The sequence below is a fragment of the Daucus carota genome, chromosome 4, assembly GCF_001625215.2.
Source record: "Daucus carota subsp. sativus chromosome 4, DH1 v3.0, whole genome shotgun sequence".
NCBI lineage: Eukaryota > Viridiplantae > Streptophyta > Magnoliopsida > Apiales > Apiaceae > Daucus > Daucus carota.
The window spans coordinates 15,965,140-16,027,993 of record NC_030384.2 but is presented as its reverse complement, the minus strand read 5'-3'; the positions used below and the strand labels follow the sequence as shown (position 1 = coordinate 16,027,993).

Below are 62,854 nucleotides of genomic sequence, written 5' to 3'. Positions count from 1 at the left end.
CATGGTGTGGCTGTTGTGATGTACCTGCTACAAGGGCTGTTCCGGCATTTTTAGAGGCGTGGAGTGCCTGCTCTGCCTTCCGACTCTCAACTTGAACCAATTTCGAGCGAGCGGTATAGAAAGAGGGGAGAGGCTCCTGTTGTTGAAGGATTGTGGCTATACCTTCATATTGCTCGTTCAACCCGGCAATTAGTTGCAACACCAACCTGTCATTATCTACCGGTGTATTGACGTTGGCAAGTTTGTTAGCCAACACTTTTAATTCTTGACAGTATGCAGAAATGTTGGGAAATCCATCCAAACGGGTATTAGAGAACTTGTGGATAAGATGAATGGCACGTGAACTTTTGTTGTCTTGAAAGATGTTTTGTATAGCAATCCAGGCAGCGTACGCAGTTGAATTGGGTTTGAGAATGGTGTGAAGAAGGTCGTTTGAGATCGTGCCATAGATCCATTGTAGGACAATGGCGTCTAGGCGATCCTGTTAGGTCCAAAGTATCGTAGAAGGGGGGGTCATCAATGTACTTCCATTACCGGTTCTGAGAATCTGGTATTTGAAATCCCGGTGTTTGTCTTGTAATCTGACAGCCTGATCTGTCTCAACTAAATGTCAATCTGATTTGTCTTGGATTGAAAATAATTGAAAAGGTTACGGGACACTTGATTACTTAAACTAAGTTTAAATTATAAAGAAAATAAATTTAGAAATAAGTTTTAAAAAATGAAAGAAAATAAAATATAAAATAAACTTAGTTAAATCTATAAAGTAAATTTAATTATATTTAAAAAAATAAATTCAAATAAATTCATAATAAACTGAATAAGTTTAGAATAAATTTATTTCAAATTCATTTAGTAAATATATTAAAATTTATTATATAAATTTAATTTTTGAAAATATTCAAGTGTCTCGTCTCCAATTAAATCATAGCTTCCAGAACAAACTAAATTGAACCCTTGAACTTAAACTTATATCCATAATCACTTAAATCCTCTTAAATTTATATTCTGGATTTTAACTTAAATTTAAATCATAAACTATACAAATTTAAATAATAAATTTATAAAAAGTTTATGATAAACTTAATAAAGTCTAAGAGTAAACTTTACAAGTCTAAAATAAATTTAAACAAATTTATTAAATGAATTTGGTAAAGTTTATAAACTAAATTTAATTAAGTTTATAAAATAAATTTAATTAATTCATAATAAACTCAATTAATAAGTTTAAAATAAATTAAATCAAATTTATACAATAAACTTATTAAAATTTAAAATATAAATTCTTAAGTCTCAGTCCAAAGTTCAGTATCCGAGAGATAATCCTTGCTTAGGCCTACGGACAAATTCAGCAACACAAACCGAAAGAACATTTCCCCTAATCAAATATCAAAAGCTAGGTTCTTGATTTTCCGTACAATTAGGATCCTGATTTGTATATCAATCAACCTGCTCTGATACCAATTGTTAGGTCCAAAGCATCGTAGAAGGGGGGGTTGAATACGATACTCACTACAATTTAAAATTCTTTCGAATCTTGCGGATAAATAAATTGCAGTCCTGTAATGTGTTTCGTGTTCTGGATATTTATTGGGTCGATTTCTGAGGATATTAAAATATTAAACCAACACACAATATTTTCCAAGGTATATCTGTATATTGATAAATACCTCGAAGGTGCTATAAATCCAAACCCGAAGGTTGGCTACAATGACCACTCCTCTAAATATTACAAGCCCTATCCACTACAAATATTTATGCTACAAAACTCGGCTAGGGTGTGTGTATATTTGACGGAGTTTGTGCATAGCACTTGGCCATCCATCCCGAAGGATGTGTGTCAATTGTGAGAGCACAACTTACATATTTATAGGCTTCATAAACTAACCATGGTTAACGAGTTCGTCCTGGACGACTTGAGTTCGTCCTGGACGGATTCGATTTAACAAAATAAATCTAACTCCAAGAAACTGAACTTGCGCCAATTTGAAAGTCAAAGGTTGCGCCGGTCAAAACTTGCGCCTCCATACTCCTTCACTGTGTTGCCTTGTTGCTTCAGTACTTGGGAGAAATTCCAAGTGAAGAAAGTTGCGCCATGATTTCCATGTGAGTGTGTGTGGCGCCAACTTTGACTTAGTCAAAGTTTGCGCCTCACAGGTCTCCACAGAGTCTTCTACTTAGACAAATGCAGTTACTTCAACTAGTGCCACAGTGAGATGAATTAGAGTCGCAACCTTTGACTTGGTCAAAGGTTGCGCTCCAATTTTGCTTCCCAGTTACTCAGCCAAGACTTAGAAATAATTCTAAGTAAAAACTCCAACCTGTGCTCCATAGTGAAGGAGTTCCCTTGTTCTCTCTCATCTCTTGGGACGAACTTTGACTTTGGTCAAAGTTTGCTCCACAAGAGTGCATTGTCTTCACTTGTGATGATACTTAGAAAAATTTCTAAGTTAGAGCAAGGTGCACCACTGCATGAATGGCTTGGAGGCGCAAACTTTGACTTGGTCAAAGTTTGCTCTCCAAGTGAAGTTGCTTCCATGGTGTTGTATGTATGTGACTTAGAAAATATTCTAAGTCCAATTCAAACTTTCTCCATTGTGATGTACTTAGAAAATTTCTAAGTGAGGAAGAGCTGTTGACTTTTGGTCAAATGTTGCTCCTCACATAGCTTCCTTGTTCTCTCTCATCACTTGGGACGAACTTTGACTTGAGTATGCTCCATCCATATATTTATATTATATTATATTCATAATATTATATAAATATATGTATAAATAAAGATATATATATATAAATGTATATAAATAATATTTATATAAACATATAGTAATATATATATATATACATATATTTAAATATATTCTCATATATTTAAATATATATAATATACATAAAATTATATGTAAATATAAATATAAATATATATAGGGATATATATATATATAATTATCAATAGATATAAGTATACACATATTTATGCACATAATATAATATATATATACACTTAAATATATAAATGTTTATGTAAAATATAAATATATATACTATATACATATATATTTATTTAAATATATATACATATATATATATATACATATACATATGTTTAAAAAACATATATACATATATATTATATATATTATATTTAATTAAATATACATATATACATATATAATTATATTTGTACATATACAAATATATAAGTGCACACATATATAAAATGTCACTTCCTGATATGGCTTTCTGTGGAAACTTTGACATATGGCATTTGAGCAGTAAGCTTTGGCATAGCTGGCATTTGGCTTGACTTGGCTTGGCTTTGGAACAAATGACTTGATATGACTGGATCAATTCTTCGATCGATAAATATTTTGCAAAGCTCCGTACGTGCTGACGCTTAGTGCACTGGTCTGGTTCACAAGCGACTAACACTGAAGTTAAACATTGTACCGTCTTTGTCAGCAAACATTGATCAGTCGGTTCCGGGTTAGTTTATGCTTCAGTTTGTTGATTATAAATAACCAACCAAGATATATAAAAATATCTTGCTTCAGGGGTTGCACTGAAATCTTTCGAGTACTTGGACAACATCTTCATTGCTTCCACAATCTTGAATACTTCAATCTTTATTCTTCACTGAGGCATGAACATATTAATGAACTTCTTCCAGTGAACTTATTCCTTCAAGACTGTAGATGGCTTCTTCAACCTTTGTCTTCGTTTCTTCCGATTCCGGTGCAGGCGTAGTGTTATTTACTTGTCCTGTTCTATTGTTGAGTTATCATCCCTATGTAACAGATAGGGTTGTCTTTACATTTAGACTTACAGATCCCATTCATCATCGGGTTTGGGTGGCTGTGATTCTTTGTCAAAGGGAGAGGTGGCTGGTTTGGAAGGATCACGTATAGGAGAGAGGTGATCATGGACTAAGAAGGCTCTACAGTGGATTTTAAACAACTCAGACCAGGAAGCATACTGGCCTGATTCCATTTCCAAGGTTACGGGGATAAAACTTTTTATATTGGACACTGTTGTAGCAGGGTGGAGTTGGGTTTTAGAAGTCATATCTTGGTGGTGGAAAAAAGAAGACGAGGGGAAGGAGAAGAATTAGGTTAGAGGACTTTGCTCTGATACCATAAGGCTCCTTGCCATCTTCCCATTCATTCATCTGTATAAATAGTTACAAGCATATTCACATATGGATACAATATAATTGAATGCCTACAAATCTGCTAGATGATGATACTGATTCCCTAATTATAGGCTGAGAAATATACATCAAATATATGCGTCTATTACATAATAAAGCTGCGGTCGAGTACTTGAATCAATGGTCTGATAGTTCTAGTTATGAGCATTCTTGGGAAAGAGCTGCGGTCTTTATGTCTCAGTTTTTCCGGAATTCTGTCATGCAGCAGGAATTGACTAGACTTGGGGCAAGTCTGCTATAGAAGAAGGGTATGTTATGGTATTTGAGTGTGTGAAGAATAAATATGGTATGTAGTGTGAGTTAAATAAATAATAGTAATCCTTGAAAAGGCTGTTGATTTTTTCTTAATTGTGTCGGGCTCAAATATCACTGTGATTGATACATTTCTTTTGTATCACAGGATATAAAACCAGGATAAGTTGTAATAATATGAGCATCGATATGAATAAAGATATTCTAACTCTAATTTCTCATCTCCTCTTCTAATGTCTCACCTTCTTCTTCTCTGCTAAACTGATCATTTCAATAATAGAATTACAATCCTGTATAATTAAAACAAGCAGGAATGAATCTGTCTCCGTTGAAGAAATTGTGAAGTATGGAGTCAAATGAATGAATGATGTCCAGTATATTGAAAGTGGAATAAGACAATTGAGACAGATTCTTAGTTCCAAGAAGCTCTCATGGTTTTGGATGATTTGCACAAATCAATATATTTGGAATTCTTTTAAGGATTCACAGTCTGTTTGACTCGGGAAGTAGAATTATTATTACAACAAAAGATGCAAACCTGCTTAATCAATTATGTGTAGATATACCGAATATCTACAAAACTGTTTCATAGATAAATGTTTTGATTCCGAAACATTATAAACCCGCTCCATTATAAGGGCGTTTGATGCAAGTAGTAGTGCAATCAGGAAACTGCCAAAATCCTCTGGACAGCTGATTAATTTGGAACATCTGCAACTGTATTGTTGCACAAACATCACTGCTCTTCCAAACAGCATTTGGAAGCTAAAGTCTCTTCGAATACTGAATATGGGTTTTTGTAATGCTGAAGCAGTTGCCTGAGCAGTTGCTAAAGATGCAATACTTAAAAGAGATAAATATGCATTTTACAGGGATTGTAGAATTACCGGATTCTATTGGACTACTTCGTAAGTTACAAGTACTGGAAGTGAATGGCCACATTCTCACGAGGCCTAACTATATGCCCAGTAGCAAGCGGAATCTTACATCACTGACAAAACTGAATCTGATTGCATCAGAAAACAGTAAAACTGATTCGCCTAATGCAGTAAAATTCATGAAGTTGAAAGATTTTAAGTCTGAGATGTGATATGAGATTATGGCTGCCGCTGATTCAAAGTTTCTCTTCATTAGAGATATTATATATTATCGATGATGACCAGAGTGTCTCTTCACCCGAACCCTTAAAACTTTCAAGCTTCACAACCTTGAAGATCTTACATAGCTGTGTTTACATGTATCGGTCCTCCATTCTGGAAATTCTTTTAAGGGTCTTTCTAATGTGTGCCCAAGGGCACACAATAAACACTAACTTTGATGAGTTTGGTGGGTTTTTATTGGTGGACTTGGTGCAAATGCAGGGGGGCCATCCATATTTATGATTGGAGGACCAATAAAAATGCACCATACTCATGAAAGTTAGCGCTTAGTGTGTGCCCATGGGCACACCACAGAAAAACCGTTCTTTTAAATCTAAAGTACTCGCGTCTTTTTAACTATACAACACTGGAACAGCTACCCGAGTTATCCAGCATGAAGCAGTTGAAAATTTTGGATATAGGGAGGTACATCAGCCTTCAGTCACTCCCGCACCTTCCTCCTCATCTTGAACAACTCAAAGTTGATGAATGACCAAGACTTGAAGATGTACCAGAACTGTTAGTGTTGAACGAATTGAGAAGATTTTCATTTATAACCCGTTTGACTGAGTTTATAAGTTATGACTTAACGCGACTTATGAGATAAGCTCGGAGCTTATAATGTCTGTTTGGGTTGACTTATTAATGACTTATGAGTTATTTAAAATATAACAATAAAAATAAAAGTGATGTCTTATAGGTAATTTTTATCAAAAAAATTTAAAAAAATCAAGTCACTAGAAAAAGTACATCAAACTAACTTCCAGTTTCTAGCTTATTTTTAACTTTTTCCGACTTCTTACTTATTACACAGACAGACATTTTTCAGCTTAAAATCGAAAATGACTTAAACGCCGGGGCTTTAAACCTAGACAAACAAACAGGCTCTTAGTCGGTGCAGCAATATGAAATCAATTAATTTGAAAGAGACTTCCCTAATGGTTGGTTTGTGTTTGTCACTCCCTAGCAAAAATTACAGTGAAGCCACACTTGCATCTCTCTATTATCTATTGACATTGTAATTATTGTTAAAGGTAGGACAAGTCTATACATTTCACGCGACTCTGCCAAACAGGGAGGTCGCAGAATGGTTCACCTATAAAACTCGGTCTGCAGTCTCATTCGACATCCCACCAAGCTTTGGAGACAACTTGTTTGGTGTTGCTTTCTGGGTTGTTTATAAATGCAGAACAGCTGATGTTTCTTCAGTCCTTACAGCTGTTATTAGTAACGAAACAAGGTGTAGTAAAAGGTACCATGCCATACGTGCACCTGATATAATAGTGGATGAAATTCAGGCGGTAGTAGAAAGCATGAGCGGAGAAGACATCTCATCAAAAGTGGAGATAGCGTTTACGTTTCTTTTCTGGGTAATGGCATGACTAAGGTGGAGAGTTGTGGGGTGCATTTGATACACATTATTTTCCAGAACAACTTGTTCAAGACCAGCTAAGGCGACGAATCAAGCCACAGTTCCGGCTAAAATTTGCAAAGAGCCAAACCTTACTGGGGTTATAGTTATCCATCTCGTACCATCCCAAAAACCGCAGAAACTGACGTTTTGATGTATAGCAAGGAATCACATTCCATTTAGCACATGGAAATGTGAGGAATGAAATGAAATTTGGACTATTCAACGAGTAAATGTCCTTATTTCACTCACAGGTGCTAAATTTGCATCTGATGCCTCGTTTATTTTTGAAATTTAAGGGGTGTATTCGATTGATTTTCCGCTCATCTCAAAAAATAAGTCATCAAATTGTCACGTGCCTTGATACTGTATCAAGGCCATGTTAATTTTGGTGATAGATATCGGATATCAGAGACTTCCCAAATGGTATGTTGCTGTTTGTTTCTTTCTGAAAAAATTTAGTCTCCCTTGTATTATGTTATCTACCCATGTTTATAATGTCGCGAAGTCTATATATATAATATAAGCTAGTATATTTATACAGGAAGTACTAGGGTGTACACGGGTCGGTGAAACCGACCGAACCAACCCAAATCGACCATATTTCACCCGAACCAATCTGAACTTTTTTGACCCGATTGATAATTGGATTAAAAAATAAGTAACCCGATTTAATTGGGTTGGACACGGATTTCGGGTTTTTTTAACCGATCCAACCTAACCCCATTAAAAAATATTAAATTACATATAAAAATCATTCACCCCAACCCGGTAACCCATAAATGTTAGCATAGTCCATTTAACTAATTTATTGATTTGTTGTGCTTTGCTAATTGTTGTGCTTTACTAATTGTTTCTATTCAACTTAATTCTTAAATTTATTGTTGTAATTCTGAAGTTTCTGGTATCAAACTTAACTTGGTATCGAGCTTTAATTGTTTTGGTAAGTAGTGCGGGTTTTTTAAGATGTTATAGTGCTTAACTCATTTTGTATACACAAACCGATCCGAACCGAAGTAATACAAATTGTTTTGGATTATGAATTTAATTCTTATAGTTTGGGTTGAGAATTTAAAAACCCGATTAAATTGGGTTGGGTCGTTAAACTCCTACAACTTGATTTTTTTATATATTAGAATCCCCAATTGGATTGCATATCAAGTTTTCGAGGAGCAAACACTTCAGAGTTTATCACTGGATTATGTGCAGAATAGTTCTGATTATAAAAGCGGGAAACAAAGACTTAAACCTTTAATGAACAGCTGCTTTTTCGATTTTACAATCCAACAAACCTTGGCAAATTCTGAACGCGGATTCCCAGTTACATTGATAGAGGGCACCTGCCATTGACAATGATAAGCATCGTGTTCCTATTATCTATAAAACTCCATCTGAACTGTAAATGTTTCCGCAAGTCACATATATAGTAAAGGCTTGTACAAGGTAAATCTATGATAATCTACAACTCCCCAAGCTCAAAAATTTTAACTAAAATGGAACCAGCAAGCAAGAGTCCAGGATGGTCTGTGCTTGTACCCTTTCTTCACCGTCACAAATCCTATCAACCTCAATTATCCTTCTCTCTCTTCCTACTCTGAATTGTGAGCATCAGACTCGATCCATAAATGAATAACAGAGGTTTCAACGGAGGATAATTAGCATGCCACTTGCTGAAAGATCACTCAACACTCACAATTTATCCTTTCCTGTAGAGAAAAAAGAAAGTCCTAATTGTTACATCTCTGTTTCAGTTATACAGGAAAGACCAAAAAAACTAAGATGAATGATCACCTTCGCCGTCTTGCAATGTACTTTCACGCGGTTTCTTTCCCATCCTTTTAACTGCTTCAGCTGTAAATCATATGTACCCAGAGTTAGCCAGGAGCTGAACGAAAAAGATTTATGAACATGTTTGAGGAATATTTGTAATTTGCAAGTTGCAACTAATAATAGCGTCTCATTCACTTGAAACCTTTTACACCTTTGCCCACAATTCATTATTTGGTTTACATTTTCAGAGAGCCCATCTGTATCAAATCTCAAAAAAATCGATTCAACTGTAGAGGACGGATTATAAGTCATTGATCTCATTGAAAGTAGTCAGTCTTTTAGAGAAGAGACAAGGTCTACGTACATTTTAGACTTCCAGCCCCTACTCTACAAGCGAGATAAACTGGGTAAGTTTGGTTTGTAAAGGACTTGTGTGGCCTTGATCAAAGCATGACTTAGACAGCAGTATACTTAGATTTGCTGGTTCATGGCTTTATGCTAAGCATCTTCAATTTAGCATAGATGAATTCAGATACTGAATATTAATATAGTTGGTGTGTATGTCCTAAGTACTCATGGCATTACATACAGGGATGCAATGCTCACTGAAACTACTAATAAATGCTTCAGCAAGTACAATGAGTCAAGAACCTGACAGCAAATTATTCATGCCTTAATAGCAAATATCAAGTATTAATTAAAACCACATTGCTATATCAAGGGCAGGCATATTCAGGTTTTCATGATTCTAGTTCCTTCAAAAGCCTCAGACACTGTGCTTACCTTTAAATTTCCTTTTTTTGTTAGCTCTCCTTCTCTTTCTCTCGGCTTGTGTTAATTCTGCTTCTTCTTTAATATCTCCTTTTCCAGAAAATACTTCCTCTGGAGCCAGCATAGCAGCATCAGAGACTGCAAGGGGTGCAATCTGCCAATAAAACAGCATTATGCAAGTTTCTTTAAATGTTTCTAGGCTTAGTACTTCAGCCAGTACCATAGTACCCAGAGATACAAGTCTATTTCAGTAAAAATAAGACAAATGTTTTACCTCTTCCATACCAAGAGCAGGAACATTGGTTTGTATCTTCATATCTTCTATAACCTGCCCAATTATATATTTCATCTAAGTATGTTCAAAAAAAATTCTAGTACTGTACATGCATCTATGTAATAGTAGTTGAACAAAATACATACCGGCTTTGGAGTGAAATGGAAATGAGATAGAGCATCTAACTTCAGGCACAATTTCTTAAACAACGTACTTGCCTAAAAACAACACAAATATAAAGGGGATTTTTATCCATGACAGGAAGTAATAAAAATGCTGTGCTTTGTAACACTAGAAAGGTGAGATGTAAGAATGTAGCAATAAGTATAAGCCACAATTTTAATACATATTTTACTATAAAATTAAGAGACTAAACCTGAACTTTTCAGCTACATGACTATCTCATATATACACTAAATAACCTATAGGTGAGAAACGAAAATGAAATTGCACCTCCTTCTTTTGCTCATCTGAAAAGGATAAAGCTGTTGAAACCAAACCAGTCTTTTGGACATATTCATCCTGCATTGGTATAAGATAAAAAAAAACATCTTTAATACATGTTCAGTTGTTATAACATCATCAGCTTTGAAATATATACAAAAGGATTTATTACAAAAATGGCAAGACTTTGCGTTCTATTTAACAATATATGCAACTGAAAGGCAAAGCATGTGAAACCTATATCATCGTTTCAGTGGATAACAAAAATGTATATACTTACAGCATAAATGTCACCAAGCCCCTTCTTGCTCTTATTCTCGTCCTGCAAATTTTTTTAAAAGAAACGCCAAATAATTATTATCTACATCCATCAAAAATTCAGTTGAGACGAAAATCACTTTGTTTTGTGTAGACTTTCAAGACAGGACATACCAGATCCTTGATTTCCTTTGGTGCCATAGATGGCAACGTAGGAGCCTTCTCAACATCATCAAAGCTCCCCTAATAATTTAAAATAAGAATATACATATATTTATATGGGAGCATATACATTGAGGAAGTACATACATAATTAAATATGGAGCAGGGGAGAGGGAGAGAGAGAGAGAGAGACAGGGAGAGGGGAGAGAGAGAGAGAGACAGAGAGACAGAGAGAGAGGGGGTAGAGTATTAACACTTTATAATGACCACAAAAAATTGCATAAAAAGAGAACATAAAGAAACTCCTAGTGCTAAATATTTGTGTTCTCTTTGATACATACTGATCAGAAATAAACACGCTGCATCTTCTTAATTCAAAGTTTATATTTTTTTAGTATTTAAGAATGATCCAATTTTTTAATTCATAATCTATGCTTCATCTTAGCTTCACCCAATATATAAAATATTACAAATAAATTTAATGTAGAAGAATTTTTGACGATACAAATAAAAGGTCAGCTCAATATCCAAATAAATTAACAGACAATTAAAGCATTATGAATGACTAGAGTCTAGAAGTCATCCCTCAGCCTGAAATTTTAATGTTTGATATTATTTGCAGTTCTTTCATCATGCCTCTACAGCAACACATTTCATATACAACTAGTGGACAAGCCAGAATGCAAACATTACTACAGAGAAGGATGAAAGATATAAGTACAAGAAATGCCCTCGCGTATACATAAAAATTTGTCATTTCCTAAAAAGAACACCAAAGGCAACTTGAAAAAGTGAAAACACATTTACAAACCGAATATTACTTCATTGTTCCAGAATGTTAGAACTTAAAAGTCACAGCATTTAGAAAAACATTTTCTTTGTTACTTGAATCTCATGTAAACTAGCCATATAATAAAAGAAAATATCATGAATGATTACCTCAAGAATACGTTTCTTAATTAATTCTTCAATGTCAGCAGTAACCTCCTCTGTTATAACAGGGGCAGGTCTCACATTGTGCTCAAAATCAAGATCAACCTCTAATGCACTATTCTTCGGCCTTTTTGCAGCAGTAACCTATTTTCAAAATCATTAATCAAGATGCAATTTGCTTTTCTACTAACATGGCATCACCAACTCAAAATTCATAGGTACTTACCTCTCCTGCCATTGTCCAAGTTTTCGGTTCCAAGTTCATTTTCTCCATTTCCTCTATCTTAGAACGCTGTTTCTCAAGCTGCTTCTCATAAGTCGAAAGAGTTTTGCCTTTCTGTTCAAAAAACAGTATTGAACCTACTTTAGTAAGTATCCAATACACATACGCCCATCTTATAAGTGTCAGATAATCCAATTTGATGAGAGGGGGAAGGAGTGGAAGAAAAAGGGGAAGTGAATAGCTATAACATATATATATGAGTTAACAACCTTATTATCCTCATTCATAACATCCATTTCTTCGTCAGCGGAGTCAGTGTCATCAAATTTATCATCACGTTTGGATTTTTTCTTTGGAGCAGCCTTCTTTTGACTTCCAAAAAAATCCTCATACCTGCAAGAAGCAGATTTCAGAGAATGAAACCATATTGAAGGAAAAAAACAAAATCGATGATGTGAAAAACTGATTCAAAAAAAAAATTGAGATTCTATAATATAATTATATCAAAATATATTAGTAAACAGTAAAACAACCAAGCTGAAAGACACTGAACAAAGGAAAGATAAAATAAAGAAAAATTAATAAATTGATGTGGCTGACAATGTATACATATTTGATGCGACTTATATTTGACATGTTCTCCCGCTGTAGATAGAACAGGAAAATGCAGAATCACTATATCACTATGATCTCTCTATAAACAAGCTAATTCCACTTCTTAGGTTCCTTCAAACTAATATGTACAACCACCTAATATGTGCCCTATGTTTGGTCAATAAACAATTACTGCTTGCACCTTGTGGGAAATGCAACTTGATATGATAATTAAAGAAACTCATTTATACACATCTTTTGGAAATTTAGCTCAATTGTATATAAACTAAGCAGAATAATAGTTGTATGTTTGATCAACAATATAAATAAACCTCACAAGCACACAACCAAAACCATTGTTAGTATCCCAGCAGATTGCAATGAGGAACCTAGTGGTATAGAATCTTTAAAAGATAATTCACCCTAGTCCCTACTTCACATTTTTTTATATATAATATTATAATTTTTGTGTTGCCCATAGGCACTTATGAACTATCAATACATACAATGATCTGATTTCTCCTGCTTGAAGACTACTTTAACTCCCTAAATGGATGATAAGCAGATAGCCTAAATCTCCAAGTTGTATGTGAAACAACTTTATATTTGCATGTTGAACATCTTGCCTGATGAAAGCGCGGACCTCAGAACAAGTGTAGCATGTAGACAATTAATTAGTAAAACATTAGTTCTATTTCAAATTTAACATTATATTTTTAAATAATTATCCTACCAAAAGTGAACCGCACATCTTAAACAACACTGTATCACTCAACCTCAAACAGTAGCAAATATTACATTTAATTATATAAATACAATTTGATAACAAACAGTAAATTCCAGTCTTCCATTTACAAAACAATAAAATAATCAAAGAAATCAGTATAGCCGCAAAGAGCAGATAACAAAACCTGATATCATCCTCATCATCCTCACCAACATCAACTCCCAGGAGTCCAAGCTACAATAACCAAATACAAAACATTGGCCGAATTATCAGATACACACCAGTTTCCGCCAAAAAGAAACCCTTTTGGAAAATAATAATCAATCATTTTTAAATATAAAACACATCACATTCATTATCCTCACCTCATCATCCTCATCGTCGTCATCCTCGTCAATCTCCTCATCATCATCATCAACAAGTTCGTCGTTCTGTTTCTTTTTCGTCTTCTTAACTCCGTATTCCCTCGCCTCGTCATCCTCCATATATTCCTCCAATTCCTTAATCTTCAAAAACTTATCTTCCACTCCCTCTCCCTCTCCATCTCTCTCCTCCTCTTCCTCACTCTCTAACTCACTCAATTCCAATTCATCTTCTTCCTCGCTTTCGCTTTCTCTCTCCACCTCCTCACTCTCTCTCTCTACATCCACATTCTCTCTCTCTTTCTCCACCTGAAAAAAGCCTCTAATCTCCCCCTCATCCCTCTCGAACCGCTTCACATCGCGACGCAAACTAGAAAGCAAAGGCTGAGTCTGCAGGTCAATCTGCTGCCAAATCTGCTCAGCATCAAATCCATCAGTCAACAGAGAATCAAACGGCGACTTAGGAGCGTAGGGTTTGAGAAGATTGAATAAATGTTTTGAAGCGGACCGAGCTGACTCGGCGAGTTCAGGCGATGGGGATAAGAACAGAGGCGGCGCTGTGGATTTTAAACGGTCCAGGACGTTGCCGAGGCTCGGAACGGCGTCGTTTGGAGGAGCGGTGGTTGTCATATTGGGGAACGTTGGGGGGAGAAAGAGAAGGGGAGGGTTTGGGGGTTTTGGAGGACTTTGTTAGGGTTTAGGAGAGATACGGGCCGGACTGCTGCTCAACTCCATTTTCCCGTTTTTTCTATACTATCCTTTAACCCGTTTCGTAATTTATTATTTATATTTTAAATTTTAACATCATTTTATTAGTATTTTAGTATTAATGGATTGAACTTTGATTAAATTATATTATTTAACTGACTATATATATATTAGTACATTTAATCCGAATTTAGTACACGTAAATTTAAAAATAAAACATCAGAGAATTCAAATCTTTTTCAAACATAACCGATCGTGTAATACCTTTGAAAGATTCAGTAATCTAATCAATCGAAATTTTATAATCTTGGTTTTTTGACAACAATAACTTTTAAGATTAGAGTTAGAAAGAGTTATGTAATGGTTCGTGTTTATATTGAAATAGAACACGTTAAAATTAAAAAGATTATATGAGCTTCTTGTTAAAAAAATATATTCAAAATTGTATATTTATAATTTTATTTATAACATCATTATAATTTTTTTAATGAAATATTATATGATAATGTATTGTTATGAGTGTTTTTAGTATTTGAAACTGTTTAACAATATAATACTAATAGACTCCACATTTGTAGACTTGTACTATCAAAAGGAGAGTACCAAACCAAAAATTATAACTAAAATTTTGGACTACAAATTATACCCATGTTGGCTTATTATAATATAGTATAGACTAGCCTTTAAAACTCTTTAATATTGTAACACGCTGTTCACGAACCGAGCCGAGCCGAGTTTTGACCGAGTCGAGCCGAGCTTTAAATTTTTTCCTATCGAACCGAGCCGAGCCGAGCTTTCTTATTGAATAAAAAAGTGTGTTCGAGCTCAAGCTCGATAAGTAACGAGCCGAACATGAGCTTGTTCACGAACACATACGAGCCGAGCCGAGCCGAGCCAGAGAAAAATAAGGTCAAACCGCTACTTTACTCTTAAAATAGTAAGCCAAATAAAATTTTTTGCATGTTTTGATGGTACCATATTATAGTTGATATTCTTATGATCGATTTGATATATTATATGTTGAATTCGGCGTTTAATAACATATATATATTACGAAATTATTATGAAAATATTGCTTTTTTTCGAGTTTTAACGAGCCGAGCTCGAGCCGAACATACTAAAAGCTCGGCTCGAGCTCGTTTTCTTAACGAACAATTTTTTGTGTTCGAGCTCGAGCTCGTTAACTTAACGAGCCGAGCTCGAGCTTGTTCGCGAACAGCTCTGTTCGTTAAACAGCCCTAATATTGTAAGAGTAAGAGAAGTTTAAAGTGACAGACTTGTAGTTACAAATGAGATGACCAAACCAAAATTTTGTACGACTACAAATTATACATGTGTTGGCTTATTATAGTATAGTATAGATTTAATTATTAAATTATTAAATTAATATTAATTAGAAATTAAACGATTATAAATTAAGAAGTTAAAATTTATCTAATTAAATTTTCCTTTCATCACTAGTATATACGGACAAATGAAGATCGTGGAGTATGTACGGGGTCAGCTACATCACGGCAATTTGGTAAAAGTTGAGAATCTCTAGGTTGAACGGATGAAGGGTAAGAGATAGTTACACCTTACCGTACTGGATTGAAAGTACCGGGAATGGCTTGCCCAGGCTTGAGGTTATCAAAAGGAGGATATCTCTTTCCGGGCTGAATAATAACAAGGGTGCAGGCCGGTTGCTGACTTCAAGAACAGTTTGGAGCCGGGCTGTATTCATCATAGAATCCAAATTCTCACAAGCAAGGGTTATGCCTTGGTGGTATGCTAACACATGCTCTTCAACTTCATCATTGGGTTATGTAGGGGTGGCATTATCGAAGATTGGTTTTTTTATTTTTTGGGTAAATGAGGACGGCACCTCGTATGATTTTATATCTGAAAAGAGATATATACAAAGAGAGGACTCCTCCCAAACAAAAGACCTTTTAGAACAAGCTCAAAGAGGCCCCATCAACAACTACTAGAAATAAAAAGAAATAAAAAAATACAAAACCTCCACCTAATGAAATAGTATAAAAATATCTGAAATAAAAATAAGCGCCACCGTGACTCCAACCAACAGAGCCAACCCCACAGTAACCATATAACACTCGAGCCAAAACAAAACTCCCAGACCCCACCACAATCACCAACGGCTCGAACCTTTAAACAACAGATCCTCAAAATATCCGAAGGCAAAAAACGAATGCCATACACATGCAAAGCAAGCCACCAAGAAAAATGAAGCACAGGACCCCCTGAATAATTTGCCAACTCGCTCAGACAAAAAAAAACACAAGACCATACAAGCAAAAAACTCCCAGGCCTGACCATGAACACTAACTACACCGCCGTAACTACTAACATCTTCAAACCAGGCCCCAAATCTACCCAGGTGGCATAAGAAAAAGCACCACAACAAGCAAAAACTAAGCGAACGAACTAACACCATCGAAAAAACACACCAGCTTCCCATACAGAATTAATTTTGGATTGAAGGCCGCTCAATAAAAATGTCCCACCTCGAAAGCTCCTCTCGCACTCTTGAAGAATTGACCACTTGTGTAAACCCTGTAATTTTCTCCGAACATCATTAACAATATTTGCAATAACTTGCCACACCTGCTTTCTGTTAGAGCCAAGATTCTGCCGGTACCGAAGCCTCGTGAGTGATCTGAAAATAGAGAAGAATGCGAGGGATTGTCCCCCCGATTCACCTCCGGCGTGAGAATACGTTAGTGGCTCAAAGGTGTATTTAGAGAACTGCAAGCGTAAAAGTATGTATGTGTGTAAATGAATAATTGAGTTTACCCATATTTTTACCGATATTTATAGGGGGGAGGAGATTGTTGAGATGGGTAACGGTCCCGCCCGACGTGGGAGGAGGGTAATGGCGTTTTAATGGGGCATGATTCCCGCCTTCGACCGTTACAATGGTAACGTTGGAGTTTAAATGGTGGGCTGGACTTCTTGGGCCTTGGCATATTGGGCCGAAGGGCCTTATCCTCTAACATGTCCCCAGCCTTCGATCGGATTTAAATGCGGCCGAAGTCTGAATGGTTTGGCTGAACGACCAGAGGAGGCGATAAGTCGCGAGGTCGTCTGGCATCTCTTCGGCTTGATTCAAATGTCCAACCCGATCGATACGTAACGGCTCCTGAGTGGGCTTCCGACGGTTGGCGTTATCTCGAGATTCGCGATTAATCTAGGCCGTGCATTCTAAAGGGTGCCATAAATAAGGCGCGCCTTTTCACAACGCTTATAAATACGAATCATTACTCTGTTTTCTTTTTATATTTCCAAACTCCCTTCAACGTTTCCAAATCTTCTCCAACTTTTCTTGCTCTTGCTCCACCAGTGCGAACTGGCGACCGGCGACATTATTCTTTCCGAGTTCGTTTCCGTCTCCGCTACTACAACCCAACAAATAAGTTTCCTTTCTTCATAGCAACTTCTATTTGGGTGTGATGCCATGTTTTAGATCTTAGGGTCCCGGTGATTTGTCTTCTGGTATTTGCGGTTTCAGTCGTACATTTGCCGAGTTTGTTATCTTGCAACTTGTTTGGCTGTTGTTGATTAGGATTAGGGTTTTGATTAGGGTTTTTGGATGGCTTTCGAGTTTCCAACTCGGGCTTTGCCGTTGCTCACACCCCCATTGTTACTTTGTTGTTTTGGCTGTTTTGGCTGCTTAGGGTTAGGTTTAGTTTTAGCCCTACCGGCCCGCCCCGATCCGGCCCTCTGTACTCGGGCTTTCTTTTCTTCTTTTTCTTTCTTATTTACCGAGTACATGGCTAATGTTTTCTCTTTATCCGTTGCAGGCAAATGGGTCGGTCAGGCGGTGTCGTGGGCTCCTCTTACTCGGCCATGGCCCATTTCAGCGATGCGTCGAAGTTCCCGATGGCGAACTACCCCTCTCTTCTGACCGAAGCCGATTAGAAGTCATTTAGGCTAAAATATCAGATTCCCAAGTCATGGGATATTTACGCCCCCGATCCCCAAGTTGACCTTATCTATCATACTCCTGATTCGGAGGACGGTCACCTTTGCGTGGGCATATCAGAAAACGCTTTTAAATGCGGGTACCGAGTTCCGATGCTTCCTTTGGTGAAGAAGTTGTTGAAGCAAACGGGAATAGCTATCGGTCAGCATTACCTCAACGGCTTCACTTATATCAACGTCTTCCAGCACCGTTATCTTCAGGTCGGAGTGACCCCTCGGTCGGCTCTTTTCTGGAATCATCATGATTTCAAGAAAAATGCTAAGAGCAACGGCTTTTACACTATCGGTCGCAGGACAGGCCGACCGAACTAGTGCGAGACCAACTGCAGCAACAAGGGGTCGCACGAGAGGTGGTTCTTTCTAGGGGGTCACTCGATCCACAAATTCGCGGTGTGGAGAGAGGTCGACCCCGCAATCATCACTCCTCCCGCTCTTGTCGGCAAAAATCTGGAGGATTTTGAGAAACTTAACAAAGTCTTAGAACCCAATAGGATTACGCTCTGTACAAGTAGGGAGAAGGAGTGGCTCTTCACTCTTTGGGGTAGTGACGGTATTCCTTCGTTCTTTTTCCATTTGTGTTTCATTCTTTTGGTAATTTATTTTCTATACTTGACTCGTCCTGTTGTTTTAATCTTGGCTTGTTTTTGCGCAGTGTTTTCCTGAACCGAGGCCTTAAAGAGGAAGACCGCGAAGGCGGAAGCGGCGAGGCGGGAGGCCGAAGCAAGGGCCCGCGCGGAGGCGTCGGTCAGCGCCATTGTTACTGCTGACGCTTCGGGGAGCGTGAAGGAAAAGACGCCCGAAGTAAGTCACCCGGCGGCGGTGATTGAGAAGACTTCGGAGGCTCAGGAAGTCTCGGCCTCTGAAGCGGGGAGAAAGCGGACAAGGTCGGACGGTTCGTTCGAAGTTCGGCCTTCTGTCCCAAATTGGTCGGTCTTGTCGACCGACTCGATTGCGATCCTGGCTCCAGACCGGATCAAAGACATTTCTGGCGATCTTTGTCGATCGCAGGTCCTGCCGGCCGACAGGAGGACTTATGAGTCGGCTACGGCGCTGCAAGCTTGCGAGCAGTTGATGTGTTTCCTTTTTTTTTGGTAAGCTTAGATTTTTTTGTCTTTATTTGTAGGAGTTTGATGTTGTTCTGACTTGTTTAGTTTTGTGCAGGCTTCTCCTTGGGCGGCGGCGGTGACCGACAAAGTCCAAGATATGCAAAAGCAGATGGCTGCGGTCAACGCCCTCACCATTCGGGCCAATCTTGCTAAGAGTTCCGCCGAAGCGCTGAAGAAGGAGTTGGACGCATCGCATCAGGATGTGAAGGAGCTTCGGGAGTCTGAATCCCGATTGCATGGGAAGATCGATACCTTGTCAAGGCGGGTCCAACGCCAGAACTTGGCGTTGAAAGCTGCTCGCAAGAAGGAGAAGGCCAAGAAGCTCCTGGAGAAGACCGAAGACCGGTTCCTGGAGATTGGATATGACGAGGCCGTTCGACGGGCCCACAAGGAAGGGCTGGATCATAACCTTCTTCTTGACGAAGGGGCTTCGGATCCGGTCGGCCGTGAGGACCCGGACGAACCTCTGGTTGTTTCTTCCGACCCGGATTCTGACTATTCGGAGTAGTTTACTTCTTTTTCTTGTAATCTGTTTGCCTTCGGGCTTTTATTATAAAGACAATTCGCCTTCGGGCTTTATTTTATGAATATTTAATGCTTGTTCCTTCATGATTTGGTCCATTTGGATATCGTTTAATGTATGTCTTTAATTGAAGCATCTCGATACATTCTTTTCATTTTCAATATATGTCTTTGACCGATCGGTCTCGGTACATGTTTCTAAATTTTCAATGTATGTCTTCGACCGAAGAGTCTTGTTACATGTTTTCTTAAATTCCGATAAATTTTCAATGTATGTCTTCGACCGATCGGTCTCGATACATGTTTTTATTCTTTTAATGTATGTCTTCGACCAGTCAGTCTCGATACATGTCTATTTTTGATATTTGTATGTCCGATAATCTTTCATACAACAGTTTTTCTTGATCATTGTACGTCTTTAGCACAAAAAATTTGCTTCGGTATAGTGTCATCGATTCCCCCAATATTTGGGGATTGTTTTTATCTTTAATAGTTTAGAGTTATGATCGATAGTCGGCCCTGTGACATCCCTCAAATCCGGGGGTCTGGATTTGGAGCCACTAAAAGAAAAATAATTTAAAACCTGTATTTTTAAAAGAAGCTAAAAGCAATTATTTCGAAACCTGGAAATTTTTAAAATGATTTAAAGTAGAATTCAATTTCACCCCCTGAAAACAGGATCGCATACAGGCTATAGTATTGAAATCAGAAAATCGAAAATATAAATCTTATTACAACATATTCTACATTACCAGATAAACTTCGACAAGAAGAATAACTGATAACCAAAACTTAAATCCGCTTTACATATGAATCAAAATTATACTATCTTAATCACAACTAGTTCCCTTGACATCTTCCAAAATACTTCACCTGACCATCGAGGTCTGACATACTCACTTGGAATCCTTGCCTAGCGTTATTCTTAAGCGCAGCCCAAACAGGCGAACCATCTTTGTATCTAGCTGAAAGGGTTAGATAAACAACAGAATGAGCTACAAAAGCTCAGCAAGTAACTATGGTAAATAAATAAGTCAACGGTTCAACGGAATAAGACAGGAGGTTCTGATTATAAGCAAAGATACAAAATTTTCAACATAGGTTCCAAAATTAAGGATCATTCCAAAGAAACCAATTTATAAACCATAAGTTCATAAAAACCATTCATTCCTCATAACTTTCATATAATTTCCCTTTTCATAATATATTCTTTCAAAACGCTCCATTCATTTAAGCTTCATTTTCAATCTCGAAAATCACCTCATTTTCAAAATAGTCCAATTACATGGACATTTATTTTCATAAAACATTTTACTCGATTGGAGTGTATAACGCTCTGGATTGCACGGGTGATCAGCCACGTACAATCCCCATACCGGACTTTACAGCCCCTCTGGACGTGAATAGGGTACCCGAAAGGCAACTATCATTTGGCCTTTCAAATGCCAGCCCTCACTGGTCTCCATAATGTGCCAGCCCTCACTGGTCTTCATAATCAAATAGCTGGACCGGCGTTACTCGACCACTTACGCCTCCAATCAATAGAATTCCGTGGAAAACCATTAAATTGGAAAACTTTCTTCTTTTAAAAAAAACATCTTTTATTTTAAACTTACCAACCTTTCAAATCATTAGGACACTTGCAATCACTTGCAAGTCTAAAATCATTCTTAGTTTCATTTACCGAAACAAGTGTCATATTCTTGTGGGGTCAAGTACATGAAAAGAAAACATCATTCGATCAAGTGAAAGATATTTCAAGATAGCAATATACCGGATACAAGAGCATGATCATCATGAAAGAGCTTGTATTCAAAAGTGAGACATCATATTCAATGAGAAAGGAAATCAGGTTTTCATAATTCAAAAGGTAGTTCATGTTGACAGAACTTATCATCAGTCATCAATAAGTTGCATGAGAGAGAGAGAGAGAGAGGAAAGTTACTTGCCTTATTCGCTTTCCTTCTTGTTCAAAGAACCTATTTTCCTATCACCTAGTAAAGCCTTTCCTATACTGTTTATTCTCGCTTTGCTTTTAACAAGATTCCATCCACGACATAGCTTCGTCTTATCAGATCATTCCAGATTCGACTTGATTTGCAATTCGACTACTTATTAACGTCCTCGATACGCACGTCTAGGTCGGTTCTACAAGATAGTATAATAATACTTCAGTCGAAGAACAATCCACATCGTCGCCTAAATCATAAAATCGAAACTCCAGTTCTACCCATCGCGTTGAATCCACATACTATATACTGATGATATATACACATAGTGTCACATAGTTGAACAAATAGTCATATCAGCACGTATCAGATAATTCATATGCATCAATATTTATACATATATGACTATCCAATAGCACATTGACAGTACCTCCTTAATTGCTAACAAAATTTCGGCAGCATCTCCTCTATTTATCGGACTATCCACCTGTTTTAATCTAGTATCAATAATCAACCCAACAAGTTTCCAAACCAACAACTCAACAACTACAAACTAATAATACTCTGAACACAAATATAACTCATTGATTTATATATTAACTTTCCTCAAAAAATGACAATGCCCATCAATTTACCTTAAAGCTTGGCTACTCAATCCACATATCCTGAACCGATATCAAAATTAAGATTTAAATCAAAACCATAGTATGTCCCAATTTACTTTTTATAAAAATCGTCTGCCACCTAAATACTATGTTGTTCAACTATAATCTGTACACATGTTTCTTTAATATCACAGTATACTAAATAATTTCTTATCTAAAAATCTCATTTTATTACACCAAGTCAGCATAAAACTTATATCATAAATCAGTTTCAGAATACTTAACTATCCACAAAACTTATTCATAAATATTCTGGATTCTTGAATTACTACATTTCAAACATTACACAAAGGCACCAAAAAATTTATCAAAACAGCTTGAATACTATATCCTCAGAATATATACATATATGAATCAAGTAAATTAACAACTATTGACCAATAACCATTAGTACACATTTATATTCGAATAAATCACAGCTCAACACATAGATTTGAATTTGCGAAAATAATTCTCTTTTTGACTTTAAAACAGAATTTTCATAAATCTGTGCTGCTGACAATCAAACATTTTTAATAAATCAAATTTACATGATTTTTACTTGAAATTTATAGGAGACCTCCCTGGACTCCATGAATAGCTACAAAATAAGTTTTGGCTTAAAAATCAAAGTTCAAGTAATTTAACTATAACTTACAAAGTCATAAATCGAAGCAGTTTTGCATTCTGCGCATACCTTGCTAAAATAATCATAACTCCTTGCTCATTAATCTAAATGCTATAATTCTTTTCGGAGAATAAACTAGACTCAATTTAGCATATAATTCCACAAGAACTTAATGCTCAAACACAATAAAAGCTGCCCAGAAAATGATTCCAAACAGAGGCATTATCACAGTACAAATATCATCTCACACCTACCCCACTCAAACCGCCATAACTTTTAGCTCGATTAACTAAACTTTAAAATCCTTGTTGGTACTTGTTCTAGACTTCAGGGAGCACATTATCACAGAAATACTAAGCATATAAATTCACTCAATGAGCTCAGAACTGTGCTACAAATCAGACCAGCAGCAGCCTGAAATTTCAGCTTGATTTTGTATAGTTTAAAATCTATAGTCCACTACATTAACTCTTAAAATACCATTCCAAAATATATACACAATCATCACAATCATACATATATTCTCAATTCAAAAGCTTTGATATCCTATCATATACTCTTGTTATTAAAGGATCCAACTCATCCAATTATATTACTATTACTAATTAACATAGTAATTGTACTCACCCTACCAAAACAAATCAAATATCGATACACAAATATACAAATCAGCATACTCACATATGTATATACACGCACTAGATGAAACACACATATATAAACACAAGGTCATATAACCTCACCATCACTGCTAACAGCGTCTCCATCCACAGACATGTACATACACACATATATATACACAGACCCAGCCATCGCCGCGACTTCCTCGCCGTGAACCCATTCCCCATCGTGAAACTCAACACTGCCGCTTCCGATTGCTACCTTTCATGCCTCACTGACGCCGGAGCAAATGACCTCAATGACGGCAAGGCAACCGCCGCCTCCTTCCGGCCACACCAGACCCTCCGATTGCTCCTTTCCTCACTATCAATTGACAAACCCTAGCTTACCCCCTTTTTCCCCAATCTCTTTTCTCAGCTTCTCGTTCTTTTCCCCGACTCTCCACCCATGTACTTCATTTCATTTTTTTTTTCGGTTTGTACTATCTATGTAGTACAATTGTAGTACAATCTATTTTCTAATAAAAATAATTGTATAATTAAATTGTTTTATTTTTTTAAGGAAAATAATTCTATATTTATCGAAACTTCTAGCCTTGATCTCGTATGGAAGCCCGATCGACTTTAGATAATATATCATAGGCTCAGAAATATTTTCCAATATTAAAATAATATTTCCCAAATTTAAAATATACATTGAATACTAAAATCACACAAGGTACAAACACATAAAGTGTATTTAACAATTAATCACATTAATTTCACATAACTTGCACATAATTTTTATTACTCACATAATCACATAAATAGAATATATTCGATATCCCACTGACCCGGAAAGTAATTAAATAAATAATTTTAGAACTCATCAAATTGGAATAAAATATAAACTTTTATTCCTCCTTTTCTTTAAAATCATGAATATAAAATATATTACATAATTTCTGAAATCCGGATCGTCACAGGCCCCATTATAGATAAAAACAAGGGAAAATAGATTTTTTTGTCACCGAACTTATTATGTTTTTAGAAACTTGCCACTCAACTAATTTTTTTTTCCTTTTAGTCACTGATGTTAGGTTCAGAATTTTTTTTCCCACTAAAGTTAGGTTCGGATTTGATTATTACCATTATATTAATTTTTTGTAGTATTATTAAAGGGAAAATAAATTTTTTTGTCACTAAACTTTATACCCTTTTAGAAACCTACCACCGAACTACTAATTGTCTCTTGATTAGCACTTAACTTAATTAATCATTGCAATTAACCATTCCGTTAATTTTCATTAACGTCTGTTAACTAGCTGTTATATTCATTTTATTTTTAAACTGTGCTAAGTAGCTGTTATATTCATTTTATTTTTAATTTTAATTTGCGTCGTTGCCACGTCACCATCCACGTGGACAACATAGTTAACAGACGTTAATGAAAATTAACGGAATGGTTAATTGCAATGATTAATTAAGTTAAGTGCTAATTAAGAGACAATTAGTAGTTCGGTGGTAGGTTTCTAAAAGGGTATAAAGTTTAGTGACAAAAAAATTTATTTTCCCATTATTAAAATATAGTGATAACTTGTAATATTTTGATGATTTGATATATGTCTATCTTTATATATAGTACTTTTATGTACTCAAGATCGTTTATCTTCGGTGATTAGAGTTAAACACGCATTTTACGGTTTCTAAAAGTGTACTCTCATAAATTATTTTATTTTTTCTTCCGAATAAAAATTTATTGTTTGAATTTTTATACACAAAAAGAAAATCGCATAAATCATCGAAGATTAAGTTTTCCTCTCTATTTATTTATCTTTATCTTGAAAATTATAATAAGATAAAGTTATTAAAAATTATGAGGATAAATTTAAGAGAGATCTTAGGGTGAACTAGGTGATTGAAACTTTAATAGTGAAAGATGATGCATCGTATCACTCAATTAGACTTTATTTTATCATGAAGAGCATATATTATTTGAAGTCATTGATTTCATACTAATGATTTAATGAATTTCTAGAATGCTAATTACGATTTTTCCTGATTTTAATATTATATCACCTCATTTTATGTTATTATTGCTATATACAAAGATATAAACATACATCAGATTATCAAAAAATTATATACTATCACTATGTATTAATGATGCTACAAAAAATTATCACAATGCTAATAATCATATGCGAACCTAAGTTACTAAAAACAAATCCAAACCTAACATCAGTGACTAAAAGGAAAAAAATTTAGTTGAGTGCCAAGTTTTTAAAAACATAATAAGTTCATTAATGACAAAAAAATCTATTTTCCCTAAAAACAATAGTACAAATATTTAAGTCAACCCCCTTCGGACCCGTATCTTAATCAGGTTGCCCCCAGATACGGGTTCGGTCGGGGCTGAGTAAAAAATGAAGTTGTACCCATTTGTAGGTCAAGGCAAGCATTTTATTGATTTGTAGAGAAAGTACATAACTGAAAGAAAACATCATAAACTTGAAAGAAGGAATATGTTCGGGCGGGAAACCATACTGATAGTATTTCCGAAGATGGGAAGCGTGCCAAGTATTTTTAATGGGGCTTCCATCCGGTCCTTCTAGTTTGTAGGTTCCCGGCCGAACAACCTCAATAACTGTGTAGGGTCCTTCCCAATTCGGCATGAGCTTGCCTTGCTTTGTTGGCATAGAAGTTGCCAAATCCTGGAGAACCATGTCCCCAACCTGAAAAGACCATTTCCGAACGCCCGAATCATAATACTAAGATGCTTGCTGCTGGTATCAGACAATATTCCTTTGATGGGCTGCTTCTTCTTCTTCTTCTTCAAGGAGGTCAAGGTTGCCCCGTAATCCGAATTCGTTTGACTTGGGATCGAAGACCTGAGTGCGATACGACTCAAGGCCAATTTCAACTGGGACAAGTGAGTCGGTCCCATAAGCCAACCGAAAAGGTGTTTCTCCGGTCGAGGATCGAGGCGTGGTTTGGTACGCCCATAGGACCCAGGGAAGTTCTTCAGCCCATAGTCCTTTGGCTTGTCCTAGTCGCTTCTTGATGCCTTGAAAGATTATTTTATTAGCTGCTTCGATCGCCCGTTTCCCTGAGGGTGACCCACTAAATTGAACTTATGTTGGATACCGAAGCTGGCAAGAAAATCTTTGAACTTGCTCCCGATGAATTGGGTTCCATTATTGGATACGCATACCATCGGTATTCCGAACCTTAGAATTATTTGCTCGAGAAAAAACTTCTTGGCGGATTGCTCGGTTATAGCTGAAAGTGGTCGGGCTTCGACCCACTTTGTCATGTAGTCAATAGCCACAATGCAGTACTTAGCTTGGGAGTGCTGGTCGGTAGGATCCCCACTATGTCGATGGCCCACATGGAAAATGGGATCGGGCTGAGAACCGTAGCCATTTCCTCTGGTGGCTGCTTCAGGATGATGCTATGGAGTTGGCATTGTTGGCATTTCTTGGAGTAGCTGGCAGCATCTTCCCTTAATGTTGGCCAGAAGAAGCCCTGTCGGAGTATTTTCATCGCCAGAGATCGACCTGCCAGATTTTCGCCGCATATCCCTTCATTAACTGTCTCCAAGGCAAAGATCTGTTCTTCGGGATCCAGGCATCGGAGCAATGGCTGGGAAGCTGATCGTCTGAAGAGTCGGCCCCCGATCAGTGCATAGCTAGCTGCTCGATACTTAACTTTTTGGGCTTCTTCTTCTCCAAGGGAAGGAATCCCTCTCTAAATAAGCCCTGATCGGAGTCATCCAGTTTATACCTTGGTGAATTTCCAGGCAAGCTTTCTTGTCGATCGAAGGCGTTTTCACTTCGGACAAGTAGATCGACCCAGTCAAATTCTGGGTTTCGGCGGTAGCTAGGCGAGGAAGGGCATCAGCTCGGCTGTTGTTTTCCCGAACGATAGCACTGAGTTCAAACGATTCAAAAAACGAAGACTGGTCACGTACCCTGGTGGCATAAGCTTCCGTCCGGGTCTCCTTCTGCTCATATTCCCCCGAAAAGTGCTTAAATACTAACATGGAATCGCTGAAGGCTCTCAAGTGTCTGACTTCAAGATTCCTGGCTAGACCCATCCCAGCCAGAAGGGCTTCGTACTCGGCTTCATTATTGGTCAAGGGAAGGTGAACCGGATGGCTTGACAAATTTCGAACCCATCGGGACTGGAAAGGATTAGACCAGCCCCGCACTTAGAACCTACCACCGATCCATCCACAAATAACTTCCACTTGCCTGGAGTCCTGATGAGCTGCTCCTTGGGCTCTAGATCCTTCGGCCCAGATAATATGCATTCCACCATGAAGTCGGCCAGGGCTTGGGCTTTAATGGCGGTTCGGGGTACATACTCTATGTCGTATTCCCCCAACTCTATAGACCAGGCGACAACTATGCCCGAACCCTCCGGTCGACTGAGAATCTTCTTCAGAGGTTGGTGAGTAACCACCTGTATTGTTCGTCCTTGGAAGTACTGTCGCAATTTTCGGGAGGCCATAACCAGCCCATATGCGAACTTCTCCGCGTTCGGGTACCGAGTTTCTGCATCTTTTAACATATGAGACACGTAGAAGACCGGATGTTGGTTCTTCTCGTGTTCTTTGACCAGGACTGCCCCCAAGGTTCGATCCCTTACAGATAGAAACAACTGGAGAGTTTTCTTCAGATCGGGCCTCATCAGCAGGGGTGCCTTAATCAAATACTCCTTAATTTCTTCGAAGGCCCTGACACAGTTCGGTCCCCATTCGAAATTTTTTGCTCCCTTCAACACTTCAAAGAAAGGAGGGGCTTTCTCATCCGACCGGGAAATGAATCTCTGAAGGGCCGCCAGTCGACCTGTTAGCTTTTGAATTTCCCGAATAGTTTTCGGGGCTTCCATATCCAAAACTGCCTTTATCTTTTCAGGGTTTGCTTCGATTCCCCTGGCGCTGACCATATACCCTAGGAACTTTCCACTACATACCCCGAAGGTGCACTTAGCGGGGTTGATCTTCATGTTGTTCCTTCTTAGGGTTTCGAAGCATTCTCTGAGGTCGTCGGCGTGATCACGGAACATGGACTTCACTATCATATCATCCACATAGCAATCCATGTTCCGACCGATCTGTTCGGCGAAAACCTTGATCACCATCCGTTGAAAAGTGGCCCCCGCATTCTTCAGACCGAAGGGCATTTTGATGTAGGCATAGGTACCCTTCGAGGTGATGAATGCTGTCTTGGGAATATCCTCGGCATTCATCGCGATCTGATGGTACCCCGAAAAGGCGTCTAGGGAACTGAGTATTTGATAGCCTGAAGTGGCATCTATCAGTTGGTCAATGTTTGGAAGAGGGTAGTGATCCTTCGGACAGTTTTTGTTGAGGTCGGTATAATCGACACTCATCCTCCATTTGTTGTTTGATTTTTTGACCACCACCACATTGGCCAGCCATTCGGGATATTCTATCTCCTCAATAAACTTGGCTTCAAGTAGCTTCTCCACTTCGGCCTCAATTACCTTCTGTCTTTCCATGGCAAAGGTCCTCTTCTTTTGTTTGATTGGCTTGGCCTGTGGATCAACATTTAGCCTGTGGCGAGCGACCAATGCATCCAGACCTGGCATATCTTCGGGCTCCCAAGCGAACACATCATGATACTGTCGGACAACATCGATCACTTTCTGTTTCAATCCCTGCTCCATATCCTTTCCGATCCGAACCATCTTTCCCGAACAACCTGCGTACAATTCCACATCTTCGGTCTCTGTGCCTGGTTCGGCGATCGGGTTTGAGAGATCATCCCCAAACTTCTCCAACTCGATATGCATGGCCTGACCACTGCCTCCAGAATCGTCTTCGGTTCGGCGCCTTTTGTTTCCTTCGGCGCCGCCTAGATTCTTTTCTTTCTCTAGATCTTCCAACATAATGCGGGCGGTTTTTTGATCGCCCCTCATCTCCCCCACTCCATTCTCGGTCGGAAACTTCAATTTGAGATGGGGAATGGAGGCAATTGCCTGAAAAGAAGTGAGGACTGGCCTTCCCACAATAGCATTTTACGGGCTTTCAACCCGAACCACATAGAACTTGACCTACTTTTCCACAGTATAAGGGGATTTGCCAAGTAAAAGAGGCAGGTGAATTGTACCTTCGATCGGGACGGGCTGATTGCCGAAGCCATAGAGGGGGGCTTCATGGGAAGGCTCAAGCTGCTTCTCTTCCAAGTTCATCTTCATATACGTGTTGTAGTACAGAACATTCACCGAACTGCCTCCGTCCACCAATACCTTCCAGATTTTGTTCTGACCGATCACGGGGTTGATGATTAAGGGGTCCTCATGTGGCCAGATGACATCATAGTCTTCCTCGGTGAACATTATGGGGAAAGGCTGTCTGGCAGAGTTAATCTGGTAGAGACCGTAGATCTGCCCGACATACTTCTTATTGGTTGTTTTACAGTTCCGGTCTAGAACCGTTCCCTCGAAGATCGTTCGGACCTCCCCCGGTATCTTTCTCCTTCTTCGGGCGCCTTCCCCTTGTCTTCTCTGAGACATAACCGATCCCTCAAATCCTTAACATATTGGTTCAGGTCGCCAGCCTTGACCATCTTTTCTATTAACTTCTTCAAGTGGTAGCATTCATCGGTATTATGCCCGTTGTCCCGATGATAATCACAGTACTTGTCAACATTTTTCTTATAGTCGGGATTAATCATCATCTTTGGTGGCCGAACGAATCCTGGTTTCCCCTTGATTTCATTGAGAATTTTGGAAACAGACGTGTTCAGGGGGGTAAACACGGTACTGTCTCTATCTCTCCTTCGTTCGGTTCCCCTATCCGGCTTCTCGTCCCTTTCATCTCTTCGTCCCCTGTATCCATCGCTTCTCCTACTCTTGTTGTCCGATCGGGAACCATATCGGTCGTCCTTTCTATCATTCTTGTGACCTCCGATCGAGTCCATCTTCCTTCTGATGATTTCCCCCCGCAAGTATATATCGTTCAAGGACTTGGGGGGTATATCGTACAAGGAGGATCGGAGCTTCTTGCCTTTCACAGGGTCTATACCGGCTGTGAGGAATCCAGCGGCCTTGACCTTGTCCAGGTTGGTCACCATCCCGGCTTCTTCCTTGAACCTGGCCAAGTAATCTCCTAGCTCTTCGTTCGGCCTCTGTCTACAGTGGATGAGGGCCTCAGTATCCTTCTCTCTTCGGCACAAGTGAGAGTAGTGCCTCAAGAACTTCCGCTTCAATTGGTCGTGGGAACTGACCGACCGCGGACGTAGGGATCGGTACCACATCGTCGCTGATCCCTTGAGATATGTTTTGAACATCTTGCAAAGCATGATTTCACAGTGGCCCATGCCAGTCATGAAGGACTCGTATTTGTCACAATGGTCGATCGGGTTCCGCTTCCCATTAAATTCATTCATCTTCGGGAATTGCCTTCCCGGGGGTGGCTGATACTGCTCAATTTCCTCGACTATGACTGGCTCATGGGTCAGTGTCTTATCACCAAACATGGCTTTCTCTATTCCGCGAAGACGGTCCTTCGTGTGGGGACCATCCTCTCCTTCGGAATTCGAAGGTGTAACATGCCTGTGCCGAGGTCCTCGGGAGTGCGACTCATAGTCCGAAGACCCATCTTGGCCATCCCGATTCCTCTTCTTATGCCCTTCCCCTTCAGGCCCCTTTTCTCCATCAGCCTCCAGGGCCTCTCGATGGGCCCTCTCCTGGAGTTCAATTTCTTCCCTTTGCAACTGGAGGGCTTTCAACCTTAGTTCATTAGCCTCCCTCTTTTTGGCCAATCGGGCAGCGTCCTGTTCCTTCACCTTGGAGGACTGGGCCTTGGCGGCTTGCTCTTCTTGCCATTTCAGCAACATCTGCTGCTGTTCTTCTGGGGTGGGAAACAGCCCTTCTGGACTACCGCCAAAATCCAAATTAGTGTTGGGGTTGGAGGTGTTTCCGGTTGTTTGATCAGTGGGGTTTGTCATGGTGTTTGTTAGTAAAGAAATCTACTTGCAGTTCCCACAGATGGCGCCAATGTTAGAGCCAAGATTCTTCCGGTACCGAAGCCTCGTGAGTGGCCTGAAAATAGAGAAGAATGCGAGGGATTGTCCCCCCGATTCACCTCCGGCGTGAGAATAAGTTAGTGGCTCAAAGGTGTATTTAGAGAACTGCAAGCGTAAAAGTATGTATGTGTGTAAATGAATAATTGAGTTTACCCATGTTTTTACCGATATTTATAGGGGGAGGAGAGTGTTGAGATTGTAACAGTCCCGCCCGAAGCGGGAGGAGGGTAATGGCGTTTTAATGGGGCGTGATTCCCGCCTTGGACCGTTACAATGGTAACGTTGGAGTTTAAATGGTGAGCTGGACTTCTTAGGCCTTGGCATATTGGGCCGAAGGGCCTTATCCTCTAACACTTTCTTTTCTGCTGAAACGAACGACGGTTTCGTTCCTGCCATATATGAAACACCACTGCTGCTAATACTATCTTGTTTATTAAAACATGAAGCGATTTACGTCTCCAATTAATAGGAGAGTTATGAATAAAACTCTCCCGTCTCCCCTGAATAAGTAAATGATAACCCCGCCTCTGAATATCAAGCAAAATTTGAGGGCAAAAACCACACTCGAACAACAAGTGAGACAGCGAATCCGGGACCTTTTCACAAAAGCTGCACACTACTCGATCATGAATTTGCCAGCTTTTTAATCGGTCATGCGTGAGTAAACGAATTCGAATAGCCAGCCATAAACAAAAACATTGCGTAGGAATCCTTTTAGAATACCAGACCAAATCGCCCTCACTCAACAATAGAAGCTCCCGGCCTCAAATCATCCCATACTTGGTTCACCGAAAAATCCTTCTGCCTCCCCTGCCTTGAAATCCATATAACTCTGTCATGATCATCCGACAACCTGGGAAGAACCTCCTGCAGATGATGAATATTCTGCAAAATTCCAGGAGGCCATTCCCATAACCCGTCAACAACAAACTTAGCAACTTTTGCTAATTTATTAGACCACATCTCAGTGATATCTCTATGAGTACAGAAGTTCGAAAATGGCTGATTCGACGCCCAAGAGTCAAACCAAAAACTCATATTCAGACCATTGCCAACTTATACTCAGATGAAAGGTCCCAAGTCTTTTTGAACCTCCAAAATATTCCTCCAACACCAAGAAGAATCCCAGGCTTTTTTGATATCCCAAAAGCTTCTCCCCTTAATACGATACTCATGAACCCATTTAACCCATAAAGAGGAATTATTCGAAACAATGTTCCATATGTGATAGGACATTAACGCTTTATTCCAGCATCTCAAAGACTTAAGGACAAGCCCTCCTTCATGCTTCGGCAAACAGACATCTTTCCAGGCCACTTTGGCTTTTCCCTTCGCTACATCTCGACCTCCCCAAATAAAACTACCAATCAATTTTTCTACATGCTTTGTTACTGAAATTGGAAGCAAGAAAATAGAACCCCAATAAAACCTGAAGAGACAGAAGCACTGACGTAGCAAGCTGCACCCTCCCCGCATAATTAAGCCATTTATTCTCCTACGATTCTATTTTATCACGCACTTTTTGAATTAACGGCATACAATCATTAACCCAAAGTCTAGTGGAGATCAAAGGCACCCCCAAATAACGAACCGGAAGGAATGCCACATTAAACTCAAGAATACTCTGAATCAAAGATCTATTTTCAGGAGCAACATTGCCGAAATAAAGAGTACTTTTATCTCTATTCAGCCACAAACCTGAGCACCTCCCAAATTCATCTAAAGCATCCTTCAAAATCTGAACAGAATAAGGATCCGCATCACTAAAAAGAAATAAGTCATCTACAAAAGAAAGATGAGTAATACCCTGCTTAGCACATTTCGGATGAAATCTGAAATTTCCCTCCTCTTCTATTCTTCTCTTAATCATCAAAGAAAGCACACGCATAACCAACGTAAATAAATACGGGGACAATGGATCACCTTGACAGAGGCGTTTCTCACCCTTAAAAAATCCATGCATCTATCCATTAGAGATAACTGAATAAGACGGAGATGAAATACATTCCTGGATCCACCTAATCAATTTTTCCGGAAAATTAAACAGATGAAGAGCATCAATCAGAAAGTCCTAAGACACACTGTCCTAAGCCTTTTTAATATCTACCTTCATCGCACATCTTGGAGTTCCCACACTTCTATGATAATTTTTCATGATCTCTTGAGTAAGCAAGATGTTATCAATGATATACGTCGACTCGGGATGAAGGCATTCTGAACATCATCCACTAAATCTCCCAGAAAAAATTTCATACGATTGGCAATAATCTTGGTAATACACTTGTAAATCACATTGCACAGAGCTATGGGACGGAATTGACCCACCATAGAACGATGATCAACTTTAGGAATTAACGCAATTAACGTAGTGTTAACTTCACTAAGAAGTTTGCCTGTACAAAAAAATTATTGAACAGGTAAACACACTTCATCTCCTATAACCGGCCAAGCTTTCTTAAAGAAAAGAGCTGAATAATCGTCAGGACCCGAAGCTTTATCATCCTCCATTTCAAAAATCACCGATTTAATTTCCTCATTGGAAACATTCCTAACCATTTCAGCCGCAGAGTAGGAGTCCAATCTCTTAGCATACGGCTCCAGACCAAAGAACTTGTCACAGTAATCTTTAGTCCCCAGCAACTTCTTGTAGAAATCGATAAAATGCTCAATCATTTCCTCTCCCCGAAGAACATTCATATCCTCATCTGAAATTTCTAGCATCATTTTCTTAAGTCTCCGGGCCTGAAGACTTCTATGAAAAAACTTAGAATTTGGTCCCCAACCTTAAGCCAATGAATTTTAGCTCTCTGCTTCAAAAGTCTCTCCTCCTCCAATTTACACGCCATGTACTCTCGAGAAATAATGGATTCCTGAGATCTCAACTAATCATCAAAAGGATTTAAATCCAATTGATGTTGAATATCCATCAGTCTAGATTTTAAAATAGCTCCATTATCAGAAATATTACCACCCTTTCACGACTCAAGCTTAAAAATTCTTTGAGGCTGTGCAATTTTTTTATCACCTGATACATTTTAACTCCACCAATTCTCTTGTTCCCAGCACCTGAAACCAACTCCTGAAAATTATCTATAGAAGCCAAGAACTTATTAAATTTAAACGAGCTTTTATTCCTTCTCTTATCTAAATAAAGTCCACTATAGCCGGGATATGATCACTAACACCTCTTCGCAACAATACGACACCCCTTCAAACAGACTTCTGAATTCGAGAACCAATCTCATCCCCTAAACAATCTGTTAAAGATATTTTTAACACGGCTCTTTGTAACATGCGTTTCGATAAGAGCACAAAAACCAAGCTAATTATCAACAATTAAATCGGCAACCTCCTTACGTTTTGAGGGTTGATTAAACCCTCTAACATTCCAGAAAGCTAACTTATCCAGAACAATGACAAAAAATAGAGAAAACAAAACCAAAGAATCTCAGAGAAAACCTCTTATTGGTCAAACTTACCCTCCTCAACAGGACCCCTCTCACCAAACTCCTCGCCTGCCCCCTGAGCATTAATACCCTGTAGCATATAATCATCTATATCATCAGGTTCAAGATTGGCTGTTCTTCTTTGATAATAGGAATCACTTCTCCTTCGGCCTCCTCAGAGGTAGTCCAGTTAGGCTCTCTTATGCTCGGATTACGTATGTCGGGGTTAACCTTGGAACAAGTCCTGGAACTCACAGCAGGAGGCTTAGATAAGGGGTTAGGCTCCCGAATCGGGGAGGACCCTGAATCGAGGACTTCTGTAGGGACTGGCGCCTTGTTGGTGGCGAATTGTTGTGATCGAGAAGAGGCGGATCCTTGAAACATCTACAAGAGAAAGGGCAGAGTCATGATAGGGCTGATTATGGCTATAATGAGGGCCGCAACAAAAGAATGAACGAAGGGGTCGTGTCTATGCAACCCCCTTTTTGAGATTCATTGAAGCCTTATGACCTGAAGCTATAAAGGAAGAATGAGATGACCAAGCCCTACTACGAAGTATCATCAGGGGTTGTCAAGACTACGGATGGAAGTCCAATTTATGGATCCTTTCAAAGTTAGCAGGGAGGCATTATCAAAAGTTTGTTCATATTCTCAAAACTTTCGATTCCTGATCTAGAGTTTGCAATAAGCTTTTGGGTGTTTCAGGGTCGACTTTAAGTGTTCAACTAGCGATGTCGATTTACAGGGCTTAATGGAGTTATTGGTAAACAAATTCGTCGATCCAACCACTGCAATACATGGGCATTAACATCCCATTCAGATTTCTCATGCTTACCACAAACAATATTTACTAGTTTAAATCCCACAACAAGGCAAGTAAAGGGTTGTTTCATGGAAACGAGACTGACATGTTAAGGGATATCTCGATATCATGACGATGACCGGAAAGACAACTAATCTATGTGAAAGTGTTCGCAAACATGAAAGCATGAGCATATGTATATATCTACACAAAGTAGATTCGAGGCGACGTACATATATCCAAATAGCATGCATCAAAGATTGGGGGTAATGGAAAACGTTATAAGTAAAGGCGAGAGTCACACCTGTGGTTGCGAATGAACGGAAGATGAGCAAAGACTTGGGTGATTTGCTAGAAAGGTTCGTGCCGACGAGCTTCGAAAGGGAAGAAGAAAGGATGCAGAGAGAAACTAAAGATGGGGTTATGTATAGATTGTAAGTCTAAATGTAAAGACAGCCCTATCTATTACATAGGGATGATAACTCAACGATAGAACAGGACAAGTAAATAACACTACGCCTGCACCGGAATCAAAAGATACAAAGACAAAGGTTGAAGAAGCCATCTACAGTCTTGAAGGAGTAAGTTCACTGGAAGAAGTTCATTAATATGTTCATGCCTCAGTGAAGAATAAAGATTGAAGTATTCAAGATTGTGGAAGCAATGAAGATGTTCTCAAAGTACTCGGAAGATTTCAGTGCAACCCCTGAAGCAAGATATTTCTATATATCTTGGTTGGTTATTTACAATCAACAATTGAATCATAAACTAACCCGGAACCGACTGATCAATGTTTGCTGACAAACATGGTACAATGTGTGACTTCAGTGTTTGTCGCTTGTGAACCAGACCAGTGCTTATCAATCGAAAAATTGATCAAGTCATAACAAGTCATTTGTTCCAAAGCCAAGCCAAGCCAAATGCCTAGCCTCTGCAAGATATGCCAAAGCTTACTGCTCATCTGCCATATGTCAAGCTTCCACATAAAGCCATATCAGGAAGTGACTTATCTTTTATATGTGTGCACTTATATATTTGTAAATGTACAAATATATTTATATATATATGTATATGTATATATGTATGTTTAATTAAATATAATATATATAATATATATGTATATATGTTTTTCAACATATGTATATGTATATTTATATGTATATATATTTAAATGAATATATATGTATATAGTATATGTGTATATATATATTTTACATAAACATTTATATAATTAAGTGTGTATATATACTATATTATGTGCATAAATATCTATATTTATATTTAGAGTGAGTTATATATATCTATATCTATATATTTATATTTATATTTACACATAGTTATATGTATATTATATATATTCAAATATATGAGAATATATTTAAATATATATATATATATATATATATATATATATATATATATTACTATATATTTATATAATTATTATATATGTATATATTTATATATACTTTTCTTTATATATTTAAGTTTATATTTATATTTATAAATAACTATATATATATATATCTATATATATATTTATATACATTTGTATTTGTATTTACATATAATTATATATTATATATATTTGAATATATGAGAATATATTTAAATATATGTACATATATTATTATATGTTCATATAAATAATGTATATATGTGTGTATATATTTATATATAATTTTATTTATTAATATGATCACAACATAATATATTATATTATATATTATATGCATGCATGTTGGGATGATGTGATGTGTCTACTACAACCTAGGTTTGCATGTATGTGATGATGTCATGTGTCCATGGAGGTAGGGTTTCACTCTCTTTAAGCTCCTGTTGTACACGAGTGGAGCACTGAGTGGCGCAAGTTCACTATCCAGTGAATTTGTCTAAGTCATATATACTCAAACCGTACAGTGGAGAAGGTTGATCAGCGCAAGTTAGGAGAAAGAACAGGAGATTGTTTCTCATGGGGCAAGTTCAGTTTTTGTGTCAACTTGGCTAAGTATGGGACATACTTGCGCCTATACATATGCCTTGTGTATAGTAGGCGCAAGTTTAAATCCTGACTTGGTTAAAATCCAACTGTTGTGCATACAGGAGTCTCCTTGGCGCAAGTTTAAGTCAAAAAAAGTCATAGGAGAGATAACTGTGGAGTTAGCATGCTATGGGGTGCAAGTTCATCTCATCTTGAGAAATATTCGAAGTCGTATTATCTCACAGGGACCAATGGAGGCGCAAACTGAATGTGGCGCAGATTCAAATACTTGCTTGGACTTTCTAAGTCAAAATCACTCATGGAACTATGGTGATCACTCTTGGCGCAAGTTCACAAGAGGTGGCGCCAATTCATTTGTTTCTTGATTTTAACTAAGTCAAAATGACTCAAGGTGAACACAGAAGGCGCAAACTCATGTTCTTGGCGCAACTTCAGGAACAAACTCATTCTGGCGCAAATTCAAAAGTTAACTAGGGTTAGTTAATGAGAAGTCTATAAATACTTGAGATGTGGGTTCATAATTCACACACTCTTCACCGCCTTTATGGTGGAATGGCTTTGTGCCTTGCACACTACTACACACAAATAAATCATAGCTTAGTTTTGTAATATATATATATTTAGAAGTTATATATGGTTTGTGAGTGTATGTAGTAGTAGCCATTGTAGCCAACCTTCGGGTTTGGATTTATAGCACCCTTCGAGGTATTTATCAATATACAGATATACCTTGAAAAATATTGTGTGTTGGTTTAATATTTTCATATCCTCAGAAACCGACGCAATAAATATCCGGAACACGAAACCCATTATAGGACTGCAATTTATTTATCCGCAAGATTCGAAAGAATTTTAAATTGTAGTGAGTATCGTATTCAACCCCCCCTTCTACGATACTTTGGACCTAACAATTGGCATCAGAGCCAGGTTGATTGATATACAAATCAGGATCCTTATCGTACGGAAAATCTTGAACCTAGCTTTTGATATTTGATTAGGGGAAATGTTCTTCCGGTTTGTGTTGCTGAATTTGTCCGTAAGCCTAAGCAAGGATTATCTGTCGGGTACTGAACTTTGGACTGGGACTTATAAATTTATACTTTAAATTTTAATAAGTTTATTTTATAAATTTGAATTAATTTATTTTAAACTTATTAATTGAGTTTATTATGAAATAATTAAATTTATCTTATAAACTTAATTAAATTTACTTTATAAACTTTACTAAATTCAATTATTAAATTTGTTTAAATTTATTTTAGACTTGTAAAGTTTACTCTTAGACTTTACCAAGCTTATCATAACTTTTTATAAATTTATTATTTAAATTTGTATAGTTTATGATTTAAGTTTAAGTTAAAATCTAGAATATAAATTTAAGAGGATTTTATTGATTATGGATATAAGTTCAAGTTCAAGGGTTCAATTTAGTTTGTTCTGGAAGCTATGATTTAATTAGAGACGAGACACTTGAATATTTTCAAAAATTAAATTTATCTAATAAATTTTAATATATTTACTACATGAATTTGAAATAAATTTGTTCTAAACTTATTCAGTTTATTATGAATTTATTTGAATTTATTTTTAAATATAATTAAATTTACTTTATATATTTAACTAAGTTTATTTTATACTATATTTTCTTTCATCTTTTAAAACTTATTTTTAAATTTATTTTCTTTATAATTTAAACTTAGTTTAAATAATCAAGTGTCCCGTAACCTTTTCAATTATTCTACTCCAAGACAAATCAGATTGACATTTAGTTGAGACAGATCAGGCTGACAGATTACAAGACAAACACCGGGCTTTCGAATACCAGATTCTCAGAACCGGTAACGGAAGTACATTGATGACCCAATCCAATTGATTTCTCAAAAGATTATTAGAAGCAGTTTTTCTATGTTCAATAAAGCTGATTGTGATTCGAAGAAGATTTTATTGAAGACTGATTCGACACTACTGACAGTGGATCTTGAAGAAGGTACTTCAGGCCTTGATCTGAGTAATAACTCCGACTTGATTATGAGATCACAAGATCATGATAGGAATTTGCTACATATGCAGTGAAGCATCTTTCCAGGGCTCGGAATGTCAACTTTGAATGGCACCACTGGTAGTAGGAAAAGAGAAGTTTTTATGGACGAATCTTCAAGGGATTTAAATCTAAGTCAGTGATTCAGGGATATACAATTACACAGTAAATTGTATCAATGCTAAATCCTTCCAGAATCAACTGAACCAAAGACAGAGAACTGTGGAGGTTTACAGATATAATTATCGAGTTACTACCGCACCAAATCAGTTTCGTGCATTTATGTCAGAACCTTAGGATTGAACAGAAGAGTTTGTAACTGTTGAATTTGACGAAGCTCAAGTCGAGGAAAGTTAACACTTTTGAAGAATGTGAGGACAGAACTTCAAGGATTAGCATAACACTGTCTGAGAGGTTTAGTCATGTCAGATTCAGATGGAATCCATTGGTTTCAAGTGGATACTCTCCGGGGTTCAATTCAACAGGCTGTTTGAAAACTGAGTTGGTCAGTGAACACAATATTTTTTGGTATCTTTAGCAAAGAAGGGTTGCTATATATATTGAAGCCTCGACAAACAAAGATGATAAGGTTTGTTTGGAATCTAAGTGGATGCTTTGAGCATCATAACAAGTTCTTATGCTACATAAGGAAAGGTGTGAGATGGATCAGTTACTGATGAGAAGGATGATTATGGTTATCTGGCTATCCTAGCATTCTTTGAAGATGACTCAACTCGCACATCTCAGGTATGAATTCTTTCTAACTATGCAATACATATTTTTTTATATTCAAAGCATGTTATAAATCTCTGAGTAGAACTGTTTAATACACAAGCAAAAGCATGGTAGCATCACAATAGGTAATGTTGAACTAGTATGCTAGATCACTTCTCTAGTAACTAGGTTTGATGATAATCTTGTGCATGTGTCTTTAGCAGATTCTTAACATGTGTATGAATATTTAGGATTTGATTATTTGCAATAGTGAGATTAGAAGCTTTCCTTTGGAACACGACTCTTAGTTTTAGGGGTTATGATCCTAGCATATATAACTTTGTTAAAACACTTACTTTCAGATTCCCTAGTACAATTAGATTTGCTTATCTAATCTGAATTGTTTCTTAAGGATTTTATTTTGTTCAATGATGGAATGTCTACCTTGTGTTAGTATAACTTTTAGAACTTCATGTTAGATCTAAAACTGACTTAGGTAATAGAGATAGCATAATGCCATATAACAACAGATTGGGATTAGTATGAAATGATAATGTGATTATTAATTTTTTGTGTCTAATCCATATGTTTTTCGAATATTATTGAATATATGTAATTCTACTTGCTACCTATTGCACCTGTGTTAATTGGTTTAAGTAAAGAGTACTGAATCTTCTGAATTGCATAACTGTCTGTCTTGCTCTTGTCTTATCTTTGATTGTTTGCCATGTGTATTCAACATCATGTCTTCTTATTTTCATGAATGCATGTCTTTGCACTTGCATTGATTTTAGAAAAGCATGTTTGAGAATCACGTTAAGGCCATGTCTAGATAAGAATTAGCATGTTAAGGTTGCTTCTGTTGTTACCACTCTTAAAGAAAAATCTCTAATCCATACGGACCCAGTTATGATTGGGAACCATAGAACACTTTTCATTTGTTATGCAGGTTACATATGATCCATATCATTTTTGGTGCACTTTGTTTGTTGAGTAGCTGAAATCATATGATTCACAAAAATACCATCTTAGCAAATGTGATCTTGTGAGCAGTTCCGTTAATAATCTTTGAAAGATGACAACAAAGATTCTCTTGCGGGACATGCCTGTTTTCCTGGAATGTCATCATGGAAGCATGTCTTTCTTGCAAGGAGTCAAAGCACACATTCTAAGTATCAGACTGTTCTCTGAGAAAGGACATTATGTCAGTTCATGGAATAGTGTTTTATCTCAAATCAGGAAGGATGTGAATTTGCTCGTAGCTAATATGTAAATTTAACTGAAGATGGAGTGAGCTGTTTCGATAGTAAAGCTTCATCAGATAAGTGTTAGCTATAGCATCTGAAGCTCTCGCACTTGTATGTCAAAATAAGGAGATCTTTCTATTCGTAAGAAGAGAATTGGTGAGAGGACTACCTCATCTGAAATTCAAATTGGATGAAGGATATGAGTTATGTCAAAATAGGGAAGTCGAAGGAGCATCGCACAGAAGCAAAGATATGATCAACATTACTGAGCCGCTTCAGATGATACGTATGGATTTCTACGGATCAGCTAATTTCATGTCTGCAAACAAAGACAGATATCTTTTTGAGATGATCATTGACTACTCTAGTTCTTTTGTGTTGTTCGTATGTGTTCGAAGGAAAAGACGTCACAAATGAAGGTTGATCAAGATGAACCCCGATCATTGATGAATCCAGAAAGACACCATTCTTGCCAGTGGCCAATCAGAAGCAAACACTAACTCTTGGTATGTGTTTGGTGGAAAATGCCTCTTTGCAAGTCTTGCATTTGAAGATCAAAAAAATGCTTTCCTCAGCTACTCAATGGAGTCTACAGTCTACAGGGTGATTATGATTGATCAATAGAAGGTGATTGTAAGTCTATACGGGACATTGAACGACACTTTGCTCCAAGCTGTTAAAGGTGATATATTGGTTTAATATAATGATTCAGATCCAAGCAGAATCTCTTTGCAAGGATAACGATTATTAAGAAGATCCCAACAACGGCTTTGGGGGAGCATTTGGTGGATCCACTATTCAAACTCAACACCACATTGAATATGAACAGGACATATCAAGAATGTATCTGCTTAGACAAAGGGTTTGGAGTCAATATCATTCCCGGGTTCTAGTTCTTAAATGTTCCTAACAGCGAAATGAAGACTGGGAGAGCTATTATGAAAGAATGTTATTTCTTTGGATTTCAATTTGAAGTGAAACTTGAGGAAGATTCAGAAGCTTTTAAAGGGATCCAGATTGAGTGATTGCACAACAAGATGATCTCATTAAATTTGAAAGCAGATTGTGCGGATTCTGATACCCTGACCTAATGACAATTCATTACTTAGTACTTGTCAGGTATTTAGATTCCAACTAATGTTTTTGGCTCTGTTACGAGGGACAAGCCAATTTAGTTGCTTAGAGTTATTTCAAAGGAGAAGGTTATAAAGATGATGGAAATAGAATCTTCAAGTTTAGGACTCCACATCTTAGGGGACTCAACGACCTTCATGATTGAACTAAAGCACCATTGACGACACTCGGGTTCAGGATATTACAGTGAGCTAGAAGATGAAGCTTCATGCAACATTTCAAGGACTTTGCAGTTGCAGATCCAACGGAATTTGTATATCTCTTTCTTCATCAGCTCTAGCTTATTGAGTTGCTATGCAAGACCTAACGATCGTCACGGACATGGTATGACTTCTGACTAGCATATTATTTTAAATATCTGTTTGTTAGAGTCATATTTGGTATTCAAATCATTACCTCTCATGATACAAGGCACACACAATACAACTATCTGTGCTGTGATACCATGATTATATTATATGTGGACTAACGTCACTTGTGCAAGATAATTGCTAAGTGAATGCAGATTAGTGATATGCTGAGTTTGTTGGAAAGTTGCAATTCTTTATGGTCTACTAGTTAGCCTAAAGAATGATGGCAATAAAAAGAAGTCAAGGATCTTTTGAATATGCGCATTTTGGAAGATTCTAGACCTGTGCCAACAACCATTGGACTTGATCAGTACAAGAAAGGTACATCAACTGAAATGTCAAGTCTCAGAGGTATTCAACTTATCACTTTACTTAACTGCAAGTAAATCACATACTATATATTCTATAAGGTATTATTTCTTTCATGAGCATGTCTATCGTATTTCTTGAATGAAGTCATGAGTATTAAATTGTCTATACATATATAGGACTTGTGAATATATTTAAAATCCAGTACCTCGTGCTTTTTGCTATTGTATGTAATTGCCATGTTTATTGCTTTGCATGCTTAGATGGTGATTATATGTTTTAGCATGAGTGTTTGTTATTTCAAATTATTTAAATTATGGTGCATGACAATTAAGTGACTTATTTGTTCATGATTTAAATGATTAGAGATGACATGAAACATGACTTAATTATGTTATTTTTCTTGATCTATACCTCTTCAACAATTGGTATCTAGTAGAGAAATTTATCATAATCTAGTTGCGATATATCTGTATTTGTGAACATACTTAGGATTATTCTCTAGGTTGAATTCACTCATACTGTTATATAATCTGAAGCATGACTTATTTGTTTCTAGACTTATGATGTGTATCAGTAATTGGTATATGGTTAGAATCTAGTTAGAATTTAGTCATGATATACTAGTATTCGTGGAGTTACTTAGATTCTCTCTAGGCTGAATCCATTTATATTAGTGTATATACTTGAAGCATAACTATTTGTGTTGGATATTTGATGATTTATTAATTGGTATTTTATTTCATGTCTAATTGCATATAGTTGTGATACTTTTAGTGTTAGTGATTTTTTTTTTTGCATGCTTATATGTAGATCACTAATATTAATAGTTAATATTTTTCTGCGAGGAGTTGTGATAAGTGGTATTTATACACACTTATAGGCCTTCATTTCCACTTAAATTGGTTGGTTGTACTTAAGTGTTTAGTGTCTTTTGATGTGTTTTTATTGTTTTTCTGTGCAGGTCACGAGTTGAGGTGATGAAGTGATTTTCTATCATTTTAGGTTGGTTTTGGTGCATTATTTGCAAGAATAGAGAATTGTGGATTCATCAAGACTTGGGATTTTGTGGGTACATCTTCTACAAACCCTCACGAGAGCACACTCGTCCACTAGAGCTATCTAGGGGTTTAAAGGGCTTGTTGCATATGCTAAATGCAACCGTGATCACCTACGGAAGTGGTACTAGAAGCGAGGAAGGACATGCACGCGAGAACGAGCGAGAAACGAAGGAACGGAGCTGCCAGTGCAGACACTAGCGCGCCCGCGCTAAGTGGTAGCGCGCCCGCGCTACTAACTGCATCAACTAGCGCGCCTGCGCTAAGTTAGCGCGGCCGCGCCCAGCAGAACTCCCCGGGCCGATTTTTACAGCTTTTTAGTGGATTTTCGCAGCGGTCGAGGCCCGGTTGACTTAGTCAATGCAATTTTTATTTCTCATGTGTAAAAGAAAACCCTAGCCTCAAGAATATAGGAAGAGTTTTTAGTAGAGAACAATATCATAGTTAATTTTTATCGAAGCACATTATCAGTTGTATTGGATCGTTCTTTGCGAGGAAGTGACAGTTTCGAGCAAGATCGTGAACATCAAATCTGTAACGTGTGATCCTTATTATTATTAATTCAAGCATTTTTATTCCATTCAATTCTTGTCTTTTATTTATCATGTTTTCATTAGAACCCATGATGTCGATTAGTTCGATTATGAACTAACCGCCTTCATGGGATTCTAATGGATTTATCGATGTAATCTAGTATTGTATATTAATTACTTGATTTTGTGACGTACGTTGATTTCTTTGCATGAGCCGTGCTTATTCTTCTTAGGAGAGTAGCTAACTTCTAAGTTGTTTGTTAATTCTTTCTGAAGCGAGAGTGGATGATTGAATTTAGAACTATGCCATGTAAACATAGGATTATGTGAATGAAACATAATTTGTGGTAGACTTGAACTATTTTTATCACCCTGTGTAATCACGATAGACGACTTGCTATTAAACCTCTCTGCTTACACTACCGCTATAGAGATATAGGGTCTGAGCTTTGTTGGTGTCCATGAGATTTCTGTCTTAATTGCGGATTTTGATTGGTATGATATGTGTGCAACGAGAGTTGGCATGTATTACTTTCGTGTTGTCTGATTAGGATCAACAGTCGCATGCTTATCAGTAATTTCAATTCTAGATGAATTCGATAATGAAGTTAGAATCCCATGTGTTTTCCTATTCTGAATTTGATTAGTAATTTTAGTTATTAGTATAAAAGAAACCATCCTTGTTAATTGTCTTGGCAGTGAAAATTGATCATACATTGTTGCATAGGTGCGTATTCTTAATTCACCAGTCTCTGTGGGATCGAACTTAATATATTACTTGTGATCACGTGCGCTTGCGTGTAGTGTAGATTTCACCGAACAAGTTTTTGGCGCCGCTGCCGGGGACTCGGTGTTAATTAATAGTTTATGTACTTGTCATCAGTGTGCATTAAAATTCACTGACTAGGATTCTATTCTCTTCTCACTTTTCTACTTTTCTTTATTTCAGGTACTTGGGCCGCGTTTATGCAAACACGTTCTCAGACCCGTAAGAAAGCAATGAATTCATCTTCTTCTTCTGATTCTGAAACAATGGATTATGCTAGGACAGCAGTTGGTGAGGCGTCCCGTGAATTTTCTCGTTTGAACATCAATGATAATCAGGCCGACACAATTGAACCAGCGATATCAGCCAGTGGTGTTCGCGTCAAGCCATCGATCATTCTTCAGCTGCAAGATACTATTCAATTCGGGGGTTCTGTTCTCGAAGACCCAAATTTGCATCTAAGAAATTTCGAGAAATTCATTACTGCATTGGATTTCAATATCGGACCTAAGGATCTAGTGAAGCTGAGACTCTTTCCATTCACGCTACGTGATGTAGCACGATCGTGGTTTATCTCTCTTTCGGCAAGCACTACTAATAGCTGGAACAAGCTGGAGAAAATATTCTGTACCAGGTTTTATCCTCTAATCAAAGTATCAGCTATCAAAAACACTGAAGGCAAATTCTCTCAATTCTCGGGAGAATATCTTTGCCTAGCTTGGGACCGATTCAAGAAGATTCTCGAAAATCTCAAGGAAGATGACATGCCTCCGGGAATGGCAATTAATTACTTCTACAGGGGTCTTAATAGTCAATGTAGAGCAGAGTTAGACGTGGCAGCTGGAGGAAGTTTGTGGAACAAAAGCTTCGATGATGCTTACGAACTGATAGAGAACCTAGCCGCTGCTGAGCACAAAGATCTAAAGTGGAAGATTCCAAAAGAGGAAGAATCGGAGGAGGATGAAGCGGTCGAAGTCACTCAGGAAGTCCAGATGACTAATTGGCACAGAATTAGAGCTCATTTAGACTCAAACTTTAATGCATGTGGAGACACTTGTCCTTTATTCTCTACCGGTGCGAGTAACCAATCGGAGATTCAATCACCTGCAGATTCAACATTGAATGAAGCACAGTACCGAAGGATAATCAGGCGTATTGACGCGTTGGAAGAACGAATTGGTCGCTTTGCTGATATACTAACGGATTCTCTTGCTGAAGCATTCTTGGCACTAGACGTCAATGTTACTTGGGATTCGTTTGGTTATGGAACGAGGTATCCTCCACAGGATACTTCATCGGAATCGGATTAATTCTGGACTTCACGTCGAGCTAACGACGTTAAACAAGCGCTTCGTGGGAGGCAACCCACGCATTGGAACCACATTGTACCATTGTAAACCTCAAAAACACAAAAATCGGAAAAATTCAGCCTCCGGTGTCAGACACTAGCGCGCCCGCGCTAGTGTCAGCGCGCCCGCGCTACTGACTGCCGAGTCAGCCGAGTTTTCACCCAAAAATTATTTTTTTTTCGTTTTAAAAAGCCCACAATCCTAATTTTGCATGCCTAGCCCGAAATACATCCCATAAAACCCTAACTCAACTCTACAATCCTTATATAAACACAAAACCCATATCCAAATCCCATTATAATTCTCTAAACCATAATTATATACACACATCCATACACACAACCTTCATCCAATCTCTCAAACCCACTACACACAAATCTCTTGCAACTCTAAATCTCTACCAATGGCACCCAAAAGAGCCCGGAGATCACAAGGAACAAGCACCCAAGCCCCTACATCTAGCGATTCTTCCTCGATGGGTGAGGTTGAGTTCACCTCGGATGGTGCGCGAACCGAGTTTCAACGGCTTATGAATAAGTCGTTAGTCAAGGAGAGGGGATTCTTACCCACGGCGGAAGATGGTGAGCTTTTGAACATGGTTCAAGAACGGGGTTGGGAGTCTTTTTGCGAGGCTCCGGAGGCGGTTCCCTTGGCTATTATTCGAGAGTTTTATGCTAATGCCAAGGAGAATCGCGATGGATTCACGGTGGTGCGGGGAATCCGTGTGGATTATAGTGCGGATGCGATCCGCCGAGTTATTGGGGGGCGTGCCAGGCGCCGTAATGAAGAAGATTGGGTGGTTGAGAGGATTGGGCGTGCCAAACGCCGATTTGATGACGATCCGGTTGATCTTGAGCGGTTGGTGTATGACATGTGTGTACCGGACACGCATTGGAAGATGACTGCACCTCCTTTGCCGGCACATGTTTCGTTTCCAGCAGCCGCGTTGAACCGGTATGCGAAGGCGTGGAACGCCTTCATCTGTGCTAACATCATGCCATCTTCACATGGGCATGAGGTGACAGTGGAGAGAGCTATTCTGCTCTTTGGGATTGTCTCGGGCAAGTATATTGATCTGGGACATGTTATTCATCAGGGGATTCTGAGGTTCTTGAAGGGAGGAACCACTGGTGCCATTCCATATGGCACAATTGTGACGAAGCTCTGTCGATCGAGCGGTGTTCGTTGGCCAGCCAACGAGCAACTACAGTTGCCGGGAACACCTATTGATCATTCGGCGATCAGTCGGATGACGGAGTGGGATGGAGGAGTTCCCCACCCTCGAGGCCTCGGGTACTTATATGATGAGATGCCAGGGGGACGTCCAGAGTTTGTGAGGAGGGAGCAGCCTAGAGCTTCTGGAGCTGGTACTTCACAGACGGAGAGGAGCTCCGAACCGATGGGAGATGCTCATTATCGCCGCCTAGCGAGACGGATGGATACCATGCATGACATCCACCAGAGGTTTGCTTTTGACTTGACACAGGCTCTAGGTAGTGTTTTTCAGGCACAGGGGGTCACAGTTCAGTGGCCGGTATTCGGAGCAGGGATGCAGTATCCGCCACCTGATTCACCTCCAGCAGAGGAGGGGGAGGACTCGGACTCCGAGTAGGTATGTGGGTGCTCTAGCCTTTTTATCACTTTCAATGGGGACATTGAAAACTTTAAGTTTGGGGGTGGTAATCTAAGGAAGAGCATATTATTAGATAGTTTTTTATTTGCATGTGTTAGTTAGTTCATGTAGTTCACGTTTTTTTTTATTTTACTTTGATTATTTCTCACGTTTTCTTTCTATTTTTCCCATATTTTCTTTGTTTTTACATGTTTAGTGGTAGTTGTCATAGTTAGTATCACGAGCATGTGCATGAATTATGAAGTTAAGCCAAGTTAATTGCCTATGATGAGTTATGTGCGTAGTTCTTGATTAGTAGTTTTGATTGCAATGCTAGGTTAGTACTTGGAAATTGCTTGTGTTGGAAATTGTAATTCACATATGTTCTTGAGATAGGATTTAGACGAAATTCCATGAATTCTAGGATTGAATTGAGCACCCTTCAGCTTAGGTCTGTAAATCTTAAGTTTGGGGGAACTGAGGAGTAGATATACCTTTCTAAAAAGAAAAAAAAAAAGTGTAATAAATAAATTCACTAAAAAAATAAGTGGTAGAATTAACTAGGTTGAGCTCATTAGTACTCGAGTAATTAAGTCTGAGGGGACTTTGTGCCTAACAACCTAAAGCCCTTCGTGGTTTGGGATTGTTGACCCAACGCTCGCTACATGGGTACTAGTGCATAAATCTTTAGGGATCTCAACCATTGCACAGTTAAATAAACCACTAGAATAAAGTGAATAATTGGTGTGTGAAGTCTTATGGTGTTCGTAACGCATTTACACTGCGAAGCGCTCTGACCCTAGACCGAGCAATTAATCACCAATAAAAAGAAAAAAAATAATATATATATAGTGAATAAAATAGAAGGGTGTGGACATTCTTTGGGACCTTGGCTTTAGTTGGACTTGAGTGACGGGGTGTTAGTTTTAAACTTTTACGATTCTTGATTGGGATTCCGTGGGAGTAGTAGTTTTTGTCTTGTCTCAATAGAAGAGCATGCTTGCACACACGGGCACTCCACACTTGTAAATAGAAGAGTAATTGACTTGGTAGCGAGAGAGATGAAATTCGAGAACATTAGCACAATCTGAGGTATTATAAATTGGCAAGGCAATTACTTCATAGTTCACTCATTCATCACGTAGTTGCATTCATGCATTGCATTGTATTATTGTTAGTATCGTTGACGCTTGAGGACAAGCATCAGTTTAAGTTTGGGGGTGTGATAAGTGGTATTTATACACACTTATAGGCCTTCATTTCCACTTAAATTGGTTGGTTGTACTTAAGTGTTTAGTGTCTTTTGATGTGTTTTTATTGTTTTTCTGTGCAGGTCACGAGTTGAGGTGATGAAGTGATTTTCTATCATTTTAGGTTGGTTTTGGTGCATTATTTGCAAGAATAGAGAATTGTGGATTCATCAAGACTTGGGATTTTGTGGGTACATCTTCTACAAACCCTCACGAGAGCACACTCGTCCACTAGAGCTATCTAGGGGTTTAAAGGGCTTGTTGCATATGCTAAATGCAACCGTGATCACCTACGGAAGTGGTACTAGAAGCGAGGAAGGACATGCACGCGAGAACGAGCGAGAAACGAAGGAACGGAGCTGCCAGTGCAGACACTAGCGCGCCCGCGCTAAGTGGTAGCGCGCCCGCGCTACTAACTGCATCAACTAGCGCGCCTGCGCTAAGTTAGCGCGGCCGCGCCCAGCAGAACTCCCCGGGCCGATTTTTACAGCTTTTTAGTGGATTTTCGCAGCGGTCGAGGCCCGGTTGACTTAGTCAATGCAATTTTTATTTCTCATGTGTAAAAGAAAACCCTAGCCTCAAGAATATAGGAAGAGTTTTTAGTAGAGAACAATATCATAGTTAATTTTTATCGAAGCACATTATCAGTTGTATTGGATCGTTCTTTGCGAGGAAGTGACAGTTTCGAGCAAGATCGTGAACATCAAATCTGTAACGTGTGATCCTTATTATTATTAATTCAAGCATTTTTATTCCATTCAATTCTTGTCTTTTATTTATCATGTTTTCATTAGAACCCATGATGTCGATTAGTTCGATTATGAACTAACCGCCTTCATGGGATTCTAATGGATTTATCGATGTAATCTAGTATTGTATATTAATTACTTGATTTTGTGACGTACGTTGATTTCTTTGCATGAGCCGTGCTTATTCTTCTTAGGAGAGTAGCTAACTTCTAAGTTGTTTGTTAATTCTTTCTGAAGCGAGAGTGGATGATTGAATTTAGAACTATGCCATGTAAACATAGGATTATGTGAATGAAACATAATTTGTGGTAGACTTGAACTATTTTTATCACCCTGTGTAATCACGATAGACGACTTGCTATTAAACCTCTCTGCTTACACTACCGCTATAGAGATATAGGGTCTGAGCTTTGTTGGTGTCCATGAGATTTCTGTCTTAATTGCGGATTTTGATTGGTATGATATGTGTGCAACGAGAGTTGGCATGTATTACTTTCGTGTTGTCTGATTAGGATCAACAGTCGCATGCTTATCAGTAATTTCAATTCTAGATGAATTCGATAATGAAGTTAGAATCCCATGTGTTTTCCTATTCTGAATTTGATTAGTAATTTTAGTTATTAGTATAAAAGAAACCATCCTTGTTAATTGTCTTGGCAGTGAAAATTGATCATACATTGTTGCATAGGTGCGTATTCTTAATTCACCAGTCTCTGTGGGATCGAACTTAATATATTACTTGTGATCACGTGCGCTTGCGTGTAGTGTAGATTTCACCGAACAAGTTGTGTGAGTTCATTTGTGTTTAATGATTATCTATATAAGACTTGTGAACTTTTCTTCAACTTTCCCTCAGGCTTGCGAATATCTTCGTATGATTGTCATGATTTTAGTTGTTATGTGCTGATCTGATAATTATATGATATTGCGTAAGTAATTATTATTTTATCTTAGTTAAATTGTGATCGATGACAATTATATGCTTATTTGTTTCATGATTGACTTTGATAGAATAATAGATGCATTATTAATTCATTTGTGAAATATTAATTGGTATCTATTTTTGATGCTTTATTGATGCTTTATTTGTGAATTAATTGTGATGTATTGGCACTGGTGAAATATTGTTGCATATTTCTTAAAACCACTGGTGCTAATATATTTTAGGTGCTTAATATTCTGAGTACAACAGAGACAACATAATCTTTATTCTGTCTCATATTTATGTTGTGGAGTTGTGAGTTTCTTCAAAAAAAATTTATTATCAATTGATTTCAACAATTGGTATCCACTACTCTATTTCATAAATATTCCTTAGAATATTTTGCATTTATACATGTAGCGTCATAGGACCAGACATTGATTATCTTGTATTTGTGTACTTGGTGATCTTTGTCACTTGCAACGTCTGTTTTGACGATGTGCTAGTATGAGGCCTTTTCACTAATTATTGTGGTGAGTGCTTTATACACTGTAGCGCATAAATTTTCTTTTTCCCTTTTTAAAATTGTAGTGAGAAACAGGAGTCTGTGTCTTTTTCAAAGACAAGTTCATTTAAATTTTTTATGCACAGATTCAGACTCTCGTACTCAAACCAGTTTTTAAAAGGAAAACTTCGATTCTTTCATCGGTTGTGATTGTAATTCTTTATGCAAATCATTTTTACAATCACAACTGATTCATTTTTCCTCAAAACATAAAATGCAATGCTTTCATTCAAAATCATAGATTTTCTAAAGTGCATTTATATCTCATTTTGTTCTTCGGAACTTTATCATCCTCTTGGCTTTCCTAGATAGTCATAAGGTTGAAAACCAACAATCTTTATCCCAGACTATAAAACCAAATTCAGAACACATCCCAACCTTCCCCCTGAAGTGATAAGGAACTTATTAGACTAGAGGTCAATATGGGAGAAACTGTACTTGTTGCAGCAAATAAGGATGTGAGGGATAGTGTACCCACAGCTCTACCTCTCAAGGAGAAAAGGTGTTTTTCAAAGTTGAGGTAACTGTTGCTCATCTGTATTTTCTCAAAAGAATATAGAGCTGAAAAGGCAATAAAACAGTCTCTGGAATCATTCTCTCAACAGGATGAGTCCATTGAAATTCGCTCATCAGCTAGAGCATCTTGTATTGAGTCAAGCACATCATCAGTAATTACTCTAATGAAAAGCCTAAACAGATGTCTTATGACACAATACAAGAGAGTGCACAGTAAGGTTAAAGGTCTTGTTCCAGAAGCAACTTCTTCATTTACCATTTTACGGTAGATAAGATGGTTGATGCCTTTACAGGTGTAAGGAGGAAACGAGGATCTCAATTGCTAAATCTTCAGGATTCTCGTCTCCCTCCCCAGATAAGAACAGATCTGGATTCAATCGGAATGGATTTCCTATTTATAGGAGATCGGCAACTCTCTGACTATGAGTCAATTTATTGATGAGTCGGTTGAGGATCGAGGATTTACGAAACCCCATTGCACCGCCAGTGACCTCTCTTGAAGGGGCTATGGTGATTTTCTCATGCAGGTACAGAAGACCATACTTTGAGTGCTGAGAGAAACACTGAGCCAAACACTGAGAGTTAAACACTTGGTGAGATTCTGAGAAGAACCAGTGAGACATCACAATGAGAAATATGTGGGCATGAGTGAGTGCAAACACATAGGATTTTGAGAAGAGTGAAACACTTGTGAGGTACATATAATAATAATTGGTATTGAAAGCTCACAAGCTGTTGAAAGAATTGACAGAAGCAACTACGGTTCATTCCACTTCACGGTGTGAACTTATGGTTGAGGATTCACTTGAATCAAGTGTCTTCACAGACATTGAGGAGGACTTAGGCCTTTGCCATAATTAAGCCTTTGTCTAACCTCCCAGAGCAAACAACTCTGGATCCTTAATTGGATAAGCCACTTAGTGGTTGGCAACTTGTGGACCATGATTCGGATTTATCTGATGAGTCTGCAGGGACTGAGAATTACGAACTCCCATTGCACCACCGGTGACCCCCTAGAAGGGTGGCTAAGGTGATTTTCTTGTAGGTACTCAGCATTCTGGAAACTCAGTATTTGTGTGGAGGGATACACTTCCAGAACTCGTGAGTGAAACCCTTACCCAAAAAAAACCGAGAGAAATTCGAGTGTCGAGTGATACACCTGCAGAACATTTTAGTGAGACACCTACTAATTACCAAATTTATACCTAAAGATAAAGTGGATGTTGTTACTGGAATGTCAATTTTTATTCATTACTTTTCCATTTGGAACCTATTCTTTTAGCATAGGGACCAACCCAATCAAAGTAAACTCTTCTTCAGAACCCTTTCTTCGAACCCTACTTTAGTGTTGTTTAATTCTCTATGGGGCGATTATCTCTTGGTACAGGAAGTATTGCACACTTTCCTTGACCATATTTGATATCACTTATCCTCGGAGGATTCCACAACTAAGGTGGAGAAATTATTGCTGGGCAGAAAAAGTAAGTACTAAGCTCTCTTTAGCAGTCTACGACTAAGGGGGAGAAAGTTATTAACTAAAGGGGAGAAATGTCGAAGGGGAACCTGATCAAGGTAACGGGAGGAGAAGTATAAGGTGATACATCTATTCTTCAGTAAGTGGTAGACAGGAACTTATTCATTCCCACTGAAGAATTCAATGAAGCTGCTGATTGTTCTTTGCATAATGGAATGTTTTGAATTCTCTTCAAGACAGACTATGAGGATTATCTGGCAGGTAAGCAAGATCCAGAGAAATAAAGGTGATATGCACATTTGTTAATTCTATTCATGAAATCTGGAAATGTATTATATGATCCAGAAACTTTGTAGCATTATTTACTAGTCTAGGACTTTACTTTTTCTAGTGTTAGTCGAGTTATCCTCTAGAGGATTTGCTTGTTATGATTAACAAACAAATAGGGGGAGATTGTAAGTCTAAATGTAAAGACAACCCTATCTGTTACATAGGGATGATAACTCAACAATAGAACAGGACAAATAAATAACACTACGCCTGCACCGGAATCAGAAGATACAAAGACAAAGGTTGAAGAAGCCATCTACAGTCTTGAGGGAATAAGTTCACTGGAAGAAGTTCATTAATATGTTCATGCCTTAGTGAAGAATAAAGATTGAAGTATTCAAGATTGTGGAAGCAATGAAAATGTTGTCAAAGTACTCGAAATATTTCAGTGCAACCCCTGAAGCAAGATATTTCTATATATCTTGGTTGGTTATTTACAATCAACAATTGAAGCATAAACTAACCCGGAACCGACTGATCAATGTATGCTGCCAAAGATGGTACAATGTGTGACTTCAGTGTTTGTCGCTTGTGAACCAGACCAGTGCACTAAGCGTCAGCACGTACGGAGTTTGCAAAGTATTTATCAATCGAAAAATTGATCAAGTCATAACAAGTCATTTGTTCCAAAGCCAAGCCAAGCCAAATGCCTAGCCTCTGCAAGATATGCCAAAAGCTTACTGCTCAACTGCCATATGTCAAGCTTCCACAGAAAGCCATATTAGGAAGTGACCTATCTTTTATATGTGTGCACTTATATATTTGTAAATGTACAAATATATATATATATATATATATATATATATAAGTTGAGTTCTGTGAGGGACAAAATCTTTTGGAGATTTGGAGACCCCTCTTAGAGCCATTGGATGGAAACAAAATCTAACGGTACACGACATATCCGCGCTTTTTAATTTTGTTGTACATTTTTTAAAAACAAAAAAGGAAAAAAGATAGTGGTTGTATGCAGTTCCGAAATCCCGAATAGAGAGGTTATCGGAATCCCGCAATCAACTCTCTCAAGCGAATCCGCCGTTACAAAGCAAGCGACGCACATAATCCGGTCTCCTCTTTTCTTCTTCTTCTTCAATTCGATTTCTGTGTTCTTCACATCACATTCAACTATCTTTTGCGATCAAGTGCAGCACGGATGAGGTCCGAGTCGACATACAGTCCAGGTACGGAACTGTATAGCAGCTTGTTTAATTGGTCCTGCATGTCGATTTTTTTGTATGATTCGAGTGCTACATGATTTTTTTTGTCCCTCTCTTTGATACCCATTGTGATTCTGTGATTTGTTTATGGGCGATTGTATATTATTAGACTTGGTGAAAATAGGGGTTTGTAATCAGTGTTGGGTGCTAAGACTTTGTGGGTAATGTAATGCTCCATGCCAAATGTACTGCATTTTGTTTTTTGGGCATGATTTCACCAAGTTGTTATTTAAAAAAAATGGTGGTCCTGTTCATCACAAATTAGTTGTTTAGTACTTTAGTGTTAAAAGTGAAGAGGTGGGTTGGTCCTGTGCACCACAACTTAGTTTTTAAGGGATATTTGATTAATTACCATGGGGATAATTAGTAGGACTATATGTGAAAGTTTTGCAATTTGATAATGTGTCAAGGGGTGTATGAAGCTATAGATACTGTCATGGTATGTGTCCGTGATCCAATCTGTACTGCAGGTCATGACTTGCGGGATAATTGCGTAAATTGTGATTTTGAGAAAATAATGGTTTCGTCTATGAATTAATATTGTGTTAATGGTCTATAGTGTTGCAAGTATAGCACTTTGGTGGCTGTCATTAAAGATTATTTGGGTGGGAGGGGGACTATTTGTGCACTTCGTTACTAAGGAATAAGTAGGATTGTTTGGTGCTTGTCTTGGATTTTAATGTCTTGGTAATTTCTAAAATGAGTCATGTCCGTGAATGATAGACTTATGTGTGAAATGGTGTATATTTTTTTAGCTTCTTTCGTTGTGTGGTTGTACTGCATGATATGGTAATTTTAATTTCCATTTTGAGTGCAGGGAGAAGACGTAGCTCAAGGCTTATTGAAAGCCGTTGGGTTTTTAACTGGCCCAAGAAACCGGCCGTCTTTGTGAATCTTGGTGAAGATGAAACTGGTAACAGCAAGCATGAGGTGGACGGGGAAAACAAATCTGGGAAAAAAAAGGAGGTTTGGGAGTACAAACTCCTTCTGGTGCTGTGGACAGATTGGATATAAGGAATGACAGGTTAGAAAGCGAGGAAGATGACGACTTTATGACTCCTCCTGAGAAGTTTTCAAGCAGTGGTAGTAAAAGGCCTGCGCGCATACAGATGGGAAATGGGAATTCAGCTTCTATGTGTACAAGTGTACGTGAGAAAAAGGCAAGATTGAGTATAAGTCTACGCAACGCAGCAGAGGTGGTATGTCTTGTAAGTTAATGTGTAGGACTAATCTACTGGGTTGTGGCTACATAGTGTTCTACTTTAGCAGTTGCGATCTGATTGTTTTTTTTATCTTTAGGCTAATGCGGGGAAGCAGACTGGTACTATAGCACCTGTGTGTCCTGCCGAGGTACTGCTTTAGTTGTGCACGTGTAATTGTAAAATAAGAGCAGAAATAGTAGCTTTTGAAATGATTTTTAAAGCATTTTGTGGTTTATTTTTTGGGGTGAGGTGCAGGACACAAATGCAACTGAACGCGTGGAAGATTCAAAAAAGGCAGCCATGCCAGGGGAGGTTTTGGGAAAAAATGACAAGGGAAAGGTAATAAGTCATAGTCATGTTGTCTTATGTGTTGACTCGTATAATTGTGCCTCACATTCTTTTTATGAAACAAACGCAGCAATGTGTCACCAAAAGGGGGAAGGCAGAAGCGCAACAACCTGCCGAGCCACATGACAAACCTAAGAAAACAAGGACGTATAAAAGGTACCTTCAAAAGAAATTCACTCCAGCAATTATTACTGATACGATCGCGAATCTCTCGGAGGCACAATCCAAATGGGTGAGGAAGGCAGGATTTGAGCACGTACTGCGACACCGTAATAGGATATTTCCGCATAGAATGGCCTACAATGTTGTGGAAGCTTTTGATAGTGAGAAGTGTGCACTTGTTTTGCAAGCTGGTACGGTTTACATCACTGAACGGCTGGTGCATAATGTTCTAGGGCTCCCTTAAGGTGAGAATGAAATAAAGTTATCAAAATCTAGAATTACAAGGTGTGATTGGGATGAGCAGTACGACACTACTCAGATAACCCCTACCATGATTAAGGATAAAATCCTTGAAAGTCCCCGGGCTGATTATAATTTCAAGATGAACTTTCTCATCCTGATGTACAATTTTTTAATCGAAGCGAATCAGAATGGGTATGTTAAGCGGGATTTCTTGAGTTTTGGAGGGAATATTGATCTATGCAGGACGTACAACTGGTGTTCGTTATTGATGTGCTAGAAATTATACTTTTAAATCGATCGCAAGCGCACAATCTCGTTATAGTAATTTATGATTCGTCCACAAAGATTAAAATTATTTTCGCAATCCTTTACTAATTAACCTAGGCGAATTAGAACAATATTTTAAAAAGGGTTTTTCTAAATTAAATCTAAGTTAACAAATTAACTAAACTAATAATTGTCACTTATCAAAATTAAGCTATTTATGAAAATCTAAGAAAAACTAGACAATTTGATTTAGAAAACAGAAATAACACAATAGTTTGTTAAATCACAAAACTTACTGTCGAAGGAAAAAGGAATAATACCAAATAGATAAATGGCAACCACATAGGAGGACAGTACTTCGCATATGTGACCAGACAAATGAAAACCGCAATTTGTATATAAAATATAAAAACAATAGACACACGACTCTGGATTCAATCGAAACACAGCCAGCACTCAGCCTCATTCACCGTAAATCAACCCCATCAACTCAAATAACAAACAGAGCAAAAACTTGCGACAAAAAAAAAAAACAGAACATTGAACAACTCGGCAGGATGACTCAATACAAAACTAACGCAGCAATGACACAGGAAAACAGACCAAGACTCGGCTACAACTTCTATAACACAGAACTCAAATAATTAAACTAGCAAACATCAACACTACAGTGATTCGAAACTGAATAAGCAAAAGAGCAGCCAAGCAAACTCAGAACACAGCTCGGAACTGCGAATCAAGAACCCAGGACTGACTCGAAGATGAAAGCAATAACTCGGAACATAAAAAATCAGAAATAAACTCGGCAGAATCGACTCACTGACTCGATTAACAAACTAAAACAAAGAAGAAACTACAGCAACACCCAGCAAAACTCGACAGAAAAATAAGCTAACATCTCGGAAAAACTACAACTAACGCACAACGAGGCGACTCAGTAAACTAAACGAAAAACCCAGCAGGAAAACAAAGAAAACGACTAAAACCCACTAAAACGGCAACGAAACTCAGTACTCGACACAGAACCAAACACGCAGCAGGATGACTCGATGACTCGCTGCAACCCAAGAACTCAGCAACGACTCATACAAGAAATCTACAAACAGAAAGAAACGAAAATGCGGGTTCAACCAAAAACTGACTCGAAAGAAACAACCCGGTGTATGACTCGGCCAGTATGACTCAGTAAAATAAAGGAACAGAGCATAATAGAAAGAAACAGGGGAGAGGTGGTTTTGTTCTTATTTTAATAAAACGAGAAACAAGGCCTGTGCATATGTTTTAACAAAAACTAAAGATGAGAATAGTAGACTAAATTTATAAAATAAAGATCTGCTAATTAACAAACCAAGTGCCGAATTAACATAAATTAACTAAATCGTATCCTTTAAATCTCAAAACATTAAACCCCCACACAAATCATGTTTTGTGCTAGAGTTTAAATTTCTACCAAACATTAAATCTAAATATAAAGAGAGCTACAACTAATTAATGGCTCCTTCCAATCTACAAACAATTTTGAACTTTGTAGTTAGAGGAAGATTTCATAGCCAAAGGAAACATAAAGAACAAGAATGTAAGAACAAATATGAAATCTTGCATTAAAATATTAAAATGTGTTTACAAAAGGAGGAGAGAGCATACAAACTAGATCTAGACTAGAGAAAGGAGGCTACTAAAAGAAGAAAAACCTAGGTTAAAAAGATTGTGATTACAAGTAAAGAGATGGGGGATTTATAGCTAAAGATTTAGGGTTTAGGGGTAGGGTGGCTAAATCTTGTCCATCCATGTGCCATGTGTGTTGGGTAGATCATAGCCCTCCATGTGCCCCTTTACTTGCCAACTCTTTTTGATTTTCTTCTTTTCTTTTCCCTTTTCTTCTTTTTCTTGCATTTTCTCTTCTTTCTTTATTTATCTACAATTTCCTGAAATAAAATAAATAAGCAATTAATACTACGAAAATGAACAAAAAATAGGTACTTAAATATGCAAAAATATGGACTAATCAGTTATTGCTTAGAAAGTTAAGGGTGACGCACGAGTTTTGGGCGGACGTGAAATGGAGAAATTTTGCAGGACCCCTGCCATGTTTAATAGTAAGATATGCTTGGCAAGTTTTTATTTTTAATTTCTTTGTTTGGTCTCCCCTATTGACTGCGAATATGACATATGTTTGTACCTGCAGTTCTCATATGTTTGTTGTGTACAAAGCACTGAAGGAGTGCATCCTGCAAACACTATACCCTGGTATCACGGATGGTCTAACAATATGTTGCGGGATCGTGAGAAACATGAAGAAGGTACAGGAAGCTTTGGAGTTGGAGTTCTGACTTTGACAGACGGAAAAATTAATGAGGTATTTTTATACTTGAGGCCGTTTAAGCGGAAAATTAATTTTTATACTACGTTTGGTCATTTATTTAGGATGGATGCTTAGACTTAGTTTAATGTAAAGCATGTTAAATCAAAAGTGCAGTGCTTATTATTTCCGATTTTGTATAGGCTGCGGGTTCTAGCGGAGTTGGATTTGATATGACAATGAGGGATTTGGTGGTGCCTGACAGCATGTCAGGGGGAGACGATGTAGATGCCCCGACTGTCTTTGGTACTGAAAAGTGTGGCTTGAGAAATGAGGAAGAGGGATCGGACGGTATAGGTGCAACGCTTGACGGAATAAATGTAATTACTAGACTATAATATTTGGGTACTTTCATGTTGCTTTATGGTACCATATTGTCAGTACTATAGACTATGACTAAACTCTTTTGTTTTTATCGGCAGGATAATATAGAGTATATAATCGAAGAACTCCAAGAATCGAGGAATGCAGAGGAAATGAACGAGGTTTTGGATACCAGAAACAAAGTGGATGTCCACAACTCTCCCAGCCACATGGTAAGCACTTTTTTATTTTATTTCTGCGTCACCTGGAGGATAAGGCGATGGTTTATTTCCAATGAAACAACTAAGTTTCTCCCATAAACGTTATTAAATTTTTCCATAAATACAAGTCTCCTATGATGTTTGAAAAAAAACTTTAAAATGCTCAGGGGGGCGGCAGCAGGTCTTCAGATGTACCGAACAGCTACCATGCCATAGAAGAAGCACAGGTTTGTAACCAGTGCAAGTAAATAGATGTTAGTATTTTGGGAAAATGTGTATAAATATGCAGAATAAAAGAGGTAATTTGCGTTGTTTTTTCAGGAAGTGCTGACGGAGATACGAAACGAAAATCCTCCGGTTAAGGGTAGCGCAGTACCAGCTGCCAAAAATGATAAGGTAGCCTCAATTGTAAGTGAAGGTGATAGGTTCAGAAGACTTATATATATATATATATATATATATATATATATATATATGTCCATTTGCAGATGGTAATAAGTGATGAGAACGCACGCTACCCATCGGCAGGAAAGATTGCAGGACAGGAAGCTGTACAAATTCAGGTATACATCAGTGATTGTGCTAAGTCCAACAGTAGCATGTCCATAGTGTCACTGAATGTCCTGTTGGTTTAATTGTAAGTACTGCACATTAGTGTTACTATGGTTAATGCTCAGCTCACATTTGTGTTGGATGTAGTCTGGGGATTTAGGGGATCATGGAGGCCATGACAGTCCCACTGGTGGGCAGAGAAGAGAAGCACGTGCGGATGTTGAGCCCACACAGAAGGCTGATGCTAGGAAGATAGCAGGTCATGGAGTTAAAAAAATCAAGGTACAACTAAGTTAGCTTTGTCAGTCCAGGTGTGGGGTGTGCGTATGGGAACGTGATGTCTTAAAATGCGTAAAAATATGTACTGCACATTCAGGTTAATATGATAAGTAATCAAGTCTGATTTCCGTTGGATTTAGGTGGTGCTTGCAGCGGATCGTGTAGGACATGACAGTCCCAGTGGTCTACTGAGCACACAAGCTCGTGCGGATCTCGAGATAGATAACCATTTTGATGAAGAGGTACTCTAAATTTGCCTTTCCGATTGACGACTGTATTCTATTACTGACGAAACTAAATATGGTAAACGGATTTAATGCAGCCATATATGAAAAGATTTGAGGAAAATATGCTGGAATCGGAGGCCAATTTTAATAAATGCTTGACAAATTACATCGAGAGCATGGCGTTATATCCCGACAATGAAAAGCTCGCTGAATTGAAAACGAGGTATAAACAATTTTTCCAAATGTTTGTTGATTCAAGCCCTATCATGAAGAGCTTGTCAAAGAGATGTGAAAACCAGGGGCGTAAGACAACGCTAGATTCAGATGATAATACAAGTTTTCCTAGTTTCTCTCTTGGCATGTCCCAAATGTTCCCTAAAAATTTGGGAGATGTCATGGACACCTGTGCTGTCACACCAGTAGCAGTGCAGCATTCTGGTAAATCAACCAGTGAGGACCATGAAAGTGGAAACTTACAGGCGCCTGTGAAGGTGAGACCACAAAGAGACATTATACCCACGGCTATCTGCAGATCACCATATGTGACCCGAGTAACCGATATTAGCCGGCACAATCTGACA

The 62,854-nt window shown here is 38.0% G+C and overlaps 2 protein-coding genes and 1 long non-coding RNA gene across 3 annotated transcripts; all 3 read right to left on the bottom strand.

The window, feature by feature from the left end:
- Window positions 1–8,255: 8,255 nt before the first annotated feature.
- Window positions 8,256–14,282, bottom strand: LOC108192290 (M phase phosphoprotein 10). The gene is made up of 13 exons (XM_017372450.2): window positions 13,534–14,282; window positions 13,353–13,402; window positions 12,117–12,240; window positions 11,851–11,961; window positions 11,631–11,768; window positions 10,704–10,772; window positions 10,552–10,593; window positions 10,281–10,349; window positions 9,974–10,045; window positions 9,828–9,881; window positions 9,566–9,707; window positions 8,804–8,863; window positions 8,256–8,718 (listed from the first exon to the last, which is right to left on the bottom strand). The coding sequence occupies exons 1-13, from the start codon at window positions 14,158–14,160 to the stop codon at window positions 8,702–8,704; spliced, it is 1,575 nt and encodes a 524-aa protein (XP_017227939.1). The 5' UTR covers window positions 14,161–14,282; the 3' UTR covers window positions 8,256–8,701.
- Window positions 14,283–21,444: 7,162 nt separating this feature from the next.
- On the bottom strand, window positions 21,445–24,648 carry LOC108203447 (uncharacterized). Its single transcript, XR_001803392.2, has 2 exons — window positions 23,815–24,648; window positions 21,445–21,998 (listed from the first exon to the last, which is right to left on the bottom strand). It is a non-coding gene; the product is annotated as an uncharacterized LOC108203447 (long non-coding RNA).
- Window positions 24,649–32,468: 7,820 nt separating this feature from the next.
- LOC108203476 (uncharacterized) lies at window positions 32,469–33,693 on the bottom strand. Its single transcript, XM_017372421.1, has 3 exons — window positions 33,270–33,693; window positions 32,823–33,121; window positions 32,469–32,732 (listed from the first exon to the last, which is right to left on the bottom strand). Exons 1-3 carry the CDS (start codon window positions 33,691–33,693, stop codon window positions 32,469–32,471), a joined length of 987 nt encoding a protein of 328 aa, XP_017227910.1.
- Between the last annotated feature and the right edge of the window lie 29,161 nt (window positions 33,694–62,854).

Coding starts and splice junctions, on each gene's coding strand:
- LOC108192290 (XM_017372450.2), bottom strand. CDS start 14,160: ATGACAACCACCGCTCCTCCAAACGACGCCGTTCCGAGCCTCGGCAAC. Junction 10,773..11,630: donor TTAAGAAACGTATTCTTGAG/GTAATCATTCAT, acceptor TTAAATTATTAG/GGGAGCTTTGATGATGTTGA. Junction 10,046..10,280: donor CAGATGAGCAAAAGAAGGAG/GTGCAATTTCAT, acceptor TGTTGTTTTTAG/GCAAGTACGTTGTTTAAGAA.
- LOC108203476 (XM_017372421.1), bottom strand. CDS start 33,693: ATGCATGGATTTTTTAAGGGTGAGAAACGCCTCTGTCAAGGTGATCCA. Junction 33,122..33,269: donor TAGACTTTGGGTTAATGATT/GTATGCCGTTAA, acceptor TTCCAATTTCAG/TAACAAAGCATGTAGAAAAA. Junction 32,733..32,822: donor GTTGGAGGAATATTTTGGAG/GTTCAAAAAGAC, acceptor GCGTCGAATCAG/CCATTTTCGAACTTCTGTAC.